Source organism: Botryllus schlosseri, chromosome 5 (assembly GCF_051294905.1).
Source record: "Botryllus schlosseri isolate E-star chromosome 5, Bs_hap1, whole genome shotgun sequence".
Classification (NCBI taxonomy): domain Eukaryota; kingdom Metazoa; phylum Chordata; class Ascidiacea; order Stolidobranchia; family Styelidae; genus Botryllus; species Botryllus schlosseri.
Window position 1 is genome coordinate 13,384,098 of NC_137240.1, and position 57,030 is coordinate 13,441,127.

General features: G+C 40.5%; 3 protein-coding genes across 9 annotated transcripts; 1 reads left to right on the top strand and 2 right to left on the bottom strand.

Moving 5' to 3' along the window:
* Window positions 1-1,610: 1,610 nt before the first annotated feature.
* Window positions 1,611-17,177, bottom strand: LOC145439080 (triokinase/FMN cyclase-like). Its single transcript, XM_080316555.1, has 18 exons — window positions 16,963-17,177; window positions 15,078-15,187; window positions 14,810-15,016; window positions 14,199-14,287; window positions 14,044-14,139; window positions 13,393-13,471; window positions 12,907-12,996; window positions 12,690-12,724; window positions 12,090-12,174; window positions 11,934-12,023; window positions 10,876-10,992; window positions 9,545-9,691; window positions 8,278-8,397; window positions 7,508-7,611; window positions 7,342-7,445; window positions 7,246-7,279; window positions 3,220-3,309; window positions 1,611-1,927 (listed from the first exon to the last, which is right to left on the bottom strand). Exons 2-18 carry the CDS (start codon window positions 15,178-15,180, stop codon window positions 1,790-1,792), a joined length of 1,728 nt encoding a protein of 575 aa, XP_080172681.1. The 5' UTR covers window positions 15,181-15,187; window positions 16,963-17,177; the 3' UTR covers window positions 1,611-1,789.
* A 448-nt stretch (window positions 17,178-17,625) lies between these two features.
* Window positions 17,626-53,659, top strand: LOC145439077 (FH1/FH2 domain-containing protein 3-like). Of its 7 annotated transcripts, none has more exons than XM_080316545.1 (27): window positions 17,626-18,851; window positions 19,420-19,523; window positions 20,081-20,139; window positions 21,981-22,048; window positions 22,791-22,896; window positions 23,304-23,398; window positions 24,029-24,140; window positions 26,271-26,449; window positions 27,806-27,865; window positions 30,068-30,135; window positions 34,060-34,425; window positions 35,284-35,403; window positions 35,966-36,012; window positions 36,602-37,230; window positions 38,698-38,973; window positions 40,046-40,171; window positions 40,823-40,978; window positions 42,034-42,216; window positions 43,837-43,956; window positions 44,015-44,176; window positions 45,137-45,327; window positions 46,258-46,450; window positions 46,945-46,995; window positions 48,961-49,087; window positions 49,146-49,190; window positions 51,024-51,248; window positions 51,313-52,072. In XM_080316545.1, the coding sequence occupies exons 1-27, from the start codon at window positions 18,645-18,647 to the stop codon at window positions 51,411-51,413; spliced, it is 4,176 nt and encodes a 1,391-aa protein (XP_080172671.1). In that variant the 5' UTR covers window positions 17,626-18,644; the 3' UTR covers window positions 51,414-52,072. The 7 variants fall into 7 exon arrangements, with proteins under 7 accessions (XP_080172671.1, XP_080172673.1, XP_080172674.1 ...); XM_080316547.1 differs by lacking the exon at window positions 51,313-52,072 and adding an exon at window positions 53,045-53,659 and having other exon boundaries at window positions 17,628-18,851; XM_080316548.1 differs by lacking the exon at window positions 49,146-49,190 and having other exon boundaries at window positions 17,628-18,851.
* A 1,066-nt stretch (window positions 53,660-54,725) lies between these two features.
* Window positions 54,726-56,232, bottom strand: LOC145439082 (uncharacterized). Its single transcript, XM_080316558.1, has 3 exons — window positions 55,820-56,232; window positions 55,623-55,761; window positions 54,726-55,550 (listed from the first exon to the last, which is right to left on the bottom strand). The coding sequence occupies exons 1-3, from the start codon at window positions 55,980-55,982 to the stop codon at window positions 55,394-55,396; spliced, it is 459 nt and encodes a 152-aa protein (XP_080172684.1). The 5' UTR covers window positions 55,983-56,232; the 3' UTR covers window positions 54,726-55,393.
* Between the last annotated feature and the right edge of the window lie 798 nt (window positions 56,233-57,030).

Genomic DNA, 57,030 nt, shown 5'->3' on the forward strand with positions numbered 1-57,030 from the left:
TTTCACTGCGGTCGTTGCCCCGAATATTTCAATGACTTCTTTACCTCTGAATCAAAAGCGCACAAGTACAACACACGTGCGTCCACGTCGTCCAAATATCATATGATCGACCGAAAAGATCATCGCTCCATCAAATATGCCGGACCGGATGTGTGGAACAGTATCCCGCCGGCCATCCGACATCGACGAGCATGTCCACATTCAAGTCGAAATACAAGCAATTACTACTAAATAAATACAGTCCATCCTCAAGATTACCGGACCACGACTGACCTATCGATCTCGCTTCCCATGACATGCCGCCCTATTTCTTGTCGCATTCTTTTTCTATACTATCTTCTTTACTTTCATTCAGTGTGCATGCCTCCTCTTTACATCGCCTAGGCCAAGGTGGGTGTCAGATTCCATAGACTACTCCTTGTCGCTTCGACATCTTCCTGTCTTTTCATTGTATCGCATTTTGTGGTGTATTGAACTGATAAAATTGCTAATAAACCAATGATGATGATGACGTGACCGTCACACCCAGATGCCTTTGAAAACTTTGTTATTGTCGATCTGTCTGCAGCGGTGATTAAGGGCAAAAGTCAGTATTAGTATTCGTTGATTTCGAAAGTGTTCTAAATCGAGATTGTTGACAGGACTTCGTATGGTGCAGCTTGATGATGTCATCTGATACTGTGCCAAGTTTCAAGGTCGTCACTTAATGGTTAAGGCAGTAATTTCTGGGTGTGACGGTCACGTGATTTTTCGAGTGTCCACTAGTGCGGAGCGGATCGACAAATTCTCTGGTCCGACTCCGATCCGGTTTTTCAATTCTCTGGTCCGGGTCCGGGTCTGGCTCCGGCCATATCAGGAAAAAGTGCTGATCCGGCTCCGGCCAAAAATGAAAAAGTCCGGCCGGAAATCCGTCAATTTATAAATATGGCTCGTTTATTTTCGCACTGGCTTGGCGGTTACTTGCGTGTGGTTGGTTGGTAGTTTATAGTTACAAACGTCATGCTTATCCATAAAGATTCTGGCCTTATCAAAAAAGTACTGATCCGGCTCCGATCCGGTCGGGCCAACATTGAAAAAATCCGGCCGGATATCCAATCCGGCTCCGGTCCATGCTCCGCACTAGTGTCCACGCCACCTTTGAGTACACGCTGCTGACACCCCACACTCAAAGTGAAAATGTGAGTAACATTGTAGATATTCACGACTGGCACGGAAGACAATCACATTTATAAATACATTCTAACAAAATTGTTGTGACCAATTTGCCTATATCGTCGATATGAAATCGGAGCAGCTAATGCCCATGTTACAAATTTTGAGAGTAGTAAGTTTGGCAGAGTTTTGAATTTCTCTTGGCAACACCTTGGTTATGGTTAACTTTGAAACAATGTGAACATGATGGAAGCATGACCAAGATATGACCAAAAAAATGAAAATATTACAAAAAAGTAATTTCCCAAGATTTCAAAAATTTACTAAGCTACTTTGATTGCACATCGACGATATACAGTATACTATACACATTCGAGAGCTGAATTCGATGCAGTTGATACTAACTATAGTCTGCCTCGAGATATCACGCTGGTGTTTGCACAACGAAAGAAAACGACTGCATGCTCCGTTTGTATATTGTAATTAAAATACGGACATTCCATCGTATCGGATTAGAAACACTCATGTCGACGATCGACTACCACAGTGCTAGATGTCTTCAGAACGCCATAGATTCAGAAATACTCGCGATCGCCGCTTCGCAAAAATACGAAAGATTACGCTCGCAAGAACCGAACTACGTAAGTTCTTTCATCCATATCGCCACGCCCATCGCCCCAGCGTCCGGTTTTGTGAGTCGTTCCGCGTTTACGTAACTCGCCCGCCCCGCCCTTGCTTTCATGGTTGTCGTGGCGTGAGCTGCCGCTGTCGCACTCTGGTAAGAATTTTCAAGGAATTGAGGTCATAATGGAAGAATTGTTGTTTCCGTAATAATGGTGTTATAACATCTACGGTCCTTTTACACCCGAGGGGTCGCATGCTTTTAGCATGGTTAATCGAGATCATCATCATCATCATCATTGGTTTATAAGCAATTTTATCAGTTCAATACACCACAAAAAAAGCGATACAATGAAAAGACAGGAAGATGTCGAAGCGACTTGGAGTAGTCTATGGAATAAGACACCAACTTGGCCTAGGCGATGTAAAGATTGTAGTATCTTCGTGAACAACACAAAACGACTAATTACCAGGCTTACCATATTTTCAGAATCCAAAAAAGGACACATTTTTCTTGGCGACAAGTCTGGTGGTTACAGGCCAACAAGTTACAATAACAGACATAAAAACGGGAAATTCATTCAGTTCTTCACTGAATAATCGCCTAAAAATCTAGTTGGAAGAAAAAATGAGGACAAAATGCGGGGGAGATAGCGTAATTGTGAGCGTCGTCGCCATCCAAGCAGGTGACAAAAAAGCCCAGATAAAATGACCCTGATTGTGTGTCTTGTATTTCTCATCTTACATTGTGTGTGTGTCTTGGGCAGATGAAAATATCATCTGTCCAATATATAATCTAAAGCGTCATCGGAGGACAACTTTACTTTTATTGAAACAAGACAAATCCTCTAAAATAGGACATATGGTGCCCCTACTAATGACACTGCAAAATAACAGCGGCAATCTTCAAATATATAGGCTAGTTACCATGATACAGGGAGTATTTTACAGTTTTCATGGTAATTTCACTCATATAAGGGCTGAAAATTGTGCCAATACTACTTGCAGTTTTCAAAATCAAAATCGTAAAATGTAGGTGGACCTGGAAGTGGTCCAACAACTTCACTATCTGCGCAATTAGGCAAAATCTAGAGTACTCCTACAAAGTAGTACTTCGTTACTGACCACCTCTGCTTATGACAAACCAATTGATGATTTTTTTACGAACGGTGTCATTTACGCTTGATGCGGAATTAGATCAGCCAGGTACTCAATTTATCTATACCCAAAGATATGACATAATGAATAACAAACCCCATCTTCTCCCATTATCATATTGGATGTGATTATAGTGTTATTTGTAGCCAAAGCACGCACATGACAATATACAGTATAAAACGGTTGTGACCAGAGTTCATACATCTTGCAACTGGTTAAATTATCATATTGGAAGTCAACCATAATTGCATGGGTCTTACATGCGAAGATAACTCAACTATCACGAACCTCTGACGCATGCCTTAAAACATCTCGGATACTGGAATTTGACTCCACACCGTCCTTCAAAGACTTTTGAACGGCTACAAGTGCATCCAGCTGGAGAGAAAAGTGTCATATATAACTGACGGGATGCTGGAATAGTCCCTTAGAAATGATTTGGTTTGTCACAAGTCACATAGTATCCATCTCCAAGTCAGAATACATGAAGTGACATGACAAGCTCAGTTGTAAAATTCTCGGTTCATCTAACAGGGTCCTGTTCAACAAGCGATAAATACACCACCTTTTGAAAATCAATATCACTTATCGGTATTTTTCAACAGGTCGAACTATAGCAGTGGTTCTCAACCAGGGGGCACGGGAGGCTCTCAGGGGAGGCGCAAGAAATTGACAAAGTCTGTATAAATTGTGACTGAACATGTGTTTCACAACCATTTTGAAAAGACGATTGTCGAAGATGTAACTTATTTCGTACCTATTCAAGAAAGCTTGCTAAATTCAAACTCAAGCTGTCGCGCTCAACGGAGTATAGGCTGATTTCAACTTCATTTGAGCAAATTTTTGATATTCTTTGAAGATTTAGAGCAATTCCCATGTGTAAGCCATCCATTACTTCATAGCTTTGGCAGTGGCCTAAAGCTCCGTGCGCTGGGTAGCTGTTGTTAATAGCTTGCGACCTGCACTGCCCAAGACCAGTGGTTCCCAACCTTTTTCGGTGCCGGGGCCAAATGTAAAATTCTAGAGTACGGTCGGGGCCGCACGAATACCAGGGCAATGAAACGGACCCAAAATAGTCATCAAAATATGAAAATTGGCAATGTTCCGATCAATCGCTCGAAGCCATTGGCCATTGTTATGGTCTTTGTGTTGCTGCGCTCCCATTGTTCAGAACAATCGACCTTTGGTGGCTATTTCAGAACAGTTTTATTGCCCTGGCGAGATTTCAATTCGTATTTTTAGAATCAGTACGACAGTAGCTTTCAAATTATTCGGACACTCCGGTCGTGAGCTGTAGGACTACCAATTATGCTGCTTTCGGGGCCGTTTAGTGGGTGAGCTTTTATTGCCTAAACGCGCGAAGCGCGAAAATTTTCTGTAATTCATAATTGAATCGGTCAACATGATCGGGAATCGCATGTATATTGCTATCAAGTTTTATCCTCTCTCTGCTCACGTAATCAGTTTTACAGGTAGAGCCGAGAGAGGTGTGTTTGAAAAGGTAGGACCCCTCAATAATAATTAAACATCTCCGGGCGTATATCCGTTGGCAGGAACAAAAAGGCACTTCGTGAGCCTCCCTCCCCAAAAAAAACTTTGGTCTTGGGCTCCCATAGGGTGAAAAACCTACCCCTACCACCTTGTTCGCTTTTACCACAAAATTAGCGGTACCGTTAAGTGAGCCAGCGCGAGGCGCGAAATTTTCGATAATTTATGATAAAATCGATCAATATTATTGGGAATTGCATATTGCTATAAATTTCTTGTCCTCGCTGCTCACGTAATCATATTTACCGGTGAGCTAAGTGAGGTGTCTTGGACACTGCAGAACCCGTTGGTATGACCCCGTAACATGATGTTATTTCGTAACCTGCTGTCTGTTATATCAAAAAATATAGAATAGCACAAACGTATGCTACTAAACTAAGAGGCGCACACTATTTCAAATTGGTATTTCTTCACTGGAATATAATTTTTCCCTGCGGCATGATATGTGTCTTGTGTGGCTCAGATTTCCAAGACAGTATTTTGTATATATAACGAAGCTTCGGTCAGCATAAGGGCACTCCTTTTTGGCCAAGGTTTTCTCGCTGCCAATCTTTCTGACACACTTCTTGGAGTCGCATGTTACATGGCGTAAAACTTAATATGTCTTGGTGCGTCGTGGCGCGGTAATGACAAACGCCGATACGACCATTTCGATAAATATATTTTTTGGGGGGATGAGGACCCAAAAGTCAAGATATTTGGCAGCTTGGCAGCATGAAATCACGCCTAGTGTAAAAAGACGCACAAATTTTCAAAAAATACTCTATAATTTATACTTATTCACGAAATAATTTTGAGCCCCCTTTGAGCTCGCCCCCCCCCCCAAATGGGAGGGTGTGTCGTGCCGCAGTTATGGTCCTGTCTATACCTATATCTATAGCTACTGCTCGTTCAACTGGAAAGTTAGGGCACATTGCAGTGAAACAGCAGCGACGTAACGTTAGTAGTCTACTTACGACTATCCTGCAATCCTAAATAAAAACTTCAGACTCCAAGCCAAGTACGTGCATTTCATAAATGTAAAATTTTATTTTTGGTCAATACTCGATTTCTTAATATTTTGTGGGGGCCGCAAGAAGGCTATCTGCGGGCCGCATGCGGCCCTCAGGGCCGCGGTTGGGAATCACTGCCCAAGACAGACTTAGATGCAATATAGGTTGCCCGGTGTCACTCTCAATTAGGCTACCCAAAATCAACACTATTTAATTCAATTCCAAAACTGATCAAATTTAGCATGGCAGGACAGAACTACCAGCATTAGGATTAGTCTCAGTGCAACCTACCTCGAAATAAATAGATGTCCTGTTCAATGTTTTTTTTTTGTTATTTTTCAACAAGTTTGGGGAAATTTGTCAGAAATGTAAAAGACTCGACAACTGGAATGCGGATTCAAACTTGGCGTAAGATATACCATATGTATACTATTAGATCAGGGGGGACCTGCGGCCGTAGAAGGGAATTTGTGCGGCCGTCGACACCTAATTCAATTAGTATGTGTTGGTGGCCGTCGACATGCAAATTGAAATTACGAATTCACTCCCAAATTTTTGAGAGATTTTAATTAATCTTAAAATTATCTTCTCGCTCTGCGCAATTCAACACGACTTCATTTTTCGATTTTAATATAGTAGCGCCCTTCTCAACCTGAGCAGGAGTCGGAATCGTGTGCTCCTCACAAAAGAAATTTGTTTATGGTAAATTTGGGCGATTTCAATATATTTCCACTATTACCACTACCGATATAATCAACATACCTGATGAGGTCACGAAATAACAGCATTCAACAAAGTTACTAAAAACAATTGGCCCACCTGAAGATGCATTATCATTTATAACTTGCCCGAAATTTTCGAAAGCCCTCCCTCCATCACCTTTACCGGTGAATCTGATCACATGGGCTGAGAAAGGATAATTATCTGACAGTAATATGTGACACTGCTACTATTAATTACCGAATTCATTCGTGAATATGAAAAATTTTTGCGCTCCGCGCGACAATATGCAATCCCAGCAACTATTCATAACATTGCCATTCGCGATTTCGGTGCGTACAATAGGTCGTTGTGAAAAGTAGAATAATCCGGAGTTCACGGGGAATGGATAATTGGATATGGACTGTTTAACATAGGTATTTTGCGTCCAGTTAGTTCATTACCGCTATGCCCTGGAATGCGGCCTTAAGCTACATAAGTAATCGAAATGCGGCCGTGATCAGCAAAAAGGTTGCCCACCGTTGTATTAGATGATATGCTCGCTTTGATATGATGATAAGTGCAGGGGGTCAGGGGGCGCAAGTTTTTTGACCATCGCAAAGGGGGGTGCATGTCCAAAAAGGTTGAGAACCGCTGAACTATAGCATTTAGCATATCATATGGATGTGCGAAGCGGGATATTTTCAATTGGTGCGAGGATAGCAGCAAGGTATGCTAGTGCCAGGGGTGAAGCCAAGTGATGAAAGGCGCTTTGCCCTCAATGCTAGGGTTACCCTACGTCTATTCACAGTGATGACCACAGAAGTATCGTAAAAGTGGGTTTGACTGACATATTTGACTGACAACAGTAAATGCTGTTATTATCATTACTATAATTACATTTAAATTTATTACAGATAGACCTATATATTCACATTATATCTGTAACCAGTTAACTTGATGACCTAACGCCACCATTTCACGGAAAAGTTCCTCTTATTTTTTAAAAATCAACTTCTGTTTATATGTCTGAGAACAACCTCAGTTGCAAAGTTATAAGGAAAAGGTGGCGTACCATGGTCCTGTCTCCAGGTTCGGCTCCCCCGTATCTGCTCAAGAAAGGTAAGATAGAAATAGTATCAGTGTTCAAGAATATTACAATCTCTCATGCCTGGAAACAGATGTGATACCGGCATCAAGTGCAGTGCACCACGACTTCAGAGAGGCGGGCTCGTTCAAGTGTCGGGAAGCGGTCGTAAAAAGAAGACTGTAGACCTGATGGATAATATTACAAAAATTAGTAGTGAAAAAACGGACGGGAAAAAAATTAATTTCACCCCTCCGGATGCTCCACCCATCGAATTCTCGGCGCACGCAGCGATTAAACCCAGAATGCCAGCTACAGACTTGTCTGTGTTCTTTTCCAACTCAGATAGTATCACTGTTCAAAACAAATCGCAAATATCATGAGCCACTTCTGCAGAGCACGACTGGCTGCATTTTTCTCTCTCCTCAGTAACAAGTTACCCTGCCTCAAGAATGTAACGTATAAAGCGCAGAGACCGTGAAGTAGCCACTGATACTACTCACGAACCTATAGTAACTTCAAAGGTACGAATGGCTAATAGTGCTGTATGCAGCTGTCATTGTGAAAATGTTATCTTGTGAATATGAGAAAGGGCCTGCTTGTGCTATTTCCAATCATCAATGACGGAAAGTTGCAAAAAAAACATCTCAAGTTATTGGTGTGAACAAAGAAAAACACGGCCATATTATGAAGAAGTGAAAATACATATCATTACTGGCAGCCTCTTTATGGGCGATAGAGGATGACTAATTGCATGTGATGATATATATTCATTAAAGACACCAAATACGAAAAAATGACAAAACTAAAATAGGCACAACCGAGGTGAGGGGGCAAATTTACAAAAATGACATAAACTCACAATTATACTATCGCAATAAATCACAATGCTCGAAATTGGCGGGATGTTATCTTCCCTTGACGAAGCTTTCCTGCCAAGCCATATTTTATGAATCGGTTAATTTCTGACACACAGAAATCGGCAAATGAATCTCGACGACAATTTGTTTCGCCACTTACTCGTAGCGCCTCGTTTGAAGGTAGATCCGCAATCTCCGTCCCCGGCTCCCGAGTCCAAATCATTCAGGTATGCCTCATTCGAAATTAAAGCGCGACAACATTTCTTTACAGTTTCACAGACTGAAATGAACGGCACACATCGGTCGACGACCAGTGAGGCCTAAAATATGTTCTTTAAGTAATGCTTCACGGGCCAAATGTCTTATTGATGTGAGTTGAATGAGATCGAATAACTTTATAACACAAAAACAATGTAAATCTCAAGAAAAGATAATGAGAGTGTGTGCAGTTGTAGTGAAGTCACTGCACTGTCATGTATCTAAGTGTAAAGTGAAGCTATGTGTCATGAGGTAGATAAACCTGGTACATCAAGGGTGGCATACACATAAAAAATAAGCAAATTTATATTGTTAACGCTCATAATTGCTGAAGTTACTAACATGGGCATGGGCACAGATCAGACTTGGACAACTAGATAATTCTAGTTGTCTACTTTCACTAAATCAGAGCGAAATGCCAGTAATCTAATTCCAATATAATTTGTGAATTGTTTCCATGCTCTAATTCTAATTCTAATCTAATTTGTGAAATGTTCTTATGTTCTAATTCTAATTCTAATCTAATTTGTGAAATGTCCCTATTCTCTAATTCTAGTTCTAATCTAATTATTGTTTTCCTGAAGATTCCTCTTTGTCATTAGTACATCGCCGTTCTGACTAACATGGGCGATGCCCATGGTTACCATAAAAGAAGTAATATTTCATTAAAGTATAGTAAAAATCGAGCCAAGCTTGGTGTACAGAAGTTAACAATTCTCATGGGTATGGGAATGCACTGTTGTTGTTGTTGTTTATTAAACAAAAATATGTGGCGCTTATCGCCTGACGGCCTTTTGCACCACGTACTGTGATTTGATATGACCTGACTTAGTAGCTCTAATTCTAATCTAATTTGGAAAAAGCTGTGTAGCTCTAATTCTAATTCAAATCTAATTTGGAAAAACTGTGTAGCTCTAATTCTAATTCTAATTAGAGAAAAACTGTGGAGCTCTAATTCTAGTTCTAATCTAATTCAGAAAAGCTGAAAATCTTCTAGTTGTCCAAGTCTGGCACAGATGCCGTAACTAGTATGCCACCAGTGTGTCTCTTGAGCAGATTAAAATAACAGAACTGCTGGTTATCATTATGAGCGAGCACGATTTACTACATAGATCCAATACGGTTCATAGATTTCATTATGGGACGAACATTACATAATAGACCCTTACCTGATGAATACATTGAATCTCCTGTACTTGAGAATTTTTTGTTCTCCTCTTCTTGCCACTCAATATCGTCGATTTTCATGTACACGTTCTGTTTCGATGAAAAACGGTTTTGGTTACTTTGCCACGCTGAAGCTTTGGTAGGATAATCTGACAAAGGATACTTTTGATTATAATGAGAAAGATGCGCGGGCAATAGGCGAAGTAGATATTGCACTTTACACTTGAATTACGTCTATACCTCTAATTTCTAGTCGGACTATTCAACAACAGTAAAGGCTATTTCAAGTTGCAGAAAATAGGTTCCGAGAGTGAAATGCTGGCAGTTTCAAAATTTCTACGGCATAACACAGTTGCCGATTAGGTTTGTGTAATTTTTCTAATGAAACCTGATCAGTAAAGCTGTTCGAAAATGGCCCTTCAAATTTTCCTGACAACGTTATAAAATTATTAGATTGCGCAAGAAAACGATGCGCACCAAATTTGGCTCAATTCCAACAAGTCAAATCATTGCTATGAGAGAAGGAAATTTTGCATTTATTAAATTAATTGAAAAATTCTCAAGTTTGATCAGCTACCATACCGCATGAAATTGTTAGTTTTTCGAAAAAGCAATGCGCAATTCCAACACGTTGAAACAAAGTTTTTGAGGTCGAAAATTTTGGATTGGAAAAAATAGTATGTACGGTGGCTAATACTTTCATTAATAATTATAGAATGATCCACCTCAAATATTATTTTTCAAATCCAAAATTCTATACTCCAATGACTTCGTTTCTACAGGTTGGAATTACGCCAAATTTTTCATGCATCATTTTCTTAGACAACCTAACAATTTCATGGGGTAGCCGGTATAATTTGAAATTTATATTTATTAAATCAAAATTTTTTTACTCTCATAGAAATGTTTCTGCTGGTTGGAACTCGGAATTGAGCCAAATTTGGTGTGCAGTTTTTTTAGGCAACCTAACAATTTTATCAAGTATCACGGCGCTCTAGAACGCGGTCAAGAGAGATTGTTTAAAAAAGATGTCTACTGGTTCTAATAGTCAACCGGCATAGGCAGACATGAGACGTTATAAAGAAAATAATTAAATACATCGCTCTAATTTTTTCAAGCAACAGTACTTTCCAAATCCGTTAATCAACTAGTTGAAGCAGTTTCAGCCTGCCTAGTAAGACAGTACTTTTATTATAGTTGTCATATTTTTCCCTGACGAGACATTTTTTTGAACTTGAGTTCAAATATAGTCTGTTACTTACAACTACAGTCACATCCATGACTAACCTAACTATGATCTGGGACCATTCAAATACAGAATGCCTTCTCTTACTTATAGCGGATTCCAGTAAATCATTCAACTTTGTCAGGTTCACATTAAAGCCAGCCATGTCCAACGATGTCATGAAGTGACCAAAGAAATAACAGCAGACTTCCACACCCATGTCTCCTACAGACATAATTTTGCGGGTTATTTAATGACACATGCAACTGTTTTAGAATACAGTCAACTGAAACAGATGTACTATTCACTGGGCTTTACTCATATCCATTAGCACAGCATGGTAACTACCTCATTTGACTGATACCCTCCTCCATTTCAAGTCAGCCATGAACAATGAACATGCATATTCATGGTCTACACAGAATGCTAGATGAATTGCTTTGGTTCAAGTGAATTTTTGTAATAATGGCACACTTCTTATTAATCAGGCATACATTGTATGATTTACTTCAATAAATATAAATCAGTTCCGTAGGACTTTCAATATTACCAGCAATACCAGTATCTATCAGAATTAGTGATGTAGTACTTTTTTGGGGGTTTGCGCAAACATCACATCTTTCAAGCTTATATTCTCTCTAACCAAGACTGCAATCTACAGAGTATGTATATGAAATTGGCAGTAGAGGAATCAGATATGTAAATTGTGCAAGAGACTGGTGTAAATTACCATGGCAGACGAAATACAACGGACAAGACGCGTAGATGCAAACTATTTCACATGAATTCAAACTCCTTAGACAGGAAGCTACTTTACAAGTAGAAACAATATTTTTCCTCTTTTATTCAATTTCCTTTAATCGCCGATGGTGCAAACAGTAGATTATTGTCTTATAGTGCAATCTTACTAGACAAGTTCACAAAGGTGGTCATCAATGAAGAACTTTTGACATGTCTTAAAAATAGCTTCTTCTTCCCATACCAGTACTTGAATTGAAATTTATGGTATTACCTCTACTTTTATTGAGTATTAATGCTGACTACTTTAACCACATCCGCAAGTTCAGCAGGCCTGACAAAATCAACCCGAATCTTGTATAGGGCCATGCAATAAACCCTGGCAGTTATGCTCACTGCTCGGTAGTTACAACGATATCCAAACTCACCCAAATACTGTACAACTTTTCTTCCAAGTATGTGCATTTCGAGCTCTGATAACCCGCCGAGATTGTTCAAAATAAGCGACACCTTGTCACCTGAGCAGAGACATTAATGTTGGACCAAATTGGACATCTCATGTTTAAGTTATCACGTCAACGAACCGCTTTCCAATGGAAGGTGATTAGGCCGGCTTCTATCGGTCATCAAATTCAGCATGTACTCAACGGTTTCATCGGCAGACTTGAGCTAAAATGCGAAGACAAACGTTATTTGAGATCGCACTTCCTTGATATCCATTATACTGGGAATGACAGTTCAAAGTATTGCATTTTCAGCACACAGTCACAGCCCTGTCAAGCATCCTGTCATCTTGTCAATTACTTACGGAACTACTTCCTTTTTTACTTGAACAATATGCCGACGGAGCATAGACGATCAGCAGAATAGGTAACCAGTAACTAAGTACTGCTTTTTCCAAGATTGAGGCTGTCCATTTGCTTGTACTTATTGTTCAAGCAGTTTGGTTGTTTGGTTAATTGATTCTTGCCATTCATATTTGTTCTAGTAAAGAAGATTTAGGATAGATTGATTAAAATTTCATGAGTAAAATCATCACCTATGTCAAGCAAAGCAATATAACCGTTTATCACAAGCAGTACTCTGTCCTGCTTCCACTTCAGCATCAACAGTCAACATACAAAGCTACAGCAGTAATGCTCAAAATGAATTTTAGCACATCTGATGATAGAAATAATGCTCACTTCAATTCGTTCCACTCCAGCCTCGCCATGAGCTCCTAAACAACAAGTTTCTCTCATATGTAAGACATCGCAACAAAAATGGGAGTAGAGAATGATTGAGTTCATTTTCTGCACACGTATTGGGGCGGAATGGGACGACAATGCTGTTATGATGCTTTATAATTTAATGACATTAGAATACTAATTTTCATTATAGATTATTTCTCTTTTAACTTACCTAGTCCAACTTCCATGTCAGTCTCTGCGAGATGAAATGAGGGGCCCGTTCCAGGAATAGAGCATGCTGAAAGGCTAACGCCAATAGTACCTGCAGACACAAAATTAATTCTCCGAGGCAGAATTCATTTGTAATAAAAGAAGACTAGCTGTTCTCAAACAGATACAACTGTGGTGCCGCTTGTAAACATGTCAGGTTGGACTACTATTGGACAGTTCAGGACAGACTAATCTTGTAGGAGTAGCAAGGTAAGTCAATTTGAAAAATCGGACGAAAAGGGAAACAAGATGCTAAAAAAGGGCCTAATCATGATACTTTGCTATGCTCCCAAAAATCCCTTTGACCTAACCGTGGGATCAGGGGCAAGTTGTCCTGGTTGAGAGCTGCCAGCCTAGCAAATAGTAAACCTTGAACAATGGATATTCATCAAAATAGATTTGATAGTATGATAATCTTCAAGCCTAGCATATACCACTGAAGAGTCACCCATATTGTCAGAGGCGAATTCCACAGTCTGAACAATCTCTTCTAACCTGCGACCTTGCTCCGCCAGTGCACCGGCAATCTAAAAATACACATTCAGCATGCAGGATTACAGCGTAGACATGTTTTGTTACCATTTCTAATTAAATAGGTTTCAAAGCAACCAATTCAATTTCCACAGTTACAAAAAGGTGTGACTAAGCCGTTTAAACCGTGCGAAATGCTGTTGAAACTGGACCAGTCATATATTACATTGTGAAACCGTGGGCCTGGCCTTCTAGTAGTCGCAGGACGCATCATGTCATCAGGAATTAGTAGCAGTGTTGGCAAGAATTTTCAATAAATTTGGCATCGAAAAGCTCATAACGATCGTAAATACTAGGCAACGCACACGAAGCCAAAAAAAAGACTCCAGTTCAACATATTAATCTTGTCAACACATTTGTGGGTCAGCGTATTTTAATGCTGTGTTGGTCATTCTCCCAGACCACCGGAGCTTAGCTCAAGCGTACCGGGACAAGCGGAAGTGGTAACCCATACTGGCCACACAAAATTTTCTGTTGCCCGCAGGATGCACAGATGCGCACCTCTGCTTTAAACTACAAAACCATCAAATGTAGCAATTGATCAGATTAGAAATTGCTGAAAAAACACCTTCATTGCAGAGACAATGCCGACAAGTCCTCGTCGGCCAGCAGTTTTGTCAATGCTTTGAACAGCACAATCTTCACCGATGACGACAACCGCTACCTAAAATTGAAAGAGAACAACTCTTGCTCATTTCCAATAGGAAAGTATCATTGTCATACCTTTATCCCAAGCGCTTTCGCTCTCTCGGCAGCAATCCCAAAATTTATGCGATCGCCAGTATAGTTTGCAACAATGATAAGTGTCCCACCTGACCATAGATTATAGAGTTGCGGACATTTATCAAGTAAGAAAAATGATGTGTCCGTGAATATCAAGTACTGCTACACATAATCATAATAAGCGTTTTGTATTATTTTTATTTTACCAACTCAGGACACACAACGTACAATGCATTACAGAAGACATAATGCGATGCCATTAGCAGATAGGAGAGAGTCAAGACGAACAAGTACTTGCTCTCTATCGGTAATTCACCTCGGCCTAATGTTCGATGTATCAGTTTTCGATCTTATCTCTCAACTGAAACGAATGCGAACGAAAAAGGCATCAAGAAGCCAAATAAGAATCGGGTATTAGGCTGAGGCGTATGTTAGATTCAAAGACCATACTTGGTCGACATCCTGCTGATGATTTTCTCGCATTGTGTCTTGTGTAGTGTATTGTGATTATTATAATTATGCACTGACACTGCCACAAGTGATCACTATTGAGATCCCATTGCCAGGAAAGTGGGTTCAGCAGTTATACAAAAATATAAATAAGAATTCACCTGGACTTCGAACTGCTTTCAAAGCGGCAAGTATGGAATTCGGGGGTGGCGAGGCGAAGACAGAGCCAGCAACAGCTGCAGACAACATTCCTTCACCAACATATCCTGCGGCAAATGGCTCGTGACCAGACCCTCCTCCGCATATAACTGTCACCTGACCAGCATCGGTGAGACTTTGAATGTCACTTCTTATAATGACTCGATGACCTGAAATGATGAATATAGTTTGACAGAGATTTTGTGCTGCTATGATTTCATTTATCAGTACCTGCAAGAATAGAGGTGCCTGGATTTGAATGCACCACTCCAACAAGCATTTCGTCTACACATGATGATACTTCATTTATAAACAGGCGGCTGGATCTTGACATAGTTAGTCTAAAATATGAAAATATACATGATTTTAGTCTACCAACATATGAATACACAAGCATTCAGCCAAGTCACAGTATTAGATGTCTAAGATGGCTGAATATGCTGCAAAATATCCTATAACGTAGCCTTCATCATAACCGTGATAGCCAGGCCGTGTTCTTTTTGGCATATGCCAAAACTGCCAAAAATAACTTATTTTTGGCATTTTTCGATTTTTATTTTTGGCAGTTTTGGCATCGTCCTCTAAATAGATAGTTTCAGCCTCGAATTAGTCACAGAACGCTTTATTTGGGCCAGTTTGTCAAAAGACACCACAAAATGTGCAGCATCCACGTATAATCAGTGCCAACAAACAATAAGAAGAAAAAACCTAACGATTTCATAGATTAATAATGTCAAACGAAACCACAAAATGTGCAGTATCCATCGGAATCGGTGCCAATAAGCACAAAAAAAAGAAAAGCCTAACAAACACGCTCAACAGCTGATTGTTACAGCTGTTGAATAGACTTAAATCGATTGCACTGTAACAGTGCTTACAAACTCAGATCAGCTAAGTTTCTGCTAAATTCATTTCTCGCCCAGCGAATCTGGGAAATATCGGCTTCAACAGTAGCCGTTGAGGGAAAGAATGTTGCCAGTCATCCACAAAAGGTTTTCAGAACTTCAAAATATTTGGACGGCCGAACCGGCTTCCATGCATCATGAAAAGAGATCACTTCGCCAGTGCCATCGATCTCATCGTGGAAGGAATTTTCTTCCCGATCCTTTTCCAGGAGTTTCCTGTGTTGTTTCTCAACTCATTCTATTTATTAGCCCGACTATCATTTCTCCTTCAGTGTACCGATATATTTTCGGAGGACTTCTGTCAGATCAGGTGGCTTTAATATTACCAACTCGCATGGAAGAGTCCCCGGAAGGTTAGCTTGTTTAAGAACATTGACGCAACACGACTGTCTGGCAAAACGAGACTATACAGCTCAGAAATAGCCAGACAGTTTGTTGCGTCACAATGTTCAACTCGATCACAATGCAAAAATCATGGCTGATTTTGGGGGTTCCAGTTCCATGAGCAGAATATAATTTATATTTTAATAATCAGTACTGCGGCAGCTTCTCATTGATACCCGTTTTATCAAATTTAGCGCTTGACAAGCCGGTCAAAAATGTTTGTAAAATTGCCTTTGGGCAAATGGAAAGTATGACGTAAACCAAATGCAGCCAGCCGTTCAATCTCGCTGTGCCCACACCATTTAGGACACCATGCTTTCACCCCTAATGGGTGGGCTGGACCCAGATAAAGAAACCTGCCTTTCACAAACGCTCTTCTCGCTTGTAACGCGGTCCTGTTAACACAACACCATGAACGAAATACACTATTTGGCAGGCCGTGTTATTTTTGGCAAATGCCAAAAATTGCTTATTTTTGGCATTTTTAAATTTTTATTTTTGGCAGTTTTGGCATCTGGCTCCTGAAATGCCAAAAATAACACGGCCTGGTGATAGCTGTTTCTGTTCGTATTTATGGTAACACGCTAAAGGTGAGCAGCGATGATTTTCCAAGTTGAAGTAATTTTTTTTTAAATAATTAAAAAACAAAACATAGTGTGAGCACAGGACACCAATTCCAAACAGGCGGTGGTGATGCTATATATAAATAGGCAAATCCGTACGTACAATCTTATTTGAGATTATGGTATAATGCAGTTTAACCTGAAACACGGACTATCGTGGATCATCCGCAAGATGTGCGTTTAGCACAGAAAAAACGCAAATACCTTTCAAATGCCCGAGGTCCAACAAGTCAGCAGGCGCGGAGCAGATCAGCAGATCAGCAGTACGCTATCGCTATCTACTTGTAATGATGATTGCTGCAATCCATGGTTCGCTGCATAATGCATTTGCAAAAAATGCACGGTGCGACCATAGAGTAGTGCAATCATAGCCTTTATAAACCACGAAATTTATTATGTACAACAAAATAATTGCTGAGTGTTAAAGGTATATTTCTAAAAAATATGTAAGTTTGCTTCGATCAGTTCAAGACTTGACACTGTACTGTACGGAAACTCAACTCAACAAAATGTTTTCTCAGTAGATCAACATGTGACGATGTCTTCTTTGCGGGAGACGACAGCTTTTTTTCACATACTTGAAATTTTTCTCAATCTAGTATTTTATCATACCATAGTATTGCGGTACTGGAAAATGCGTGCAACCACAGACTGGTCATTGTAGGATCATTGGATTCGTCATCTCATAAGCCATCCCTTAGTCATCTGTCCTCACCGCCAGATCGCGCTGCCGCCTCGCTGGGAAGAAGAATTACACGGTGTTCGGATTTTGAAGTAGCAACAAGAATGCGGCGATTGTGAGCGTATAGGCGACGACTTGTCTCAAATGGCGATGGAGAGATATGACAATACGCATAACTGAAATAGCAACGTGTGTGAGTAAGGGAGTAGAGTAGCTACCGATATTAGCAGTAAACTGTATTACGACTATGATATTATCAAGTACTGTGTAGCTCTTTGCGAATTGCAGTTGTAAACTTTTTGAGCCTATTCAACCGATGAGTTGTAAACAAAATTATGAACCGGAATATCGTACCGTATGTGATCAGACTGATCACTGATCATTTACATGTGGCGAGTGGTTGCGGCCGTTGCTACACGACGCGTGAACAGCGCGTATAAACGGTTTGCGGTAAATTCATTCTGACACTTGATTGCCGTAATTATCCTGTAAGAGCATGGCGAGTAACGACACTCACATTGCGTTACGGCGAAGTATATGATAGTAACAACATGTTTTTAATGGAGAGTCGGTAAAGAAGAAAGTTGTTTTGTGATGGAGATGCATATTGTTGGCTGCGCTTGCTTGTGTGTTCTCAGTTCGTTTCAAGTTTATATCATGTGAAGGTTATAGAATAAAACAAGCCAAACCCTTAGATCTATTTTCATTGAGGACTATACCTTCTTGAGGAGATGAGATCAAGCATCAACTTGAAATGACTGATGTCATGTCTAGCTTGTCGAAGATAGCTGTATGATTCAGTATGGAATCAGTGTCTTGACTGCATTCTATATGTAGTATAATATCTGCCTGGTTATATTTGTCAATCAGTTGATGTCAGACAATTGTACATTGTTTTGTTTCGACACTCGGATGCATGTTGTTACCATAAGCACTTGGCAATCTGACTATCCCACAAGTAACAGATTTTTATCTATTTCATAGTGTCAATTAGTATTTCAAATAACATATATATAGACATGGAAATTACATAACGCTGCAGATAATGTGGATGATGCAGGCTACATTTTGCTATATCTGTAACAATATCCCATCACTGCTAAAAATATTAGTGTGAGGTTTGCTCTAATCACTTCTATCAAATTTCAGTTAGCGTACATTTAATCACTATTGCGCCATCGTTGGTGCCTCATGCAAGTACAGCATGTCTGACTATGCTGGACATCTCACCACTGTTGCGAATGGGTCACAGTGGCTGACGTGTCGGGTTCAGTATTTGGACGACACCGATCCGTTTTCGTCCACAAATTTTCCGGAGCCGACAAGACCGCCAAGCTACACCTTTAACGTCGATTTGCCGTTGTGTGAGCAACTGGCCGGAGTACACAGATTGCTGAAAGCTCCCCATAAGGTGAATTGTGCTGTCAATTATACATCGCAGTGGTGATATTCCGGTAATGTCCAGATCTTAATGATCCTTGATATTAAAATCGGAGCTCTTCAAGGTGTCTACTCAACCCCCATTCACCCTCCTCTGATTGCAGTTCTGTTTTAACAATGCTTAATATTAATATATGTAATTGGCTAGTGATCATGATCAGCATGAAGTCATCAGTCCACCAAATTCTCAAAGTATTGATCAATTTTATAAATTATATTCATCATGACAAAAGTTGGTTCACAATTGATGGTAGGCCATTGATGAAGAGTTGTTGTGGTAGTCATATTTACAGTTGCTTTTGATAGGGATTGGCGTGATTTGGGTTGTATTTGTTGGGTCCTGGGAGTATGTATTATTGCAAGTTTTTAACAGTTAAGCTCAATAATCTTAGTAGGCGATGGAGATCGCCATGATTGAGTAGCGATGTCAGGTCTGCCAGGTCAAATCCCGAATTTCAAATTATGTTCCTCTGGAATCAGTATGATAATTTTGCATGTCAATTATATTTCTGTAATCTTACCCAACTGTAATCATACAGATTGATGATTGCACCCTGCAAATCTCCAATTCTGGATCATATTTAGACTTGGATCTGTCCATTAGTGAGCAAAAAGAAGAGTTTGATAATTTCTTCACTGATGGGTGAGCTAATAGCAGTTACTTACGTTTTGGATAAAAGTAAACTTGATTTGTGATTTTTTTAATTACCAATTAATAATAGGCATATATATTGCTGTTTTTATACTACTTTTCCATTTATCGTCTAGACTTGGACTATGTCCACTAGTTAGCCTACTTGATAATGATTAATTAGTTCATATTAGTTGCTGGTTTTATTATAAACACGCCTAGATGTTGATTTTATAATTTTCGCCCAGTAATGTTAAATTCACATTTTCCACAATTCAGATACAGTTGATGGAATACCGATGATATTATAGCAAATCAAAATGAGCTGAATTTTTGACCGTCTTGAAAAATCGATTCTGATGCGATAGTGATTCTATGAATTCTACTCAGCTTCAGATGTTTTAATACTGGTCATGAGCAATTCTCAAGTGACTTACTTTGCAGAATCTATTTACCGTTGATTGTCATTCGAAGTTGATTACGAAACTGGTCTATTTTTGATCCAAGATTCATGCTGTCTTCAGGAGTTGATTGTCTTGTAATATGGTTTGTAAAATCTTGTCTTACAGAAAAAGAAACTCGGTTATAGTAAGGACCCAACTATCAGTCCGTGTTCATTCATGTATCGGTAAGTGTGAAATCATATACCAAAGATCATCTTTGTAATCGCTTGTAAATTCATTAGAGTAGCTTACCTTTTGTTTTGTTGTGTTTGCGTAAGTGAGATTCTCTAAAACTGCCATTGTTGCTCTTATCGGGAGTGTTTGTAATTGATAAAAATCTATTACCGATCGTCCAGCCTGTCTATGCTATTGTGTGGAACACAATAAGTCCAGATCAGACAATGTTTCTTGGGCACACACAGGTTTCAAGTGTACTATATCCAGAGTGTAAAATCGGGAATTCCTGTCCCTGTTCTTTGCTGGAGGTTCTTTCGCAATTTCTGAGGCATGGTATGGTAGAGAATTATAAATAAAGCAATGACAACAGCCTATCTTCCACCTACCTGTTTCAAAAATAACCCATTTTGTAAAGCTGTGATGTGAGCTTAATTCATGTTGTAATAACTTAGAGATGAATTGCTTGATGACAATCCGCTTGATGAAAAATATTGGCGGATATGTATCCGCTATGTTAGAATCTTCATAATACAGCTGTATTGACCCGGTTGATTCTAATGGTGTGCAAAATGCCCCATTTATATTAAGGTATGATATGCTGATAGGTAACTACACCTGGAAATTATATCGATTTTTATTTTAATCTGTTCTGCTCTTATGAGGCCTATAATAAATTTTTGCAACCGTAGGCTGGCATAACAAAAGATATACGTTTTAACGTCAATTTAGGAACGGTCTTGACACCTAAGTGCCTATTATTCAAGACTAGAGTTTGCTTGCCATAAAGAAGGAGTTGTAATCTTTGATAAGTGCCGGCAGTTAGAAGGAATGAAATATACATACAAAATTGACTTTCATTATAAATTTTGCCAACAAGCATTATCAGCCAGTCATGACTTGGTATACAGCAACAGTTACACTTTGCAGTCAGTGCAAAATCATCAACAGAAACTAGTTCAATCACTGTTGATTCATATATTTATTTTTTATACTTTGTACCAGCTGTTGTGTGTTATCTTTTTTAAAAGTTAGCATTCGATCATTACAAATTGAATGTCTATCTACGAATTGGTGATAGCCAAATCATAGCAAAACGATTCACTTCCCATAAACCAAATTGTGAGTGATCACTGAAATATTACCAGGTGTGTTGAGAGCTCAGCTGTTCCAGTGGCACAGGTGACAACTTGTTACATCACAATCATTTGACGAATGTTGTCAGAATGTATCATTATCATGTCCATGAGGTTTCCCGGGTTCTCTCTATCTGAATTGATAGCAAACATTACTAATTTAAGGCTCTTTGTATAGTTTTGTATTACTTTGCGATCTGGGAATATTATAAAGCCCAGTCTTTGTGTGAATTCCAATGAACGTGCACTCGATATTCAAAGGAATGTATCTTTGTTCATCTTAAATATATTGCACCACATGTTGCATTAGTTTGATTCAATTTTATTACAACACTTAGTATAATATTTTGATTATCCAGGTCCTTTATTATGGATGTATGCATGGTCCATTGCTTGACATATTGTACATTTTCTCATTCTGTCTGTTATCTACGCTAGGTCGGCCACAGGTCTTGCATAGTGTTACCCACTCCTGGTGTTATCTGCGACGTTCCCAGCATGTGTTGCATGTGTGAAATTTTGAGATTCCAAAGTGTCAGATGCGGAGATTAACACCTTGAGAATAATTTTGCTGAGGTGGTTTTGACAACGTGTGGGATTGTGAACCTTGCGCGACTGGCATAACATATCTGACGCTGGCGTAACTGCGTGCTGCGTAATATTTTTCAACACCTTTCCTCGCCCATTTACTAGTTAAGATTTCTTTTTTGTTTCAGAAAAACTGTACAATTCCAAGGGACGAGAATTGAGAAGAGCATTGTTCTCTTTGAAGCAAATTTTTCAGGTTCCTTGATCTTGTGGTTGCTATCATTAAAGATCTGTAATCGATTAGATTAGCATATCCTTCTTGATAAGGTGATACCGCAGACCCGCACCTATTCATAAGTGTAACAGCTAGACTTGGAAACAGGTTTGAAGTGCTTAATGTGTGCAAGGGGAAGTCGAGCTTGTAATGTAACTAACAATATCGGCCCTAATTTTCATTTTTTTCAAATTTTCAACCTCAAAATGTGTAAGATGGACATAGCTACATTGATCACACTGCGTCGATATCCGCATTAACAGTTCTAATCCATGTACGGTAGTAGCTGATCAAAGTACAGCTATCGGCTATTGATAGATACCTTGAATTTCCATTACTTTGTATTTGCAAAGAATACTGGCATTATGTCACGTAAACACCAATTAAATTGCTTTGGGTTTATTGCGATGGAATCAACACCCGATTTTGTGTTATTACTACCGTGTTTGATGCACTGTCTATTGTTTAAACGCAAAATTCTTTGTGGTTGGAATGTTTGCCTTCACCTTGGGTTTAATCACTAACGTAGCATAACCAAATACCGTAAACGGGGCTCTTAAGAATCGAGGATTAGCAGCAAGGTAAGTGTGACACCGTTCAAAGTAGAAATGCAAATACCCGGCTTGGTGCGCGTACGGAATTTCGCGGAATTAGCAAACTGATGCTGCGGTTATAGTTCAAAGTGCTGGTAGTCTACCATTCTAATGTATCTTTATTTTATCAGGACGACAAAGATCTTGTCCACGAATTTGTGAACGCAAATGGGTTGACTTGTCTAATCAAAGTCGGTGCGGAGGCCGACCAAAATTATCAAAACTATATTTTAAGAGGTAACAAACATTGTTTTACTTGTCATTTGTCCTTGTTTCCGTATTGTTCCAAGACGGTAGCAAAATTTTACAAGATACTTGTATCTGTATTGTCATTATCATGTGTCCTATATTCCTATAATGCATGATTATGTGATTAATTCCAAATCTCCATCATGTGTTGGCAACGGTAAGCGATTATCTGCTTTAATTGTCTGCAAGACTTGAGATTTACCATCTGGTCAAGGCAGATATCAAAATGTATGATTATAATTATCTCCTTTCAAGTGGCATTGTTGGCAATTATAGCGTTACAGTGACATTAAGCAAATTGAGGGCAGTGTTATCTATCTTCTCCAATTTTCTGCCTGCCTCTGAAAATGTATTCTGAAACTATTCGTCTTAAGGTCAAATTTATTTAATTGCAGCTTTGGGACAAATAATGCTCTACGTAGACGGTATGAACGGCGTCATAGAACATAAAGAAACTGTGAGATGGCTGTACACGCTCATTGCATCTCGGGTATGTTTGCGACAGTTATTGTGTGAATATGTATTTTTTCCATCGTATCATCCAAACGGCATGCGTCCGTGACCGTGAATTTCTACAGCTGATAGGCTTACAAGTTTTCAGCGAAGGTTTGTTTGTTACGGGTCAAGAGTAATTACACCAGCACGCCTAGAGCTATATACTGCTTCGTTCTGTTCGGAAAATATTAGGCAGTCGGTTTTGGCATCGTGAAATCACTCCTAAAAATTTAATGTCTCGTTTGTTATTTTAGCTGTGTATTTCTACATTTGACATCAATGCAATATTCGGAGGTGTTCAGAAATGTAGCGCTTTCATCATTTTCCAAACGCTTAAGTGTATTGAATCATTCGGTATAGCCCAAACACCAAAATTGTTTTGTCATTATGCCTTAAAGCACTGTAACGCAGTACTGTTGGTAGTGTTAGCCATTCTGCATCGGCCATTAGGACTCGTCTTGAAATGGCGAAGCTTGAGGCAAAACTGAGTGACATAGTACCTCAAACTCCATTTTCAGTGAAGTACACTTGAGTATTCAGCAAATTTCGTGCTATTTTCTAATTTTGGTCTATCGTCGAAGGTATTGTACTGCTTGCAATTTCCGTAAAACTTTTTTCATTCCAGTTTCGTCTCGTCGTGAAAACAACTTTAAAACTACTTCTCGTCTTCGTGGAGTATGTGGAAACGAACGCTCTTTCCTTTTTGGACGCTGTGCGAACAGTGGATTCACAAAGAAGTAAGTGCTAACGACTCAATTCTTCAGTGAAGCTGTACATGGTATATTCAATTGTAAATGCTAGTATACTATTTTCCTAGCTTGGGAGAAGGTCAAATCTCTAATGTAATGTAGTTACCACAAAACGGTGACAAAGAATGCAAAAATAATGTTCTCAAACTAAATGTGAACCCCGAATGCCCAGGCCTCACGCCGCTAGTTACAATACAGTACTGTGTTAGGCAAAATGCTACTTTTTGGGGGATCTATCGACTAATATTGTTATCTAATGAGAACTCGTTTACTTATGGTCAATATGGTATGCTATTGGGTGTTAATTACTAGATGTGATGTTGATTTGCCTACTGCTTATTTATCGCCATCGTAATGACAGGTGCTCTATTTACACATTGCACTTGTTAATTCTTGCATAAAGGTTCGCATTATCGCACTTGAATAACATATTTACATACTAGAGAGTAAAACGTATAGTCGATTATGCATGCTCCACTTCAAACTTGATTATACCATACAGATATCCCCCCCCCGTAATAGCCTTGGTCCATTTATTCCATTGTTTGAAGATGCTTCATCTGTAATCATATGGCTGTTTTGGCGTTGAAATAGACTTTCGGTGTTTCACGCTGGATGAACGACAATGCCTTTCACGGGCGCTCACAGCAAATATTTCATCCCTCGGAATGTTGATATAATCTTCGTGAGATTAGGAATGACATTGAACATGAAGCCGGTTTTTGTACCGGTGCTCAACTTGGATGTACCTGTCAGAAATCGGCGTTGTTTAGTGGCAGCTTTGATGTGACGATCATTGCTCGGCTGAATAAACCGTCGGCCGGTCTTGTCGAGTTGTTTTGTGATGACTTGTAAACAGTGGGATGCACGTTTTGTACATGAGCACATCCTAAAGCGGTCAATAAACGCTTCCTACTTTATATTGATGTACGAGTGTTTCCTTTCGCGTGGGTAGATGCTAATTATTGCGAGGAAAAACACGCCAACACGCTTTGTTTCAAGTTTGTACTATGCTCTTTAATAACGCGAGGTGTGAATATAGTGCATAGGGATACTTGGATATCAAAGGTTATCACGTAAAATGTAATATTACGCCGTTTTGTTTGCTATTGTGATAAATGCACATCGCGCAGATTAACTGTGGCAAATCATGAGTAATGATTCACATTTTGTGTCCGTTCTTATGCCGTTAGCGCACTCTATGACATTATGCTATCCCAGCGACGTAATGATGGCCTGTATTACCTCATCTAGTTTCTGTATTGCGTGATTTCGTTATCTTGATTGAGGGATTGCTAAGAGCTTGGGCATGATACACTCTGACCCGTAGTAGACACCATTTATAATTTTGATGCGGAAATTTGACTATCACAGGATTTTCTAATCGATGATTACACGCCCTGTGCGACTTCTAATATGATTGTATTCATGAGTAAGTTGTTGAGAAAATTTCAATCCAACCGTAATTACTGGGTGGTTGTGTGTTGGGTGGTTCATTGACGCATAATATGCTGGGAAATTATATTCCCCTTGTGACCGGTAATTGCAGGCATCACTTTTAAATGGAATGCCATTATTGGATATTTTGTTTAAATATGTTATCAAATTTTTGTGGACCTTCTAATTAACCCGTAATTACCATCATGAGCATTGATTTCTTACGCATTTAGCCTGAAAAGTGCTACCGTTGTGCGCAATGGTGTGAATGATTCTTATACTACAGAGGGTTGCAAACTAGTGGCATTTGCAACCTCTCTGTGGCGCTACTGGCCTGTTATGAAAATAATTTTATCAGCTATTCCAAGTGACACTGATGAATTGACTTATCAGAACCGTAGGAGTTCATTTCTTGGTGAAAATGTTGGAGATTTGTGTGTTCAGAACTGCAATACTGCCAATACATACCTGTTGAACTGTAAGTGCTAGTTCCTTACTCGGCTGGAGTTAGATTGTAAATTAATGACGTTTATACTTGTGCCTACATACTACATTGTACTTGTACCTATATATTTTTCAAATAGCTGGCCACCAGATCTTAAAATTTGTTACCTATTGATATGAGCAGAAGAGCAACTTTAACGCCGGGGCATTTATTAACTGGCTATATAACCACTTCAGGACAAAAGCCGTGGACAAATGTCATGAAGGTTTTGGACGAGAAGGACGGCATCGACAGCGAGCTTCTCGTGTACGCCATGACCTTGTTGAATAAGACGTTGAGCAATATTCCGGACCAGGACACGTTTTATGACATCACAGACGCGTTGGAAGCGCTGGGCATGGAAGTGATATCTCAGGTGAGTTTTTCGAGTTCCGTCATATAGCCGAAATCAGGATTACCGTATTTCTGAAATGAGATAACGTTGCAAATACAACATATGTAGTATGAAGTAACCGCAAAAGATCTGCTATGATTGACTAAAACACTTAAACTCTACGAGTAAGCCTATGTTCTGTGGCATTTCGAATCCAGGAACCCCCACATGAGCACCCCACAATGCTCCATCAACTGTCGTGAATGAGAAAAAGCTCTCTGGCGGAACAACTTGGCTGCGTTTTCCACTAATCACTTGTTGTCCTAGGTATTTGTTGATTGATTTTTGGTAATCAATTTAGTGGCTGTTGGTCAGCTATGATTATTCGAAATTGCATTCCTGTACGGTAGCGTCATATTTGGTGATACGATTGTTGATATACAATGTTCTTTCACTTTCTCTAACAGTTGCTGACGATTACCCCTAACGAGTGTCAGCCCAAAAATATTCGGGTTTATTTCGATATGAATATACTGTTCAATCGTATATTGAAGTGGTTGCAACTTGTAGCGAAGTAGCTTGACTCGGGTGTACGATTAAAGAATAGTTTTAGTGCACTGGTTCTTATCCTTTTTTAGCGCGGATCCCTATTTATTTTGGGGGTGGGGGCGGGTGTGTTGACCCCCTATGTCACGGCCTGATAACCAGTTGAGACGCAGTTAGTGTTTGTATCATCCGTGGGGCACTGCAAATTAGCACACGAGTCAAAAATAAAGAAGGTCAATGTGGTTTCAACATTGGCCTTTCATGGACTAGTCCGCGTACGGTACCCCAAGTTATGTACCCCTGTTTTGGAGGAACACAACAATCTCATTTGGTTTTATATGATTGATAGGAAACTTATGCTAGCCTCGCATTTTGTTGCAAGTTCGATGCATTCAGCAACTTGAGCTGTGGTTATGATGCAGCTGGCCGGACCTGCCGTTTAGGAGAATGTCAATACCATGATGAGAACCTGAGTGCCGCAGCGTAATTTAGAGGCTGGGATAAAACATAAGCCAATTCAGGTTTCGTTGTCCCCTTAACTGTTGGAAAGTACTTGACTGGGAGAATTAGCCTCGTTGAAGAAAAAATTTTCTATTGCCGTTGGCTTGATTTTCGGTAGGCATAGACGACGTAGTAATTTAATACCGTAAATTCTTTATGTTGCTACTCGACTAGAATTGTTTCGATCAATGCACTACTTCCTGCATATTCTCGGACTCTGAACGCTTTCCAAACCCAATTTGCGGCATATTATCACAGAGACCCAGGCGCTGTACTGCAATGGTGTTATAAACAGATTTGTACCTTGGGCGAGATGTGTGTTCAACGCCATTAACATCTCTTTTCTTGCAGAGACATTTGAGCAAACAGGGAACGGAATTGGATTTGGTGGAACAATTCAGAATATATGAAGTGAGTTTTCGGTTTCCATATGCGCCAAGTTCATTATTTGGCTTTTTTACACGTCCATCACTAGATTAGAGACAAATTGTTGAATTTGTCTCTTCTCTTGTCCCACTTGAGCTTATCTCACACGTGGCATACTATAAGCTGAATTATGAACCCATTTTGTGTGCTGCAGGTTGCGCACTCCTAATTCGGATTATATTGAAAATCAGTTCCTTGTCGAACCGTGTGAAATATTGAATGGATAGTTCTTTGTTGAAAATGATACCGCGACATTTGTGACATTGGTTCGATGTTCTGTTTCCGTCACGCTTGTAGTCCATAGCAGTGTTGGGATCAAGTCATGTAGAGTCATTCCACATTTTGACTCGGCTCAAGTCAAGTCGCTAGTCAAGTCAAGTTGAATATTCAAAGTACAAGGCATAATTCATATTCATAGCATCATTTTGCTAGCTGTTCGAAATACAGATATGGCCCCGATTTATTATGAATCGTGTCGAATAAAAAGTTGAATATACACGCAAAAAGGCGTTGTTTCGCTCATGCGGAACTGCTAAACTACGCAAGTGACCGTATAGTCTGTAATTATTGACCAAAATACAATGCATTACCCATTTATCGTTAACAATCAGGACTTATACAAGATACAACGATTTAGCTAACACTGATCGCTTGATGACTTGAAGTTGACTCGTAAATTTTGCTTCGAGTCAAGAGTCGATCCGCATTTCTGAAGTGTCGAGTCAAGTCATTTTTGCAATTTGACTCAAGTCAAGCCATAATACGAAAAAGTCGACTCGAGTCATCCCAACACTGGGACATAGGTTATAATCTCTCAAGTGAACTGCACCAAATTTACACGTCACCATCGACGCAATGCAGATAAAAAACTAAAATCGTTAATGGTTTTGAGAGTATAGCGTTTTCCGTACATAGGCTATAACCTAGAAACCTACGTTTGTCGGTAATAGTACCTTTAATAGCCACTTTTAGCTCGATGCAAAACATTTAACATTGGTTGTGGTCGTGGAATCTGGAGTAGTCAAATTCACAACTGTTCTCTAAATTCCAGATCATGAAAAATTCTTCACCTTCATTGCAGATGTACTTTTAGTATCATATGCTTGCCATTTTAATGCCCGGTTGATCAATTTCAATGCTACGGCTGATGATTACAGTGTCTTCGGCAGTATTATTTTACGAGGTCAAGGCCTTGCTTTGTTTGGCTAGCTCTATTGAAATAATATTTGATTTATCGGTGTTGAAACAGGGGCAGTAAAATCGCCTAATGGTTACTGACCGGCGGGCTGGCTCTCTTTCCGTTATCGTTTAGACCTTACTTCGCAGCGTAGTCCATCACAATTTGTTGTCGTAAACAAAATACCCTCGAGCAAAACTTAACGCTTCCGAGACCTTTTTAACGCGTCTATTTGTTTGCGGATCCGTTATAAGCTCTTAATTTTTTTATTGAGCCAATATAAACTGTGGGCTGTTGTAGTTGTTGACGCGGCTGACATTGAGAGATATATCGCTCTTGTGTGCAAAGGATATCGATTTTTAAGTCTTTTACGAGGCGAAATTACACACAACGCTTTCGTTTTGTCTCTCTGCAAATAGCTGTGATAGGATAGACTACAGCCGTGACATGCATGGTATGTATTCTTTATAACAAGCTATGATTATTGAAAAAATCTTGAATATCTGAAATTGGAAAATCGTATTTGATTTCACTTGAGTTTGTGCATCTCACCTACGTAAATCTTATTGGCTGGACCTAAACAAAGGCTGGCTGTTGCATCAAAACACTATGTTGTGGATTAAAATTTGACGCAATGCCCGTAAGGCCCAAGGTGGTTCGTGATACTGATCTTTATATTTGAAGGAAAGATTATGCCGACTGTGAACAGTAAAATCAATGTTTTTCTAACCAGGATCAAAAGAACACTTTTATTTTGGGCTCAAGTATTCGTGCCCAGACATGACTACTTAACATGTGCGTAGCCTACCGAGAATGAAGCTCACCAACAATAAGCCTGTTGCAACACTCATTTGATTCTCCATAGGCTTGTTTGTTACAGTCTTGACTGGAAAATTCACAATTAGTGTTGCATCAAATAATCCAACTGTGTTCTGCATGCCATAAACAGAAGGATTGTATTTGCGTTGTGTATTTGCGTTGTACGGTAACATCTTATACGATTTTAACAGTTGGCGCTTAAACATGAAGACGGAGATGAAGATGTTTCCGGCTCATCAACTCCAGGTCTCGCTATCAAGTACGTATGAGAAAACTCCTCTATTTAAAAACGTATCTGTGCTGGTCTTTATGTTATCGTTTGAGAACATTGATTGCATGTTTTCATTGAACTGATGTGGCTTGGTTTCATTTCCAGATGCCGCACAGTAAATCAACTTGGCGCATTTCACTTTTTGCCCTTGAAGGACCTGAGGTCATTTCTCGGTGGCGACTCTCTTTTGACATGCTTTCACATAATTGTTTTCTAATTTGAATATTTTGCAATAAACTGCGGCCGTTCATCTGACCTGGTCATCTGGCCTATCTTGATACTGCCTCATTATTCAGCAAAATTAGACGCTTCCTGTGCTGTCGATGGCGTCTGAGGAAATGTGCGATGAGTCTTTCTGTGCCATGTGACCAATTTAATGAGCGTCGCTGGAATTGGTCATGTGGATTTTTAAATCGATCATGCTGAATTGACTAATTTGTCATTCATCCAACTGCTTTGTGTGTTTGGAGTTGGAGCACTCTGCTGACTGAATTGTATTCAAATTGCTATGTCTACATCTTGTATTCTTTTGTAAAATCCACGCTCGTGTAATAAATTTTGTGATGTTGCTGATCAGCAGTGCATCCACTAACTGGTAATTTATCTAACCATGATAATTTGCGCAGTAATTCTGTCATTTGATCAGCGTCTATTGATGCATTCAAATTGAATAGTTTTCATCTTTTATGCAATATTCATAGATCCACATATGAGACGGATTTTCTAACTGATTTTTTTGGGTATGGCAGCCTATTATTATCACTTCTTTCAAAGCCTGAAAACTTGTTTTCTTATTGATTTTATTGGTGCTTGATATATTTTTGTGCTGCCTCCTGTTTCCATATGTCGTTTTGTTCTTAGTGAGAAATACTGCTCTTGTATTCGTCAAAAACTTGAAGGCTGTTGTGACGCTGTTGTGGTTTTTCTGTCTTCTGCAACTCGACTATCTACAACCATTGCTAATGTAAATGTTAAGCATCAGTAGACAATAATATTTATATCAGGCTCCTGATGGCACATTCTTCGAGGAAAAATGTTTTTCTCTAATGAATCATTTTCCAAACATTATACTCCCGACATTCCATTATTGATACCTCACTCTGTGCTTGAGGAGTATACTTTCATGTTTTCTTATACGGTAAACGGGCATGTCTTCCATGCACAAAGATAACAAATTGAAGATTGCTTTTACGTGGGGTCATAAAGTAGTTTACCTCATAATATCTTCAGCTGGCCTTATGGGTGAAATTTTTTGATGCTTCAATGCCTTCGCAGCAGCATTGGATTGTTCCTGAAAAACGTTAGGAACAAATCTTACCTTACGACTTTAAAATTTGGGGTAGAGTCTGTTGATGCCATATGCATATCCATTTGTCATAACAGTGGTTTTCAACCGTTTTGACCTTTGAACGGGAAAAATAGTTGATGGTACCCTAGCTCTTCCAGGACACAGAGTGCAAGATTGGGAAGCTGATGACTAAACACCCAGCCTACACAATCATCACTGTTCCGCCCCACATTCCGATGGTGTTGATAAAGAAACAGGTCGTCACTTTCGGCCAAGCCTTAAAGGGGCACCGCACTGTGGTAATACATTTTAACAGCGGCCATTGTGCTCAGAAAACCACCATCGTATTCGAACTGCAGCTAAATGACTTTCACAATTGGTCCTATTGCATTTCATCAATCTTGGCGGTATCGAGGTCACTGTTGCATGTTTGCCACACGAGCAAGCATGAAATTTTAGATATAGTTTTCAGTCGATATTATGAAGGAACTATGTCTTAATTGTCTTATGAACCACGACAGTTTAGTTACAGTACGCGGTAGCAATTATCTCGATACCGCAGAGATAGTTGATAGAGTGCAATAAGACCACTCGTGATAATATAATAGCTGCAGTTTGAATATGATGGCTTTAAGTCACGAGATTCCGAAGTGCTACTCAGAATTAGGTTGTCCTTAATTTTTGTTATTTGTCGACGGCAACCCTTTGCCTCATTTTCTCGCGGCTGACCTGTCCAGTCGGCACCTCGGTCAAGAAATGCTGCGTTATAACTAGGTTATATTCAGTCAAGTATTAAATTATATCGGCCTCATTAAATTTGACATGTTCTTATATACCATATTTAAGTTGATTACGTAGTAATAATAGATTCATTTTTGCATAACATGTCACATGAATTCAATGAAGGCTATTTGTACACCCCATCCCGTTTGTAGTTGTTTTCATAATGGAACTAAAATAATGTTTTGAAGAGATTGTAGTTGAGTCTACTCTAAATTTACAACAATAGTTAACGTTACCGAACGCGTTATCAACGAACGTTTGCATATTCGCCGACTCGGATAGTTTGAGGAGATAAACGTAACACCCTAAAAACACTCTTTAACCTTCGTGTTCAAATCGAGCTTGAAGATTTGATTGATGTTGATCGCGAAAGCTTGGAACTGGAACTCCTGTTTTAAGACCGATGTTTGTGTTTACGGCTTGACTTGTGAATTCGTCATCATCATCGTTGAGGGTTTTTTTGATTCCATATACTACAAGAGTTTCGGCTTTCGATACAGTCAAATAAAGGAAGTCTGAGTCAAAACTACTAGGTCAGTGGTTCCCAACCTTTTTCATCTCGTGCCCCCCTTGGCAGATATTTGAGCTAAAATTCCCCCCTATGAAAAAGTTGTCTGTGACTAAAAAAATGTGCTTTTTAACGCGCAACTATTTGTTGACTGAGCAATTATTGGCCAAACATTTTCAGATATGCCCAAACTATGTCGAATGCCACCGCACCAAACTTTGGTAAAGTACAGTTAAATTTGACCGGTCGGGTAGCCGCCGACGAAAAAGAAATCGCCAAGTCCGCTTGCTATGAACTTGAGTTGAATCGATGAATTTGGTATGTTTTACACGTTAGCTAATATGTTGGCTTAAAAAGTTGAACAATTTCACCACGGCCTTCTTGCTGAATTCGGCTTGACGTTTTCCTGCTTAGTAGCAATTTGGTCGAGAGGCTGTCGTGGGCCCAACGAAATCGTCTCGTGAGCCTCACTTTATCAGGGGGTGTAATATCTACGGAAGGCATCTAAACATACATCTAGCTTCAAATCCGCCACAGAAACATACAATTCTTAAGCACTAATTTCTACTTAACAGTTCTATACCATAAAAATCTAAAAACCTTGAGAACCCAGTGTATATTCCGATACAATGCCAGATTCCCCTAAAAAATTGAAGCCAGATTCCCCCCTAAAAACCGCGAAACACTGTACTAGGTGAAGTCGATCGATCAAATTCCAACCTTGGCCTTACTTTCTTTTCACTATGTCTAAATGCTTGTACTAACTTTCCAAAATACTGAATAACGATGAAGGAAAAGTTGTAAGTTGCCTATATATATAAGTAACAAACAAAGAGACTGTTTGAGACATGTTTGTTATATCATGGCGTACTGGCAAATTTGGTGTGTCGAAATCAGAGGTTGCCAAAGTAGTTAGCATTGCTGTTCGAGTAGAAGTAGAAGTAACACTGTTTTAGTAGGACGTTTAGTATTTCTGTCCTTGGTGTTTTTGCGGCATATACACCAAGTCATGATATGCATTCACATGATATGTGCATATGCATACCATGAGTGCATATGTCATTGTATAAGGAAGATGCAAAAGTAGCCTTGTAAGGCTTTCAAGTCTTGTACCACCCTTCCATGCTATCCCGGAATGCTGAGAGCCAAGCGGCGAAGCCACTTATACTAGTTTTGCTGATCAGGTCTTTGGTCTAACCCGGCCAGGGATTAAACCTACGTCCTACCGATTAAGAAGCCGGACGCTCCATCTTGTCCGTTGTGTCGCATGTTCAAATGTCGGTCCACTGTTTGTTTTTTTCTAAACGAATTTATCGTGACATGTTTTTTTCAGATGGAACCGGGAGCGAAAGAAATCCGAGCTGGCCGTGGACCGGAAAAGCGTCCGCCGCCACTCGGCCAACCTGTCCCAGCTCACCGAACAGCCGGCCCTGGAGAACGCAGAGGCAGTGAAAACGTCGGAAACTAGCCGAAGCACGCCCTCGACGCCGGCCCGGCAAGCCAAGTCCGACCCGCCGGTACAAGAGGTGACGCAGGTCAACCGAAGGAGCCGCGCCCGCAACTTGCAGCAGCAACACTTGGACATGCAACGGGGCAGGGCGTCTGTCAGCGAGTTGGTGGCGAGTAAAAACGAAGACGCAAAGAAGGAAACGCCAAAGACGGACCCGACCACTAGTCCGAAACCGTGGCTCATGAGAAAGTGAGTGACCAGGCTGCATTTCGTTTTATACTTTAAAAACTCGCTTGACCGAGACTAGCTTTTTAATCGGTCGGCACTAGGGCTTGCCTCAAGTCGAATATTCGGGTATCATAACAAGGACTAGAGGCCTCGTGTAAATAGCTATAGTGGTCCAAACGGTTACCAGTAAGGGGCGTATAGTATCAATACTCGGGAAATATCGTCTGTCACTATTTAGACTGGAATCATTGTGCCCAGGCTTGGTAGGCACTGGTGTATTCCCTCAAAATTTTCCAATTGTGCATTATTCTGTTGATTGACAATTTTTTCATTTTATAATGTCACATGATTGTATTATAATTGCAAGTTCGGAATGAAAAATACTTTGTGAGCATTATTCGATCAATTATTTTATTTGCATGAATGTAAAACTTCCAACTTTATTCCTATATATAAAGCGCTGAATTGGAAGCTTGAATCTATCAAATACACAAGGAGGTACAAAGTGATTATTTTAATTGAGGTCTATATGGAGAAGTCATTTTTTCGAAATCCTATATCACACCTACAAATAACAGCGTTACCCTCAGGGCAATGCGTATTGACATCTGTCTGGCAAAGTGTAGCGTAAGCCATAATTATCCTGGCAATGTTATGTTGATACTCCGAAATACTATGAACTTGCTGGGGCCGTTTGACACACCTCGCGCTTATCTCTACGAAATCTAAGTGGCTTGTGTCGCAGCTTGTTTCGAGGATAAGCGAACCAAAACCTAGCATTTTTCACGCCGATTTTTATCGGTAATCCGATGGATTTGCGGGTATTGCCGAGTTTTCGATATCGACTATCTGACCTTGTCATTATCCCGCTCTTTTAAGATCACAATCGGAAGAGAAAAGCAAAATTCTCAACACTGTGAGGTACGGAAACGCCGTCGCGGCAAATACAGAAGACCACGAACAGAAAAGACGCCAAAGGGATCAGACTCGCGATAAAAGGTGTCGGGGATTGGTAGCGTTTTGAAAATTTTAAGTCTGGTAAAGCGATTAATGTTTAGCTCTGGTGATGAAGTTAGTCACCGACACTATTTAGAGTGAAATTTCAAAAGAAGAATACGCCGTAACAGAGTGATAAAAATTTTGATTGGTATGATGTGTCCCAAATGTTTTCCTTCCCACTGCCGGTGATAGCTTTCTACCGCATTTCCGGGACCACTACGGGCACCGTTCGACTTTTCCCGGGTAGAGGTTGCTACGGCAGGAATCCATGCTGTAGTCTCAATTTGAAGTGTTATGCAAGAATGTGGCAACTGGCAAGAGAGATATTTTATTATGTTGCTTGACCCGCGACAAAGTACTTTAGAACCACCGGTCTTAGGAATATGTCAGCTCAACCAAAACGTATTGCATTATTCTCGCTATGATTTAAAAGATTTTGATGAAATCATCTCTGCTAAGAAATGTTGTTTCTCTTGAGGCCACGTCGAATTCCCAATGCGTATTTCTAAATCACGATCGCCTACTAGTAACCAGATTTACTTACTTGTATTTTTATTTGCAGGCGGAATGAACTGTTCAACACGTCGAACGGACTCTCAAATAGCAATGGTATGTTGTTTCCTTTGAATTTCTTCACCTCCTGGTAATAGGCAATGTAATTGGCACAAATTGTGTTTCACTATGAATTGAGCCTCTCCCTATCATTCACAATCATTTGACAAGTTTGAGATTTCAGTGTGTTCCTCTAATACTGAGATTGTTGTAGTACAAAACGCACCCAAGTCAAGGTCTCGGGGTTATTTTAGCTGTCTAATTACACCGAAAACTAACGATGGAAAATCAGTGTCGTAATATTTTTCCAGTAAATAGGGTGCAATCACTCGTGTTATGGGAGTTTTTACTAATAACACGCCAAGTAACGTAATTTTGCTTGGGAAACAGTAGCCTGACTTGTAGGTTTGTTCGAAAGTTCTGTGAAAATCGAAAGTTTTATAAATTTTATGTCTGTATCTGAATCGGATTGGAAATATTTGTGATCTAAAGAGATTCTTGGCTGTATAGAACTTCAATATACTTTTCAATTCATGAATCCGTTCCAAACCGGACCAAAATCTTCGAATTCGTTTTCTTTAAATCCAAACGCATGCTGTAATCCAACGTCAATACCGAACGCATTTGTATTTCGTATGTATACCAGGGGCCGGTCAAGAGTCAGCCCCGCCGCCGCCTCCGACACGCACGTCGAAAAGCAAAGTACTCGAATCGGCCCGGGCCAAGAGGCTGGCTCAAAAGTCGGAACAGACCTCCCCGCGTCCCGAACCCACAAAAGACATTACGGCCGAACTGCCCGGCCGGGGCAAGCCCGAAATCGAAACGACGGCGGGCCGGGAAAAAATCAAGAACGATGAGAGGCCAGTGCCTAAAATCGAGGTTTTGAAAGACAGCGAGACGAAACCGGTAGTGTCATCGACACCGTCGGTACCGTCGACACCATCAGACGTGATATCGACAAAGCAGAAGCTGATGATGGACATGCTGTACTCGAACCAGGCGGTCAAAGAGATTCGCGAGTCTGAAAGCGACGACGCTTCCGGGGACGAGAGCGAGAAAGACGAAAACAAATCCGTCCCGGCGAACGGGACGGCGGGCACTGCCAAGGCGGCTTTTGAAAAAATTCTGGCTGGACAGATTGCAGCAAAGGGTGCCCCGCCAGGTGATGTGCCCGTCACGCCAACACCGGCCAAGCCGGCCGTGGTAGAGCAGCCGGCGGTCCCGAAAAAGGACAGTGACATCATGTGGGAGAAATTACTGGAGCAGAGCGCTCAGGTTTGATAGTTTATGTCTTTTATTCAAAACAAGGTCTAGGATACTTAGTTTTTGTGTACTTGGAAATTACTCCTGCGTGTACCTGAGTACCAGCGATAAATACCTTCTCTACGATCGCAAATAAAATAGTGATGGTCACACTCGACAGAATTTATATTCTCTCCTTTGTCGCTATGGAGTGCGCCCCTTGATAACGCTGGCAACAGTGCCGCGGCCGCCTGGTTGTTATGGTAAATTTGCTCGCAAAAGTGATCCATACCAGCCCGAAAACAGCTTTCTACTTCTCAAACTCAGTATTGCGAGCAGAGAAAGTAGACAAATCTTGGTTGAGTAATCCCGTAAAATAGGAGTGCTTCGTTACTGACCGTCTCTGACTGTGACTATCGAAGAAGTCCAACAATTAGCCCCGACTATATACGCGTTTGGAATATGTGGAACATATATGGAAGTCGACGATCGACATCTTTGGTTTGACCGGATATACTATCGATTTTGGTTTATCCGTATCTAGCGAAGGATTATTGAAAAGTAAAATGTAGTATTGCCATAAGTTTATATCGCTTTTATGAGTGAATTTGTCGTAAAAAACGTGTGAAATAACCCCCGTGTCACGACAAGTCGATATAGATTTGAAGATTGCACATATTTGTTGTGTAATTAATAACATTCGTTTGGAGTTGGTCACGAAGATACCTATTCCAATTTCGGAATTAGTCACTTCACATTAGCTGCGAAAATGCATGCGACCACTCGACCAAATCTACTATTTCAAAGTGCTTTTGAGTACTGTCGCGCCTTTCATTTTGTGCTTCCACTTGAAGTAATGTCATTTTGACATGACTTGGAATTAGCTAGTAGGCCTTGACTACTTCTGTTTTACCAGGGTTGTGACCAAGTCACAAGGTTCCGAGTCACAAGTCAATCTCACTTTTATAGTTTGACTCGAGTCAAGGGAGTTATTTTCAATTCACCACCGAGTCAAGTCCGAGTCAGTGAGTAGAGGTTCGAGTCCGAGTCATTATGTTCGCTGTTCAGTTTTGAGTTCAATCTGGTTCAACACTCATTTTTCAACTCTGCTCAAGTGATATAGAATAGCTCGCATTTATAATATCTCCATTTTCCTCAGTCCTAACAGTTTCTGGCCCAATTTTCCATGTCTCAGGACGGATGGACGAAATACCAATTATGTGGAGACTTTACTATTCTTCGAAGTTACAATGTAATGTCTGTCTTGACGGTCCTAGTCTCGAGTCATATGGCTTGGTTCGAGTCATGCGCAATGATTCGAGTGCAAGTCGAGTCAACACACAAATTGACTCGAGTCACGCATTCGAAAACATGACTCGGGTCAAGTCGAGTCACCAAAAAATCATGACTTGAGTCCAGTCATGACTCGAGCCATTACAACCTTGGGTTTTACTGCCTCTGTGACGTTCTAGCTAACAGATTTCTTTGCGTTTTCAACAGCAATCGCTGAAAGTCTCCGACTTTGATTTCACCGACCTGACGTCGGCGGACGACGTCGACATTATTACAAAGTTCACAGCCCCGGCACCAACAACAAAGGCACCATCGGGATCCGGTCCACCTGTCCCGCCACCTCCAACCCCTGTACCGGGGGCGCCGCCTCCCCCACCGCCCATGGCGCCTCCTCCACCGCCACTGGCTCCAGTTCCGAACGCACAGACGCCGAAATCGCAACCTTCCAAAAAGCAAAGGACTGTGAGGCTGTTTTGGAAAGAGGTGCGTTTTTCTGTAGTCTGTAACAACTTAACTGCTACCAATAACTACTGTATAGATTCGGGATATGCGTTGAGATAACAGCCTGGCCAATATATCAGTTGATATCTGTATCCGAAGTAGCGCAGTACTTGAATATTACTCATTGTGGCATCACAGCAGTGTAATCATGTGTAAAGTTCAAATACCATGTACGTTTTAGGCGACCGCTATACTGCCACTGCTACATGAAATTAAAGATTGAAGTTGGTAATTTTCGACCATACTTATTTCATTGCATTTAGACAATGCCATGAGATGATCTAATGATCACAAATCAGCAGAAATGTCATTTCCACTAACATGCTTATTAGGGTTGTTCAAAAATAACTTTTTACCTGATCCTGGGGATTCACTGATTAAATATTTGGGTTGCCTAAAAATAAAGCTGCGCAACAAATTTTGCTCAATTCCAACCCAAGCGAATTGAAATTTCTCATTCATTGTAAAAAGAAAACCAAATTTTTTTATCAAATTCTACTGTAAACCTCATGAAATTGTTGACTTGTCTACAAAAACAATGCAAAACAAATTTGACGCAATTCCGATCTGTAGAAGAGTCGTTATTTGAGTTTTTCAATAATAAATCTGGGTTTTCCAACTGAATTTAAATCTTTCAACTTCAATAACTTTGCTTCTACCTGTTGGAATTGAGCAAAAATTGTTATGCGTCGTTCTTTTAGGCAACTTGACAATTTTATGGCGTTGACGGTAAAATTTGAATTGGCTCTGCGTCGGCTTTTACTGATTGGAATCAAGCCAAATTTGGTGTGCACCGTTCTTTTAGGAAACCTAACAATATAATCAGTGAATCCCCGAAATCCGGGAAAAAAAGTTATGTTCTACTAACCCTAGTGTGTAGCTTTGTGTTTCATGTTCCGTATGGAAGTTACGGTATTGTTGCATATGCAGTAATGCTGAGATGATTTATGAGACCGTGGGAGTTCGCTTATTGACGAAACTGGGCTCCAGTCGAGAATTCGGCGGCGCATGACAAGTCGGGTTGTTGTTTATTACCTTCGTCTTTTCTCCGCAGGTCAAGGACGCGAGTCCAAAGTCTTTTCGTAAGCCTTCCACCGTGTGGGAAAATATCGAAGACGTCGCCATCAACGAAGCCAAAATTTCGCATCTGTTTGAATTGAGGACGAAAGACGTAGTGAAGGTATCTCGCCGTTTCATTGTGGGAGATTTCGGTGTGTGCTCGAGCACGAGTTCTAGATCAGAATAGATTATGTATTTCGCCAATTTCTGCCACAGAAAAGGATGCGGATCAGGTAAATGGTAATTTCTGGCACATCGTTTTTCGTTCTCAGTCATTCCGCTCGGCTGTATTTGAATTGCGTTCACCCATTGGAATGGACACGAAAGCAAACTTTTGTACCAGAAAGTGTCGATGAGCTGATTTTCACCATGGTCTATGGTGGAAATCTGGTAAATACACCCCGTTTTTCACCCACGTATTTACGCTGTAGGGTACGGGCAACAATATTGGCTGATACGAGGTCTATGTTTTTGGTCTACTTCCACTTAACAGTTTTTAGGATATGTTTGCATAGCTTTTATGAGTGAAGTGGTCATAAAAACCGTGTGAAATAGCCCCTGTATCACTATAACTGAATGCAGCCGCCTCCGATTTACTGCTACTATTCCGCGATTCCTCGAGCAAATCTACTTTCGTAACTGATTACTCGCATTTTCCAGACTTTCACTGTATAGTTCCACATGTAGTAGCATTGACGCGTCTCGCGAATTTCTCCAACTTGAGTATTCCCAACGCCAACTGCTCTGACCGCGTCTGTTACCGAAAATTTAGAAACAGCAAGTCGACAAGAAGAACCGCATCACCGTTCTGGACCCGAAACGGTCCAACGCAATCAACATCGGTCTCACGGTTCTGCCGCCGCCCAGAACAATCAAGTCCGCCATTTTGCACATGGACGAGTTTACGCTGCACAAAGAACAAATCGACGTGAGTGGACGACGGGCTACCTGTAATCTGGTTATCTCGCACTCGAGACGATTGATGTTTGCTTTTATAGATTAAAGTAGGAAAGGTACACAGCGATAATTCCTCAGCATGTGAATACATATATACCTTACTCTTGTTAAGTAATTAAAGGCGTTCAGGACTGTGGAGTGAGTTTCGATTTCAGGGTTCTGACGTTATTTCGTGTGATGTCACAAATCATTCTGTCAATGGCGTATTAATCGTTTTATCAGTGTATGGAATATTGCCGTTGGCATGGTTTTGATGTCAGCCAAATTTGTATTTGTCGTGATTATCAACTGATGTGGTCAGTAAAGAACTGCTTCTACCTTTTTAGAGTATTAACCTCTGAGGCTTAGTATAGCGTGATATATCCTCTGTATCACTATAACTCGATATAGTCTTGAAGGATGTACATAAAACGTACATTTTTCGGAAATAGATCCTGTTATTGTGATAGGGGGCTATTTATACCTGTCGTCCTGACGATTCAACTCATAAAAGCAATCCAGACCTGTCCCAAAACGACTTCCTTCTTTTCGAAATCCACAGTGTAGAAGTTATTATTATTGCCTGTAGTATTTCTAAGTAAGTGAAATAGGAAACACTCCAGGCCTAGTATTTGCTTACAAAATGCAGATTGTCAAGTGGAAGTAGCCTAAATTCATACCCAGTCGGGTGGCACGAGTATTCAAACCTACTTGATAACTCTGAAAAAGTAGAAGTACATAGTTACTGACCGCCTCTGCACACTGTGTATGACAATACAGCCTATCCCAAAACAAAGTTCCACTTTTGAAAATCTGAATTGTGCAAAGGAAGTCTTGGAATTTCTATCGAGAAGAAGTGAATGCACACTCTTTAATCATAACCACTAAAGTATGCAGTTCATGTAGGCAAAACCTAATTGAGTACTTCAGAAATGTAGAAAACTTACTCTGGTGTGGTCTGGTGCTACTCAAACACGGCTAGCCAGGGCGTGCCGTGGGCGTTGTCAATCCGGTGGCGAAATCCTATACCTGCCAATGCGTTTTCAGAAACTGCTCGCCATGATCCCGACCAAGGAGGAGACGGCCCGTATTCAAGACGCGATGCAGGAAAATCCCGACGTCCCGCTGGGCAACGCCGAACAGTTTTTGTTGACCTTGTCTTCGGTCAGCGAGTTGCGGGCGAGGTTGCATCTCTGGTCGTTCAAGTTGGATTACGAGATTCAGGAAAAGGTAATACTTGTTTCCATACAGATTTCCGACCGGCGCTATTTGCTGCAGTGACGTTACGAATCGAGCCTTGAACTTCTGAATTTTCAAACTCTTCAGTGCTAGAGAACTCTAGTTCGATAATTTCACTCCTTTGCCACCCTGTAGCCCCATTCGCTGCCGTGATGTTGGAATAGAGCCTTGAATTTCTCAATTTTTAAACTGTTCAGCACCGGGTTACTCTAGTTCCACGATATCACGCCTTTGCCACGTTCCCGGGCCTTTGAGATTGGCCAAAACCCGCCGGTTCTTAAATTATGAGTAGGCAAGTTTTTGTGGCAATTAAATGCGTGGAAAGTCGCACTTATTTTTCCCAAAAGTTGCATGTATTTTTTCACAAAAGTTGCACTTAAAGACCACATTTTGGTCGCATGACTAAAAAAAAAGGTCAACTGCCCAGTTCCGCTCCCGATATACAGTTTTCCATCCACATTCTCCATTGGTTGACTAAAAAAAAAGGTCAGCTTTCCGGCTCAGCTCCCGAAATACCCGTTAGAGCGTTACTTCAGTGCTGATTTACGGTATTTCCGTCAAATTTGGCCGTGTATTTCACCAAAATTCTCAAAAAACAGTGACGTAATTGCCAAATATTTCCAGTAAAAAGCTGGTTGCATGCAAAATCGAAACAATTTTCATGAAAAATCGAAAAAGTTGCAAAAAGTTGCATGAAAAAAATGGACAAAAAGTTGCACTATAAGATTCCTTGACAGGGCTTGAAACAGCATTCTACATAACTTGCGAGTATTTAGGAAGCTGTAAAAAAAAGTTGCAAAAACTTGCCCTAATTATGAGACATGGTTTGACATAGTGAGCAATGTTACGTTAGGTGTGGTACTTCTGACTTGTGCCCTGCCCGGAATCCAAAGGGTAATGAGAAATCGCGTTATGCTAGAACAGTAGTTTCATTTGTGTTTCTGAATAATCCGCACTTTTACATACTACATAAATCTTAAAGATCTTCTTGGAGGTACAGAACTTCAATATACAACTGAATAGTATATTCGTATCGAAATGAACCCGAATATTTTCGGCTGACACTCGTCAGGGGTAATCGTCAGCAACTAGTAGAGTATTGGAAAGAAGATTATATAGATCAAATAAGTGAGTGTTCAATGTACTATTTTAAGATGGTCCACAAACTCCATTTGTTGACAATAGAAATACATCAGCCCAAGCTTCGTCAACAAAGGGAGTTTGTGTACCATCTTGAAATAGTTCATCGAACACTCTCTTATTTGATCTCATTTCATGCTGTGACGTCATATTTCGAGATACGATTGTTGATATACAATGTTCTTTCCAATTCTCGACTAGTTGCTGAACGAGTGTCAGCCGAAAATATTCGTGTTCATTTCAATTTGAATATACTATTCAATTACATGATCTTGCTAGGTTTAACTTGTTCGCTGCTGTGGAGTTGGGGTTCAATCTAAGGCAGTTCGCCTTTCGAAAATACCCTGCCGGTTCAACACTTTATAGGGCTTTTTGAACTGAGTCTTTGGGGTCAAAATTGTCCGCAGTCAAACCAGACCGATTTGTTCGAATTCCCCGAAAAAATTGTGAAGCCGTTTTAAAATTTACCAGGAAATCGCGGAGCCGTTAATCGATCTACGAGACGGTGTGAAGCAATTGCGAAACGACAAAACTTTTCGGGGCATCCTGGCCGTTCTGAAAAGCATCGGGAATTTCCTAAACGGATCCAAGGTACGCTCAGTACTTGCCTTTACCAGCCGTGTCAAACTTTAAAGCCTCGGCTTAACAGGCGAAAGGCTTTGATGTGCGGTATCTCTCCAAAGTCCCTGAAGTGAAGGACACTGTACACAAACAATCACTGTTACACCATCTGACACAAATGGTACTCGAACACTTTCCGAATTCGACGGATTTCTACTCTGGAATCGGGTCGGTGACCAGGGCTTCGAAGGTAACGCGCCATATGGACCTTGTTTTCACATTCCTACGGTGACAATTGTGTGGGTTTTGTCGGGATAGGCTATTCTTAGCAGGTTACCTCGATGTTTGATTAGTGTATTGTAACAATAGCTACGTGTGACTGGGAGAGGACAATGCCTACATTAGTTTACGTACGTCGAACAATGGAATAGGGTTTGATGTCGAGATTTTATATTCGATTGCTTTGTTTCGGCGATGGTGAATAAACCCGGCTTTGATGGTTTTCGAGCCGCAATCGACGCCTCACCAGGAAATCATTCTGCAACGTTGAGTTGAATTCCTTTTGGTCTTTTATGGTCAATTTGCCTCACTGGCAGTATTTGTCACCGTATGGAATACCCAGTGGGATTAAAAATAGATTTTTAACTCAGCTTCCTTACTTGCTTTCATTTCCTGTACAATTTGGATGCATTGCCATTTCACTTTATCCACCCCAACTATTTGTCGACATGCAACGATGTAAAATGACTAGAAATGAAGGTCTCCAGGAAGTAGTTTCAAGGAGTAGAATTGGCCGAGAGATTGCGTAATTTCAGCGATTAATCGACTGTTGCTACTTTCTAAATTGCAAGTTGTATATTCCAGGCTAATGCAAAATAACTAAAGATACCACAAATGATTGCAATCTTCGAATAAACATGTAGTGACCGCAATGCATGGGCTGCTTCATGCTTTCTATGACAAAATCACTATTTCTCTAACGCTGCAAACTTGTCCCCAATCTACTTCCTTCTAAATCGAATGTGCAAATAGCATTTTTGCTTAAAAACTGTTAAGGACAAGTGGAAATAACCTAAAACAGAATTGCTGGAGTAGTTCAACAAGGGCAAAATCTGCTTGAGTCGTTTGGATAAGTAGTATTAGTGTTACTAACCACTGTTCTGTTCGTGCTAGCAACCTTATTTTCAACCTACCTCCTTAATGACCACAGGTCGACTTTGTCTTGCTGGAGGAAACGTTGGCATCGCTCGAGGTCCGGTGCAAGGCTGCTTGGGACCATCTGAAAACGATAGCCCGGCATGAAACCAAAGCGCAGCAACGGAACAAAATGTCTGATTTTCTGCTCACCGCCGGCAGGAGGATTATTACGCTCGGAGTGGTGCATAAGAGATTGCTGAATCGGTAAGCGTAGTTTTCTGACATCTTTCAAGTTCTATGCGAATTTCCAATAACTTTGAGCAGGGGCGGCCAACCCGTAGCCCGCGAGGTGATTTTCGAAATTAGTTATATCATAAAAATGAATTGCCCACAGATTGTGAACTTTCAAGGCCGACCAAAAATTAGTCTGGCCGCAACACTTGGGATGTTGGTGACTAAAATATCAGTTCCGACGCATTGGCAGGTCCATGGGCCAGTCACATTTTTGGTAGATCTTCGTACACTACAATAAAGTATAATGATTCGCGGTAGATTTATCTTACGTGTAAAAATTTTCGTGCAATATGTCGTCACTATATTTCTTGCTTTTAATATTTGTTATCCCCTCCTGAAAATTACAGAAAAACACCTAATATACCAGATTGAGTCTATCTATGTTCGCACTTACGAGAAAAAGTGTCGTCCAACATGCGACCTTGCGTTTGCGCTCGCAGAAAGACCGTCAACAATCAAACTTGGGCACAAAATGATTGAGGCTTGTCGGCCGAAGGTTTCAATATCGATATGTCCTTGCACACTGAGCCCAACGGTATGCGGCAAACCCGCAATATACTCAAGTAACAATATTATTGACTTATAAACTTATAAAAAAATTGGCGCGTAGCTTGTGGCCCGCGAAATGGTTCGTCAATCGCGCGTGGCCCTCTGGCCGAAAAGGTTGGCCACCCCTGACTTTGAGCCATTTCCGGATTGGTTGTTATAGAAACATGAACAGATAGATCGATTGTTTTATGTCGTTGTGCAAGCGATAATCCAGCACCAGGCCGCCGCTTGTTCAATTGATATCCATCAAGTAATTTGGATTTGCAAATTTGAAAACCGCTTGTCTCTGGACTAGTCAATCCGTGCCTGTCTCAACTTTTCGGCGTCTTACCCTGGTCGTTTCCGCCACAGGTTTCACGAAACTCTCGTATTCTTCGGGTTGTCGCCACGCGAAGCGGTCGACACGACACCCTCGTCGTTCTGCCGCATGATATCCGAGTTTGCGTTGGAATACAGGACGGCGCGCGAGAGGGCGCTGACTCAGCAGATGAAACGCCAAAAGCGTGGCGAGAGGAATAAAACGCGGGGGAAAATGATCACAGAGGTATGAGACATCTGTTTTCTGTACGGCGTGTTCTTCTGTCTTTTGACGCTGGTAGCACGTCAGGGGACGGCAGATGTGGTCAGTATTGAAGTAGGTATCGCCTAATTGCACTGCTTACTTGAGTACTATGATTTTATACTTCTTACACTTCTGCTCCACAGTTTTTAAACACATTTACTCAGTTTTTGGAGTTTGTAAAAATTGTAATGTACTGTACTTAACTACTGATCGTGTCTGGGTTCGTGTTGTTCTCTGCGCCACTCAGCTCGCTTAGACGCAACGTATGCCATTTGTCAAGTACTGCATACTGCAATATCCAATCTGTATTGAAAAAGCAATAAAACTTTGTCTTCTCGTGTCTGTTGAAATTGTTCAACGATATCTCCGACTCCATGTCGGCAATAGTTGCCGGTTGTCAGCACTCGTGGCGCCTCCATCGTAACTATGCTTTCTTTCTCTCTCTTTCTTTTCTCTATCTCTTTCTTGTCGTCAAGGGAGAGATCTTGTCGGACAGCAGCGAACCGGAAAGCGTCGACCATCATGTTGTGAGTGATTTTCAGTTCCCGCATTTCTTCTTTTATCCGACTGAAATATGTCCCCATCGCCACTCTTTTTTTCCTTGTGCTGCTGCCAAAATATGCGAATATTCTGGCATTGTTTATTATGATGTTCATCTTGTTATTTTCAACTAGTTTCGATGTTGTTTTTTCATCTACTAACATCCCGGATAGTCACAATGTCGCTCTCGGGTATAAAGCGAAGCTGTTGACCGAATAGTTTGCAACCTATGTGGTTGAAATATGTATGCAGAGCTCTGTTTTTGAGCTTGTGTTGGGCCGTTAACCTGCGGATCCTTATAAAACTGCAAATTCCATCCCTGTGAATGTTGTGGAGGGTGTGGTCGGCCACGCTGCCAAAAAGGTGCCATGGCAGATACGGCCGTGGTACTGAATGGATGGGCTGGGTCTTGTCACTATGGCTGCCCTTGCCCAAGTTATCTACAAAACATTGCGGTAGAGCCCCTCGTAATCTTGTGGTGTTTTGAAAGAATAAGATTATTAATAAACTGTCTGCTTCAGCCTTATATCCAAGTCCGTTGGTGCTATTAAGTAAAGAGGGCTTTGCTCCTTTTGAGATTCAGGGTAATCTCACGAGCTAAATTATTGTCTTGTGTGTATTTTCAAATAAAATAAATCTGCATCTACTCATTATTACTTAGCTACACTCAATAATACTTTAGATAATGGAGATTTTGTCTTCTCGATATACATGCCATGTCATGACTTGTAAAGTTGCTGGTGGCAACTTCAGGTTTTGCAATGCCAAAACGACTGATGACATCATCGCAATACATGTCCATATGCCAAGTACCATGATAAACAGACCTTACTACCGGCAATATAACAACATAGCTCAGCATCCGAACACTTTATTTGTTGTTGTATGTAGCCATATTTCAAGCGCTCAACATAGCGATTGTTCCATTGAATTCATCACATGTAATTCAATAGCGGGGACTGGGAAGCGGCCTGTGTAGAGATTTTACAATACAATGTGAATTAGTGACATTCCTTTTCCATTCAAGAGAAGGTGGTTGGCGTTTTGTGGTATGCGATCGGACCCGTTTAAATTTATGATCATATTAAGCTAGCCTTAGTCCGCTGCACAGTAATCAATTGCCGTTCATTGTCCTTGTTACATTGGATGAGTCGACGAAAAGACAAGCCTACGCATTAGCCAATGTTTTGTGTCATGGCAGTTCATGTTACGTTGCGTGCATTACGCCACAGTCACAACATGCAAAGGACTTTACTCACTTGATTTGATTCCCGAAATCTTATGCGATAGCAAGCGGTATACATGTTGCATTAACGGTGTGCTCGAAACTTAATTTATTATCTGACAAGTGACATCCCAATATTAAAGTGCGCTCACCTTGCTAAAATGAATTTCGATGGGATTCTTGTTTCTTTATAAGATGCTGGGCTAGTTAGTTAAAGTATGGTATGGCTTTTTCCAGAAATGACTTCATCGCTAGAAACTTATCTAATGTATCGTATTGATGATTCTCGTTCTTGATCTACTGCAAAGTTTGAAGCAGCATACAGGATGTTGAAATTCCAACTCCCGTTAGTTGTGCATGGAGCAAGTTCATGTATAGAAGTTTCTCAGATTGCGGGGACAGATTATACCAACGTGTTACGTACAATACCGAACACCATACTTAACACGGGGGGGTCTCAAAATAACAGATACCTTGAAAAGCCCTGATTTTGGCATGTTCATTGATCCAGTTCACTTAGCACTCTGTGTGAATTCTTTGGAAGATATGATGCGTTTCATAATTTAGGTCAAGCTGTATCAGGTCATCCGTATCCCATGTTACGCGCCGTTGACCTGTGATATTTCATAACTCTTCCATTGTTCGCAGTTTTTGTCCTGTGTGCAATATACATTGTAAACTATTGTCAACGCAGCTAGTACTGAAACGAACTTTGCAATTTTGCCAGACACGCAAGTTCTCGCAGACCGAGGAACAGATAAAACAAAAGCAAATGGAAATGGCCCTTGGACAAGGCGATGACTCGGTGGTCCAAACGACCACGAGGCGGAGACAGCGCGGCAGAAACTCCAAAGGTAGGTTCCGACACGCCATTTACGTGGCGTACTTACAATGGCTTTATTTCGTTTCAAGGCAGCAGTCTTAGAACATTACTAGAGCACCAAATTCTTCAAAGAGGTTTGGTCGTAGTCGGTTAGATTCACATTTAGCTACTGCCAATCACACTCTAGCACAGTATCATTAGGGCTGGGCATAATCATGTACCGTGGGGGGATCGAGTATTTTACTATTGCCTATTATGACATCAAAGCAGGATGAATATGTACCTTTTTTGCGGAGAAAAGAAAATAAGAAAATAGGGCCAGCAAAAATAATTAAGAATTTCTTGTTTTGGACACTATGATACCACCAGTTGAAGTTTTACTCCAATGGTGTGACGAAAGTATAGAGTATATTTTTGATACAGCAACTCTTAGTGCACAGTGGGTTTATTTTAGTTGTTTGAAAACATAAACTTTCACTGCTCGACTCAGATCACTGGAATTTACATGAAACTCAAATATTTGGAATACCTGAGTTGTTGTGCCCAGCCCTAAGTAGCCTATAATTCGTACGTTCAACATAGTTTTAGTAATTCTCATAATTGCATTATTGAGATTTTGTGACAACATACACCATTACCGCATTTTTTTATTTGATTCGCTACACTGGCCTGTGTAGAGGCCTCGCGTTGTCTGATTCGAGTGTTTTTTCGCTTGTACGTATTCTGTAACACTTGATGTGTAGTGAAAGCCTGGGTGCTTGATAGAGAACCGGCGATGCATGTCCAAGTATGTGTTTGACGTTTGTTTAGCGTTGACTTTCCCATTGTCTCCGGACGCCTGCGTGCCAATTGACGCGCTCTCTGTAATAGTATTGCCTGTTTTTAGTCGTTGCTATCCTGTGCGTTTCCGTGTGCCGCACTGCCCCGGAGTTGAGATTACTCACACATGACTAACTACATTGCATTTTGCAATTCGATCAGTGTAATTCGGAGTTGTTGGATTTGTTTAACATGTTGCTGAGTGACTCGACGCTTGCAACGTTGTGCTGCAAGCAGATTTCCAAGAATTTCTGCTCGCTTGATTACTTTCTCTTCATTCTATATCCTGCATCTAAATCCGCGCTACGCTACGACTTGCAACGTTGTGAAATTCTACCCGTGTTCATACGGTCAAAGTATCATTTGATGTGTTGTTTTATATATTCATATTCAATTCAAAGCACGAAGCATTGGCTGTGGAGAATTAGTCCTACGTTTTCAAACTGCCATCCATCCCGAAATGTGTAGGGTAGATTGTCGTATGTCTAGTAGACCTAGGTTTCTAGAACTAGGCTACCTTCAGAACATTGGCACTCGGATAATATTATTTGAAAAATCTCATTTGTGCTGAGACATGAACCCTCAGCCTATGGCGTACCTGGATCTCGATCTGGCTTACTTGTGTCTGTGCCTTAGTTGCCCCTCCCCCGAATCTACTTTTCGGGACTACTCAACTACTTTTCATACCTTTACCTTCTGCTTCTAAGTATGGTTAACACACTTGCGAATCGCCAGTTTTACTTGTAATTGAGTAGAAATTTACATTTTTGCTTCTAACATGCTACTCGAGGACCAGCAACAACTACTTTGAGCTTTGACTATCTCCGCCAGTCTTATATTGATGACTGGTCCTCGAAATGTTCACCATACGGCGTCTAGGCATGTTGAATTAACTAAGTGCTATATATATCACAATTCATGCTCGTATTCAGGAAACGTTCATTTTCAAATTCATGAATGCAATATTGATTCATCGCTCTCATAATAAGAGTTACAGTGTATTACAATTATAATGCCTAATTCACCAAGTGCCGTGTATCAAAATTCAGCTCATATTAAGTGAAACGTTCGTTTCATTATTAAAAATAGTTATTAATAGTGCTGAATTCAACGTGCTGGATTCACTGGTAACCCTACATATCACACAGGAAATGATGAAGCCTCTCCTAATATTCCGAACGGACACGCCGACGCAACTTCCCCCCGGAAAGAGCCGCTCGACATTACCTCATCGGTCAGGCGGCGAGGGTCGCGAAAAATCGTCGACGACCACTCCGACGAAACGATCATGGACCAGCTGGTGAAGGCGGCCACGCAAACGCCTCACGAACGCCAGCGCAGAAGACGGGCGCGCAACTCTTCAAGGAAATCGCGTAAGTGCTCTGCCGGTTTGAAAGGGAAATTTTGCTATCCCCGAGCGTCTAACGATTTGTGAAGTTCAGGGACACGAGAGCGGGGATTGTTGGCAGGCAGACGGTTGTCGCGAAGCAACTTGGGCGAGTCCGACGATAGTCTCGAGATACACAGACATGATTTAGGAAGGAGATAACGGCGTGTGTTGTCTAACCGAGGCCGGCGAGATGTGTGGAGTGTTGTTGAGCTGAATATTCGTGATTTATCTTGTGGTTTGTTACTGACTTATCAGGAAAGATTACTGATGTGTAGTTGCCCAGGTGGAAAATATTGACAAAATATAATCAATGATATTTGCGCAAGCTGCCTTAGCCAGGAAAGGTTCATACGCAGACAGACAGTTTATTGAACAGTAATTGCAATGAAAATACAATACGTTTTGCTACGACATCCTTAGGAGGTGCTGCACTTCTTCTAGTCAACTGCATTGATGGACTGTGAGTGATATGCATTACTGAGTTGGAATCTGTTTCTTCTATCAAAAAGATTTCAAATAAAAGTTGAATGGCTGTGGGTCGATCAGATAGAAGAAGTTATGATATCATTGGAATGAGTGATAAGCATATTAACAGAGGAATAACGTTGGAGGATAAATGAATATAGCGAGTTGTCAATTTAGAGATTATTAGCAAGTTTTGAAATTACGGTATCGAATCATAAATACTAGTTGGTTTTAAAAAAAACTACCAGACGGTCGTACCGTCCTCGTATCATTTGGTATTACTTCGAAGGACAACGTCGTATAATAGTTCCGTTTTTTTTAAGCCAGCTGCTTCCCAAATTTCTCGAGTGGGCCAATTTGGCTGTTCCTGTTTTGAGATCGGTATCGATGGTAACCCTGTTTATAAGACTAAAAATTCGATGATCATTAAGCTTCGGGTTGTGATCATCGTTTGGGTTTAATATGATTTGTGTGAGAATTTTGGAGTGAGCAGGCAATGAATAGTTGCCAGTGATACTGACAAGGAAAACATTGGTGAGTCACACTCGAATGCAATGCAGATGTTTAGAAAGTTGACTTCAAGATATGGTACGTCCAATGATAGGTTGAGGAATTCATTCATCAATTAGCTTCAGAGTGACCGTGATGCTCAGCACACATTACAGGCAGTTGCAAACAATTTTTACTTGCATAAGGAACTGCAGTGAAATCTCAATAATTAGCGCAACCAACTTGAGTCACAAGGGAAGGAAATGCGACAGACCACCTCTCCAACAGAGTCACTGTCAATTCCCGTGTAAAAACATTTTAGATTGTGATAGATCCCATGAATCATTTGCTCGTTGCGCCCATAGACTCGAAAATTATTTGAGACCGAAATGCTCAAAGATTCATTCCAGTCATAAAGTTCATTGAATAGTTGATATGGAAAGATGCACGTTCGGTACTTCATCGTAGTTACATTGTACGCCAAAGGGCGGCAATTTCTTCTATCAATATTACATCAAGTTGGCCGATGCGATATATAGTCTATATATGTTAATTCACCAGATACCGGACAAAGACACTCTGCTTGTTTCGCACTTACGCCCCTGGCTAAACATTTATACGTGTACATATCGTATTCGCAGTTCATTTCAAAACAACAAAGAGGATTCGGTTATGTAATAAAAGTCACACCCTAGCCAATGGCACCATACATTCGTCGTTATTGCCCTCATTTCCTTAATATGGTGAAACCCACATAAACGTGTTTCGTGGAGCAAGGTGAATTCGGGAGTAAATGTAGCGTACTAATTCCAATCATTGTTACAGTGCGAAGGACGCTGAAGCATGGTCTTACGGACGAAGAAAAGGCTGTTATCATGGGAAGCATTTGATATTCACCATGACATGATGTTCGTTGCTAATTTCATTAAACAGTGCTATACGGTTGAGTGAAAGTGCGGTATATATCGACTTTTCATTTTTGCTTGCTAATTTATGTTCGATCTTGTATATTCGCTGCGGTAAAATGTGGTTATTGTTATACTAACTGCCTTATGCAATTAATTTCGATTTTCGTTTGTGAATGCGATACCACTGAATGACGTGCATGGTCCTTGAACTCGAAGGTACGAACTCGAAATATGTAGTCCATGTAACATTTGCGCCGTTTTGAAAACATTTTACCCAAAGTATCAACGTGCAGAACGCACTCTCATCGCACTTAGCAGGACAATATTGTGTCTGTAACATTATCGTCACTCGAACCAGTAAATATCTCAGTCCATATCAGAGTATTTATTTACATAGTGTTAAAAGGTATTTACAGTGTTCGTTTGACACGCCTTTCATCTTTGTTTTTCTCTAATATCAACGATTGTACTTCTTGCATTGCATTGTTATGAACGTTTGCTCTCGAAATACATGGATTCGTCGCTTATGGGCTATGCTGTGATTTAAATTTAGCTCGATGTTCTTCAGTCAAAAGTTTAGGTTGTTGGGGCATCACATCCCAAATTTTGCAGAACAGCGTTATCTGCGCATTTTTGCGGATGAACATACACATGCAATTTACTTCTTCTATTGAATCTATTTAGATGCTAGCCTACCTGACAGCAGTAGTTCTGCAGGACCGACGTATCCAGTGAGCTTCCGCGGTTTTAATAATGAATACAGAATTTTTGAAAACACAGTTAGCCTATCATAATCTACTGTGCTATACACGAACTTCTGCAGACCACTGTTCTACATTAAAATGTTAACGGCTCTCATTGCTATTATTTTAGATTACTAACTAGTGGAAGCCACGTTTATAACCAATGGCACTCCTTTTGGAATGTCTTCCACGTTGACTCGGTATTTTTAAGACGGATATCCGCCAGAATAACAGTATCGTGTATTAGGTGCAACAGTAATTTCCGTAAATATAGGCTTACCTAATACCTATTCACTACGATGCTTCCCTATCAGTTATCATTTCTCTTCCATAATAGTAACTGTTCCTCTCAATTTCGTGACGCAGCGATCAAAATATCAACATGCTAAGACCATTGATGTAGTTGATGACTACTCCAATCTACCGTATGTATGTAGCTAGATAGTTTCCTTACTATGAATAGCATGACGGTTGCTTACCAATGCAAGTCCTAGTGAAATATCTGTCGTTAAGTCATCATTATATTGCAGCAAACAATATTGAATATAGGTAGGTCATCCGCAGTGATCACTGACCATCACAACTATCAGATAAGTCAACGTTTCTTGAATCAAAACTTTCTTGCCGCAATTACTTATTAATCATATTCTGTCTGCCTGCAGGCGACAAAATGCATTTAGCGCCGTAGTTCATACATGGTCATGAAGTACGTTACACAATGCACGCCATGACAAAGAGACATTTGAGACCCACCTACACGACCAACTCAACATGACCCGTTGTAGAACACGTCACCTCAGCATATGTCATCCTACATGTAGGCCTGAAGAAGAATAGACGAAGCATTACAAGTCATTCGTATCCCTGCATGTCACCATTTATTCCATATCATGATTTCAGTATTTGCCAAGCGATGATTTGATCAGATTGCTCATCAATAGCCCAGATATTTTTAGTTTATGACAGTGCTTTAGTCACCAACATGATGATGGCGGCGGAGGAGGTTAGCCAAATATACATTGTTTCCACACATATCCAATTACATTTAGTTACATACAGATTACCAGTGTGCAAAATTACAACAGCTCAATATATCAGCTCAAAATATGCGTACATGTTCGAAACTTGTATGATGACAACATATACATAGAGACAAATGACAAATCTACCCCAATACAAATATACACACAGTTTACAAGATAATGAAGACATAGGTTAGTGCAGACAGTCACAGTATAAGCTAATATGTATCACCACAAAAATATGCTTTCTTTTTTTTTACTTTTTACATCTTGTACAGATATCTTTGAACATAATTGTTGAATATATACAAAACTAAAACTCAACTTGTTAGTAAATACGATCTAACGAATAGAACAGATGCAGTTGTTGTTACAATTAGGATGCACTTATGTTACATAATGGAATTCAATCTAGGTTATTATCGATATGCTATCAATAGTATGACGTAAATACCAATTGATCAGTTATTGATACTATAATGACCGCCTACGCATGCACCATTAAAATTTCCTCGGTTGGTGGACGATTTGACGCATTTTCTGGTTAGCCTTGGAATTGCGGATGCAAAACACTTGGTTAGACCTCTTCATTTGGTTCGGGCGTTGGCGAGACATATATCTTGCCGATACCCGTTGGTTCTTCTTAGCTTTTGGACACCTTAAAAACGCACAAATCAAGACCAAATCCAGTCATAACAACAAAATCCTAATTATATGCAAACAGTGTTACCTTATGCGTCTATCGACAGCTGGCATTACAGCGCGATCCGCCACAGGAATATCCCGCAACCTGCCATCCACACTTTCACTCATCGACCAATCCAAGTTGCTGAGGTTTTCTGGAGTGTCAACGCACTGATAATCATCCTCTGCAAATGAAAACGATATTAGTACACGATCTAACCCAGATAACCTGTATTTAGTTACCTGTTTTGTTGTTGCGTTTGCTGACCACATCTTCAATGTTAGCCACATCAACCACGGTCCAGTCGCCTTCCTCTACTATCCCAAACGTAGGGTCTTGCCGACCATTACTATCAGGTGACGATTCCGTTCCATATCCAATATACTGGGCGATGAGATTGAACATGACTCGTCACACAATTTGCTTTTGCGAAGTCTTCGCTATCACACCGATGCTGTGATAATTGAGGCTACGGTTCAACAACTATCCCAGAACTTTTAACGCGGTACTATTAATAGTAACTCCACTGGATCAACCAGTCCAATATCCTTCCGGCGGCTTTTGAACTTATTCGCAACAACGTACAGAGGATTGACCTTCACAAGTAGTAAGCTGCGTCCTTCTGCTTCAGCTATGGGCGCTGTCTCTTTGTTGCGGATCGATACGACCTTTGTTTACGACGATCAGCTGGGACCAGTAGAGCGAAACGAAAACATTAGGTTAGCGACGGTCTCCCGAGTTCATTGTACGCTGTACCTGGTGACGATCGTAAATCTTATTTTATTAAACTCGCGTAGATCTAACAGGCCGAATGAATAATATCCTAGTCACTACGGATATTGCTGGTGTTAACGCTTTCACTGTGAGCCACTACATTCGTCATTGCAATAAGCCATGATCAATTATACGATGACAATATTAATGTCCTATGGGCTTCTTCCTAAAATATACAACTGAATAGTATATTCAATATTCATGTTGAAATGAACTCGAATATTTTTGGCTGACACTCGTCAAGGGTAATCGTCTGCAACTAGTAGAGAATTGGAAAGAACATTGCATATCAACAATCGTATATCAAAATATGACGTCACGAGCATGAAATTTCGAATAAGAGAGCGTTCAATGTACTATTTTTTAGATGGTATACGAACTCCTTTTGTTGACGCAGCCTTGGCTGGTGCATTTTGATAAAAGTCGACTCCAAGGCACACAAATGAAAGTGTGAACGACCCCTTCCAACGACGCGAAATCAGTCGTATCGATAATTTTTCGCACACGCGTGATTGCCCATGCTTGCCAATGGCAGAATTTATGGCCTTAGATTGCTAAAATATACGCTTACAAAATGATGTTATTGGGGGCCTAGTGATAAAGTCCCAAGTTTCGTATAATCATCAAGTCGAATAAAACAATCCATGTTGTGTATATTGCTCTTATTGAGACGACGACC

Bases quoted from the DNA above. Each gene is read 5' to 3' on its own strand.
- LOC145439080 (XM_080316555.1), bottom strand. From the start codon at position 15,180: ATGTCAAGATCCAGCCGCCTGTTTATAAATGAAGTATCATCATGTGTA. The intron at 15,017-15,077 runs GTACTGATAAAT...TCATCATTTCAG, and splicing joins AGGCACCTCTATTCTTGCAG to GTCATCGAGTCATTATAAGA. The intron at 1,928-3,219 runs GTTCGTGATAGT...AATTCTTACCAG, and splicing joins TTTTAAGGCATGCGTCAGAG to AGTGCGACAGCGGCAGCTCA.
- LOC145439077 (XM_080316545.1), top strand. From the start codon at position 18,645: ATGTCTGACTATGCTGGACATCTCACCACTGTTGCGAATGGGTCACAG. The intron at 30,136-34,059 runs GTACGTATGAGA...TGTTTTTTTCAG, and splicing joins ACTCCAGGTCTCGCTATCAA to ATGGAACCGGGAGCGAAAGA. The intron at 51,249-51,312 runs GTAAGTGCTCTG...CGATTTGTGAAG, and splicing joins CAACTCTTCAAGGAAATCGC to TTCAGGGACACGAGAGCGGG.
- LOC145439082 (XM_080316558.1), bottom strand. From the start codon at position 55,982: ATGTTCAATCTCATCGCCCAGTATATTGGATATGGAACGGAATCGTCA. The intron at 55,762-55,819 runs GTAACTAAATAC...TTTCATTTGCAG, and splicing joins CAAACGCAACAACAAAACAG to AGGATGATTATCAGTGCGTT. The intron at 55,551-55,622 runs GTAACACTGTTT...TGCGTTTTTAAG, and splicing joins GCTGTCGATAGACGCATAAG to GTGTCCAAAAGCTAAGAAGA.